General features: G+C 38.2%; 2 protein-coding genes across 2 annotated transcripts; both read left to right on the forward strand.

Annotated features, from left to right (window-relative positions):
* The first annotated feature begins 14,420 nt into the window (after positions 1-14,420).
* Positions 14,421-15,485, forward strand: LOC138873776 (uncharacterized mitochondrial protein AtMg00820-like). The gene is made up of 2 exons (XM_070152254.1): positions 14,421-14,451; positions 15,100-15,485. The coding sequence occupies exons 1-2, from the start codon at positions 14,421-14,423 to the stop codon at positions 15,483-15,485; spliced, it is 417 nt and encodes a 138-aa protein (XP_070008355.1).
* A 17,061-nt stretch (positions 15,486-32,546) lies between these two features.
* On the forward strand, positions 32,547-35,621 carry LOC138873777 (uncharacterized). Its single transcript, XM_070152255.1, has 3 exons — positions 32,547-32,850; positions 33,082-33,192; positions 35,455-35,621. Exons 1-3 carry the CDS (start codon positions 32,547-32,549, stop codon positions 35,619-35,621), a joined length of 582 nt encoding a protein of 193 aa, XP_070008356.1.
* The last annotated feature ends 36,468 nt before the right edge of the window (positions 35,622-72,089 follow it).

Below are 72,089 nucleotides of genomic sequence, written 5' to 3' on the forward strand. Positions count from 1 at the left end.
CTGAAATTACCAAACTACCCCTGAACGTATTACAAATTTACCAAACTACCCATCAGCTATAACACATCAATTAATCAAACTTAACCAAAATATAGACAATATGATCAATTTCTAACAATGTTCAAACAACAATATGAACACGGATGAACATCATAACAACAATATCACATGAACATGATTTTAACAACATTTCAACAACAAATCACATGAACACAAATTGAACAACCAAGAACAACTAAAATTTGATTGAACAATATTTTAGCAACAAACAATCCTATTTTCGGATTCAACAACAACAACAAACAAAGTATGAAGATTTCTAAATTCAATCATATTGAACTTAAAATCAACTCTAACAACATTACAACAAACAATTCTTATATTAAACTTTAAACAAGATTATGAGAACAATTCAAGCAATAATCATAAATGGTAAACAAGAAATCAAACTATACAAAATTCGGATTCAAGATCATCCAAACAAAGTATGAACATGAATGAATCTATTTTAAGACAACAAACATGACGGATTAAACGATTAAAACAATATATTCCTTTAATACAACTAAATTCTTTAAACAAATAACAAGATTGACGAAGAAACAATTATGAACTTAAACTTGAACTTAACAATATTAACAATTTCTAACAATACATAAACACATGAAACAAATTGAAGAAATAGTTGATTAAATTTCAATTTGAATCTAACAAACATCAAACTAACAAATACTTACTTAAACAATAATACAAACATGAAATAAACATGAAAACAACTAATTAAACTTCTATTTTGAAATCTGAAAATTAATTTAACGAAACATATGAACAAACTAAAATTATTTCAACTACGGACAAACAAAACAAACATTGAATCATTTATCGATTTTGAATCCGAAAAACAACGAACAACAAAAAAATATGGACGAAATTTGAAAACATAAACCAACTAACCGATTCGAAACAACGACGAATAAACGAAGAAGATGGAGAGGAAGGAGCAGCAGTCCGCAGCTGGGGACGACTGGACGTCGAGCAGCTGCTCGACGAGGAGGAAAGCTATGGCGGACAGCAGTAGCTCGGGGGATTGCCGGACTGGTTTGGGTGGCGTTCGCGTGGGTTCGACGGGCAGTAGCAGCTGTTCGTCGAGGAGAAGGAAGGTGGTCGACGCAGCAAGCAGAAAACTCGAGCTTGAAGCAGCGTTAATGGCAACCATGGCAGCAGCAGTCCGCAACACGTTTGGACTGGAAGATGAAGCAGCTCGATGAAGCTTTGGTCGCTTAGGTTCTTGAGGTCGTTCATGGGAGGTCAGCTTGGATGTGTTTGGTGAGTGTGTGTGTGAGTGTGATGTGGGGATGAAGGGAATGGGAGAGGGGCAGCCATGGTTGGAAGGGATGTGAGCTTGAGGAAGAAGAAGAAGATAGGAGAGGGGGGGCGGATTGGTTAGGTTTTTTAGGGTTTTCTTCTCTTTTTTTTTTTTGTTTTGTGTTGTTTGTAAGATAATAAGATGTTGGGTTATGGACTGGGTCGACCCAGTTCGAAATGGACTGGGTCGTAGGGAAGATTGGGCCATTTTTTGGGCCTATGGCTTGAAATCGAAGAAGAGGCCCAATTCCGACTTTCTTTATATTTTCGCTCTTTTTTCTTCTTTTATTTCTCTAAAACTAAATTATAAAAATACTTAAACTATTATTAAGAACTAAATTAAGTTATAAAAGTGCAAATTAACTCCAAATAACAATTAACGCACAATTAAGTAATAATTAAGCATAAAATTGTATATTTGGACATTAAATGCTAAAAATGCAAAAGATGCCTATTTTTGTAATTTTCATTTTTTGTAAACAAATTTAATTAGTAACAATTATAGAATTAAATCCTACATGCAAAATGTGACATATTTTTGTATTTTTTATTAATTTAGCAAATAAACACGCACAGACAAATACAAATAATTATTCAAAATATCACAAAATATCACAAAATTGCACACCAAAGAAAAATCATTTTATTTTTGAATTTTTTGGGAGTAATTCTCATATAGGGCAAAAATCACGTGCTTACAGCTGCCCCTCTTTGCCCGGAGACACGAAGGGTTTTCGTGCAAAGATAAAGCGAGCGATTTTTGCCCATCCGAGTACTCCGTTGAAGCATTTTTTGAAAAAGATTTGACCGAACCTTTGCTTCAAAGGTTTCCTACATATCCTGGGCTAAACAGGAATCAGGTCAATGTAGTTCGGGAAGTTTTTGGTAGCTGGGACTACCGTGGGACTGCGATGTTACTGCTGTTGCATGCTGTTATCACTGCTTACCGATCTCCTTGTTACACCGTGCTTAAAAGAAAACAAGAAGCTAGGCTAGACCAAAATTTGTTCTTGTTGCCTTGCTTTCTTGTCGGCTTGTGTTTCCTCCGGTGCTTTTCTTCCGATGCTTTTCTTCATTTTGACACATGGACTTGAGTTTATGCTGGGACCTCTTGTTGCAACCTTCTGCTTCCCGGTGCTGGGGATTTTATTGTTTACTGCTGGGGATTCCTGTTGTAACCTTCCGCCTTCTGGTGGGGTTACTGATTCCAAAATCTGTAATACAAGACTAAAAAGTTGCTTCAATGCAAAATTATGAAATGTATGCCCGCATTATACTGGTGGGCGACCTAGAGCTGAAAGTATTCCCGCATTTTACTGGTGGGCGACCTAGAACATGAATGTATTCCCGCATTTTACTGGTGGGCGACCTAGAACTGAAATGTATTCCCACATTTTACTGGTGGGCGACCTAGAACTGAAATGTATTCCCGCATTTTACTGGTGGGCGACCTAGAACAGAAAGTATTCCCGCATTTTACTGGTGGGCGACCTAGAACATAAAGTATTCCCGCATTTTACTGGTGGGCGATCTAGAACTGAAATGTATTCCCGCATTTTACTGGTGGGCGACCTAGAACATGAAATGTATTCCCGCATTATACTGGTGGGCGACCTAGAACTTAAAAGTATTCCCGCATTTTACTGGTGGGCGACCTAGAACATAAAGTATTCCCGCATTTTACTGGTGGGCGACCTAGAACTGAAATGTATTCCCGCATTTTACTGGTGGGCGACCTAGAACATGAAATGTATTCCCGCATTATACTGGTGGGCGACCTAGAACTTAAAAGTATTCCCGCATTCTACTGGTGGGCGACCTAGAACTGAAATGTATTCCCGCATTTTACTGGTGGGCGACCTAGAACTGAAATGTATTCCCGCATTTTACTGGTGGGCGACCTAGAACAGAAAGTATTCCCGCATTTTACTGGTGGGCGACCTAGAACTGAAATGTATTCCCGCATTTTACTGGTGGGCGACCTAGAACTGAAATGTATTCCCGCATTATACTGGTGGGCGACCTAGAACTTAAAAGTATTCCCGCATTCTACTGGTGGGCGACCTAGAACTGAAATATATTCCCGCATTTTACTGGTGGGCGACCTAGAACAGAAAGTATTCCCGCATTTTACTGGTGGGCGACCTAGAACTGAAATGTATTCCCGCATTTTACTGGTGGGCGACCTAGAACAGAAAGTATTCCCGCATTTTACTGGTGGGCGACCTAGAACTGAAATGTATTCCCGCATTTTACTGGTGGGCGACCTAGAACAGAAAGTATTCCCGCATTTTACTGGTGGGCGACCTAGAACAGAAAGTATTCCGACAGAAATGTATGCCTCTGTTATATGGGCGGGCTCCCAACTTCAATGCTAACTTAGGAGGAAATGCGTCTCCTATGGGTAAAAGTAAACTTAGGAGGAAATGCGTCTCCTATGGGTAAACTAAACTTAGGAGGAAATGCGTCTCCTATGGGTAAAAGTAAATTTAGGAGGAAATGCGTCTCCTATGGGTAAACTAAACTTAGGAGGAAATGCGTCTCCTATGGGTAAACTAAACTTAGGAGGAAATGCGTCTCCTATGGGTAAAACTAAACTTAGGAGGAAATGCGTCTCCTATGGGTGAAACTAACTTAGGAAGTGCGTCTCCTATTGGCAGAACTAGACTTAGGAAGTGCGTCTCCTATTGGCAAAGGCGTGGAATGTATTCCCTTGTTATACAGGTGGGCGCCTAAAATATGCAATGGACAGACAAGAAAAGTATTCCTCTCGTTATTTAGGTGGGCGCCTGGCTTCAACAACAACTTTGAAAATAAAATCCTATTCGAGGGCGGATGAACCCAAAATATCCTATTCGAGGGCGGATAAACCCAAAATATCCTATTCGAGGGCGGATGAACCCAAAATATCCTATTCGAGGGCGGATGAACCCAAAATATCCTATTCGAGGGCGGATGAACCCAAAATATCCTATTCGAGGGCGGATGAACCCAAAATATCCTATTCAAGGGCGGATGAACCCACAATATCCTATTCGAGGGCGGATGAACCCAAAATATCCTATTCGAGGGTGGATGAACCCAAAATATCCTATTCGAGGGCGGATGAACCCAAAATATCCTATTCGAGGGCGAATGAACCCAAAATATCCTATTCGAGGGCGGATGAACCCAAAATATCCTATTCGAGGGCGGATGAACCACAATATCCTATTCGAGGGCGGATGAACCCAAAATATCCTATTCGAGGGCGGATGAACCCAAAATATCCTATTCGAGGGCGGATGAACCCAAAATATCCTATTCGAGGGCGGATGAACCCAAAATATCCTTAAGACTTGAAAATGTCTTTCCTCGAATACTTGCTGGGGATAACACTGTTGGGGAATTATTTACTTACCTGTTGGGGGGGTAAAATGTTATCAGCTGGGGATAACGCTGTCGAGGCTAACACTGTTGGGGGATTCTGATTCTTTCAGAACTAGTGCTTCACTGAGCTCAAGTTTCATCCCTTTGCTGGGGAACAACTTCCTCCATAGAACTTATTATGTTGGGGGCAACACTGGTTCTAAGACCACTTCCCTTGAGACTGGCGTTATCTTTATTCTTTCCCGCATGGGTACCTGACTTCCAGAAAATTTTCTAAGCGGAAGGAAAATTTTCTGCCCCAGTTTGATAATATCCCTTGCGGCATGCATTTCTGGCATCAATGCCATTTCCTTTACCTGTTTCAAATCAAACAAAATTTGTTAGTTTAAAACATGGTGGTTGGTTGTGATACCCCTACTGGGATGGCTTTTCCCTTTCTCCTTCCTTGCTCTGCGTTCCACAGCTTGTTGGGGATGATATTATGTGCTGGGGATAATCCCTTCCTGCTGGGGATATCCGTCTTCTTTTGTGACATAACTCGGAAGCTGGCATTTCCCCGACCTTTTAGTCCTAGTATGAATTTCCCAAATCATGCTCATTGCTCTCCTTGATTTGCCCACTGGCTTTGGCCTTGAGGTTTATAACTTTGGTTTTGGCAAGGATATCCCTTTTGACACTCGTCAATCCTTTTGTCAATTCCCTTTTGCTGGGGATATTTTCTTGACACTGGCCTCGCGCTTGTTCCTCGCTGACTACACCATTTGGATGCACTAGTCAGATCTCATTTTGTATAATTGGGAAGCTGATGACATATTTTGAAGTCATTTCATACTTGTTCTGACCGGACAGACTCTATTGGGGAAAATTTTTTATGAAAGGAGAAAGATAAAAGATACAAAACAAAAGACAAAGGAAATGATGACTCTTTTACAAAAGAAACTATAAATAAAAACCTATCAAACGCAGATACCGACTCTAATGGCCATGACATGCGTATGTGGCCTATCCTCTACCGTCAATCATCTTTCAAGATCTTCAATTGGCGATTCCCCATTGGATTCTTAATCTTATTCGACTTGTAGTGCCCAAAGGGTTTTCACTATCAAGTCTCTCTCATTTTTTGTTCTTCTCTCAGCTTTCATCGCCTTATGGTGCCTGTGAAGGTTTTCACCGATATGACTCTCTCATTTGTATCACTTTCCAGCTGGGGATTTGGAGTGTTGCCGGTATGACTCTCTCTGCTGGAGATTAGAGTCCTTTCTGCTGTGGAACAGAATGTTATGTTCGCCGGTAAGACTCTCATTTGTCTGACTTGGCATCTTTTGAAGACTGGTCAGAAGGTCTTTCTTTGGACCGTAATGTGGGTTTTGGATAGGGCTAGAAAAAAAAGGTATTAAAGGCTCAAAAATGCATTAATTCTGGGTTATTAGTTACAACTTTCGGAACTAGATTTATTTACCACAAACGCAACTTTTGCCCCAGTTTCTTGCTTGGGGATATTTTACTTGATTGATTTATATTTTTTCAAAACTATGACCGAGCCGTGAAGCGCCTACGTATCCTCTTTGAGGAATCAGGTCAAACGTAGTTCCCAATTCCTCTTTTTTCATTTGACTTTCTTTTGTTTTTTTTTGTTACCATTTTTCTTTTCTTTTCTTTTTCGTTTTGTTGTTTTCTTTTCTTCTTTTTTTTTCATGTTTTCATGCCATGCTCGCGTTTTCTAGTCGTTTTTACTGATTCCGAACGAGGGGTATGAAAGAAAAATAAGTAAGGCTCAAAAAGGGGTAACGAAGGATAAAGTGTTTAGGTAGCAGAACAAAATGCCTTCGTCATTCCAGTCTTCAAAACATGCCAAATGCAAACAACACAACAAACAATAGATTTATAGTCTCTTCCGACGGTGCTGGGCTTGACAATTATGTTAAACATATGTTTGTTCATTTGTCACTTCTAAAGCACCGTTGGGCGACACTCTCATTCTCTTTTATTATGAACGACCCTCATGCCAATTTAGGCGAATCTTTATTTAACGGTTTTCTTTGTGTTTGCCCCAGTTCCACATGACTCGGGCTCCAAATAATCTCAAACCGTTCTTATTTCCTTTAAATGCTTTGATCACCTTCTCAGGGTTTTATGATTAACTTTTAAGACTAGGCCCAAACTGGGTGCGCATGTCATGTCCCTAGAATCGGCATTGAACAAAAATGATAAAAGGACTAAACAAAAAGATGACTGGAAATAATAAAAGACCGGATTTTGTATTAGACTACCGGTGAAATGGTTTAAATAACAAAACAAACAAAACAATCCAGAACAAAATCCTAAAACAAACTGGACAAGACAACATCCGACTTATAACCCTAATAATCCGAACAACAGAAATGACAACAAAATGAGCCACCACAAGCTTCTCTCTTGCTGACCAAGGAACAAAACGTCCTCCCACTTTATCAAAATTGGCATTTTAGCCACTGAGCTTTGCATCAATACTGCCGAGACCATTACCAGCTTCAATCTCATCAACCTCCGTCGGCAAGTTCTCGAGGGGGTTCGAGTGCTCCATGTCACTGTTATTAATCACAACCCGCCCTTCTCGGATCATTTTCTCTACTTCCCTTCTCCAACTATGACAGCTCTCAATGTTGTGCCCTATGACATTGGAGTGGTAGGCGCATCGCGCTGCCGGATCAAAGCTCCTTGCAAGTGGATTTGGAGTACATGCGGGGAGTGGTTCAATCGAGCCAGCATGCCTTAGCCTTTCAAACAGACTGGCATAAGATACCCCGATAGGGGTGAGAGCCTTTTCTCGTTTCAGCAACCTCTTCATTCTTGCATGTTGACAGGGCCGGAAACCTGATCCAGATGGCTTTTGGTAGGCTTGTATGGGTGGGTAAGCATTTCGTGGAGTCGGGTACCTGGGAAGTGAGGTATGGCTTTTGAGGTCACGGGGAAAGAAGTGGTGTTGGGGAGCGGAGAAACATTGAAGAGTGATGGAGCTACTCGGATAGCTGGGAAAGCTGCCATAAATGGGTTGGGATGGAGAGTATGGAGAATCTTCCATTATGGTGTTGGGTGCTTGGGAAATGACCGAGTTCAAGAGGCTTGGCGGTGGAGGGGGTGGTGCTTTTCCCGTTATCCATGCCTGATACATGTCTGCCACATGCTGTCTCAGCATTTTCACTTCTTCTACCAACCTGTTGTTCTGTTCGACCAATTGTTGTCGGTCATCAGTACCGATCCACTCGGTTCTGCGGTTCTGAGCCATTGTCCTTTGATTTTGCTTTGCAGGGAGGAGTTACCACAACCAACCACTTTCTATATATGGACACATCAAAGGGAAGCCATCACGTTAGTGTTAGGGCATTGGACAGACAATCATGTATCAGAGATACAATGTACCTAAGCAGTTAGACAATTGTGCCCCCTGAAAATCTTCCACACTCTCTTTTATTTATTTATTATTATATTTTTTTATATTTTTTTTATTTTGGTGGTGGTCGAATCTTATGGAGATTGCCTACGTATCATGACCCCGCATGAATCAGACCGAGCGTAGTTCGGACCCAATAAAAGATAAACAATGCTAAACATTTTTTTTCAATTTTCATGTTAAAACAAACTGAGTTTCAAAGGTTTGAAGATGACCTACAAGTGGAAAATCAAACAACCCACATATTCTAATTAAAAGATTTACAAATGGCCAATTTCTTTCCCCGTTTGACAAATGCAACCAAACGGTTATTTTTGCAAATGTGGCCCCTTCCAACTTTCACATGAATTTGAGGCCGGGGAGGATTATTTTATGACACTTTACACACTTGTCCATTCTTTTACGAAAATAACCTTTCGACAACTGACAGATACTCTAAGGTTATTTCGGCAAGAACGGTTCAAGACGCGGCCGAAGTTGGCTCGGGTTATTTTGACTAAAAAAAAATCCAAACGGTATTCACCTGACCGCTGACTCTTTTTTTTCTTTTCAAATTATACTAAAAACCTGATGTTGCAAACACGGCCCTTCAGCGCCTCGGGGACGAAGATTTATAGGGCTGTGTGGGTCAACTTAGACCAAAATCCTAAACAGGACCCAAAAAAAGTGGCTGTTTATGCAAAGTCAGCCTTCCGGCGTCCCTCTCGGGAACATTCGGCTATTTTTGACAAAACAGCATCACCCGACTTATTTATGACTCTTTTTATCATTTTTCGAATTAGAAAAGTCAATATTGCAAACACGGCCTTTCAACGCCTCGGGGACGAAGATTTTTAAGGCTGTGTGGGTCAACTGGTCAAAATCTTAAAAATGACCCAAAGGTGGCTGTTTATGCAAAGTCAGCCTCCCGGCGTCCCTTTCGGGAACATTCGGCTATGTCTTCCATAAAACAGCGTCACCCGACTTCTCTATGACAAAATTAAAATTTTGACATGTTTTTTTTTTTGGCTATTTTAGCAAAAGGGAAGGTTGGACACCACTAGACTTATTTATGACAAAATAAAAAATTTTGACACGTTTTTTATTTATTTTTTTGGTTTTTGACTATTTTAGCAAAAAAGGGGGTTGGACCCGATGAGGGTTGCCTACGTATCTCACATCCGGTGAGAATCAAACCTGCGTAGTTCGGGCCTCGCGAATAAGTAAATGAACTAATATATTTTTTTTTTAATTGGAACTGTGAAAGAACTGCTTCAAAAGAAGAAAGGAAGTATATATATATATATATATATTTTGATTGATTTCTTTTTGAAAGAAAGACTTGTAAAAATTCCTTTTCTTTTGATTTGAACTTTGAGAATTTCAAAAGTAAAAGGAAGTTTTTTTTTTTTTTTAATTTCCATTTGTTTTTTTTTTCTTATTATAAAGAAAAAAAAGAAAATATTTTTGGAATTTTACTGTTGATAAAAGAAATGCTTCTAAAAAATATTTTTTGAATTTTGAATTTTCTTTTCAATTTTGAAAGAAGTATCAAAATATTTTCGGATTTTTTTTTAAAAAAAAAACATTTTTATTATTTTTGTTTTATCAACAATGGAAAATAAAGATATTTATATTATTTTTTGCAAGACATATCTTTTTTGGAATTTTACTTTGAATTTTCTTGGCAAGACAAATACTCTTTGCAACAAATAAAGATATATATATTTTTTGGAAATAAAAAAAAACTTTTCAGATTTATATATATATTTGCGACAAATAATGAAAGATTTTTTTTATTTTTTTTATTTTTTATTTTTGCATTTTCATAAGCAAATAAATAAATAAAAAAACCATATTAAAAATAAGACTCTTTTTCATTTTCATTTTCATGGCAATACAAACTATATATTTTTTTCTATTTTTATTTTTTGAAAAACAAAACAGAACAACGACTCTTTTTTTTTCTTTTCTTAGCTTTTAATAAAACAAACTAATAAGACATTTTTTTTTCATTTTCTCAAAATTTCGGCAGAGTTTTGACAGTATTTGGGCATTTGTTTTCTTTTCAAAATAAACAATCAATTCCCTAACCGCTATTTCTTTTTTTTTCAAAATATTATTCCTGATATTCACAAGTCAGTCAACACACAAGTCCGTATCAAATTAATGCGCAAGTAGTAACAAGTAAGATGCATCAGGATGGTCATTTTCATTTTTGGTGCACCTGTCCTAGACAGACCCAACCCCTGTGTTGAGCCTCCAAAGTCAGATGCACGTGATGCAAACAAACGTTCCTACTAGGGGATCCGGCATGTGGCTTTGTTATACTAGGTTCAGAACCTGGGTGTTTGTTCTAGACCTGGCTTACCCGAGCGGACAGCTCGAGCCGAGGAGGAGGCGGCAGTCCGGGAATACAGAAGCTTCACCGGCTTTGCGACTTATCCAAACCTCGTTCTAAATTGGGACTTGACACTATACAGAAAAGAAGTCGTACGAAGTACACCCTTCTTCATGATTCAGAAGACTCAGAGAGAAGATGGGTTTCGGCACAATTTATATACAGTTCACATAATATCAAAGCGGTAAAAGCATCATTTAGCACATTAGGCTCAAACACATGTAAAAATCAGATAAAGCCAAATATAACAATTTATCTAAGCTCGAATTTCTAACCCTAAACCAGTGGTTCTAGTTCATATGTCCCCAGCAGAGTCGCCAGATCTGTCACACCTCCTTTTTCCGCACCGCGAGGTGCGTAGGGAGTTTTTCCAATTAAAGGACAATCAAAACGGGATTGGTTTATTTATTTCAGAGTCGCCACTTGGGAGATTTAGGGTGTCCCAAGTCACCAATTTTAATCCCGAATCGAGGAAAAGAATGACTCTATATTACAGTCTGCGTACCAGAAATCCGGATAAGGAATTCTGTTAACCCGGGAGAAGGTGTTAGGCATTCCCGAGTTCCGTGGTTCTAGCACGGTCGCTCAACTGTTATATTCGGCTTATTTATCTGATTTTTAATACAATTATGAACCATGTGCAAATTTTATCTTTTACCGCTTTATTATTATAATTATTATTTTTTTAGGAATGTGAACATCGCTTAAAACATATCTTTGGATTGTGTCACATGAAATGCACCCACAATACGAAACATATTTTATTTGATGTTTTAGGATTTAGATTTGGGTCGCATGAAATGCGCATCCGAGTTTAAGAAGGTAAAATTAATTAAATCGCGCCTAAAGAGTCTAACGCGTCATTATCTTTGGGGAAGGAAGTGAAATTCACTAAACAATCCATCCCAAATTCTAAGTAATTTTTTTTTAATAATTAAATAAATAAATGAGATTGGAGAATCCTATAAATTTTGTATTATTTACATCTATTTATTTTTAGCGAAATCCTTTAATAATATCCTTTAATGACTACCTTTTTATTATTACTAAGTTTTTTATAAATATAAAATCAATATCTTCATTCTTGAAAATGACATATTAAATAGAAAAGAAAAACAAATATTAACAGAAAGTAATAAAATTATAATCATAAATACAACATGGAATTATCGAATAGTAAAAATAAAAATAAAAAAAACTAATTATCCCATAGTAGGATTAAAATTCAAATTGTTAGTAAGACTTAAGCTTATTGAAACTAATTATTTACAAATACTGAAAATTGAAAGAAATAAAAATAAAAACTTGAGTACTAAATCATATTTCTAAAAATTTAAACAATTTAACATTAACTAACTTTGTTTTAATTCATCATGTCCTAATACTTGTTTGCAAACTAATTCATGTTATAACTGAAATTGACTACATGATTCGGATTAACTTATCGTTGACGAAAAACCTTCTGAATAAGGAACTTAGTTAATTTTTGCCAAACTGATTCAATAACGCCATTTTTACGTTATTTCTTCTATTTTTTTTTTATTAAACAGTTTTAATTAATAATCAGGCTTAAATATATTTCCTAATAATCTGGTAAAGGCGTTATTTAATATGTCGCTATAATATGCCTAGTTATGCCGATGACAGTGATTTACAGAATAATAATACATGAATAACCTAAATACAATACAAAAATTAAATTAAACTAAATTAAAAATTTAACACTCCATTCTTCATTTCAGCTTACAAAATGCCAAAATTACAGTTGTGTACCTGATATTGTCAATATAAGAAGAAGAAAGTCAGCAACGTAATACGTAACACAGCAACAGCAACAATAACCAGCAATAACCAGTCAACGAAAATCCCAGTGACAGCTTTGAAAAATTCAAAATAAAATCCAAGAATGCCGAAAATAACGGACAGAAACCAAGAGAAATTTTCAGATTTTTGAAAGGCTATTTAATCTTCAACCCTTAATTTCTACACCTGTATACCAGAATATTTATCAGGTGTGTACTACTTCTCTTCTAATTTTCAACTTTTTTTTTTATTTTTCTCTTTGTATGTTTTTCTTTTCTTGAGATTTTGAATGTTTTTTCGGAATAAATGTTCAGCTCCTTTTTTTTAATCTCTCTTTTTTCTCTGTCTGTCTTTCTCTCTCGTATCTGTGTATTTTTTCTCTATCTCCCCCTTTTTATTCTCATTTCAAGACTTCTTATAACCCATCTCATAAAATCTTCCCATTAATTAAAATCAACTCATTTTCTCTACCAATCCCATTATCTTCCCACTCATTCCCATTACATTAAATAACATATCACACCACCCCATTTCATTTTGTCCCCCATGCTTCATTTAAAATAATGCAAGATTCCCCTTTAATTTAAATCTTGTCCCCCCTTTATATTAAACAACTATATCACAACCCACCCCATTTCATTTTTGTCCCCCATGCTTCAAATAAACAATTTCAAAATGTACAATTCCTAAACTACCCCTTCCGACCTTACTGAAATTACCAAACTACCCCTGAACGTATTACAAATTTACCAAACTACCCATCAGCTATAACACATCAATTAATCAAACTTAACCAAAATATAGACAATATGATCAATTTCTAACAATGTTCAAACAACAATATGAACACGGATGAACATCATAACAACAATATCACATGAACATGATTTTAACAACATTTCAACAACAAATCACATGAACACAAATTGAACAACCAAGAACAACTAAAATTTGATTGAACAATATTTTAGCAACAAACAATCCTATTTTCGGATTCAACAACAACAACAAACAAAGTATGAAGATTTCTAAATTCAATCATATTGAACTTAAAATCAACTCTAACAACATTACAACAAACAATTCTTATATTAAACTTTAAACAAGATTATGAGAACAATTCAAGCAATAATCATAAATGGTAAACAAGAAATCAAACTATACAAAATTCGGATTCAAGATCATCCAAACAAAGTATGAACATGAATGAATCTATTTTAAGACAACAAACATGACGGATTAAACGATTAAAACAATATATTCCTTTAATACAACTAAATTCTTTAAACAAATAACAAGATCGACGAAGAAACAATTATGAACTTAAACTTGAACTTAACAATATTAACAATTTCTAACAATACATAAACACATGAAACAAATTGAAGAAATAGTTGATTAAATTTCAATTTGAATCTAACAAACATCAAACTAACAAATACTTACTTAAACAATAATACAAACATGAAATAAACATGAAAACAACTAATTAAACTTCTATTTTGAAATCTGAAAATTAATTTAACGAAACATATGAACAAACTAAAATTATTTCAACTACGGACAAACAAAACAAACATTGAATCATTTATCGATTTTGAATCCGAAAAACAACGAACAACAAAAAAATATGGACGAAATTTGAAAACATAAACCAACTAACCGATTCGAAACAACGACGAATAAACGAAGAAGATGGAGAGGAAGGAGCAGCAGTCCGCAGCTGGGGACGACTGGACGTCGAGCAGCTGCTCGACGAGGAGGAAAGCTATGGCGGACAGCAGTAGCTCGGGGGATTGCCGGACTGGTTTGGGTGGTGTTCGCGTGGGTTCGACGGGCAGTAGCAGCTGTTCGTCGAGGAGAAGGAAGGTGGTCGACGCAGCAAGCAGAAAACTCGAGCTTGAAGCAGCGTTAATGGCAACCATGGAAGCAGCAGTCCGCAACACGTTTGGACTGGAACATGAAGCAGCTCGATGAAGCTTTGGTCGCTTAGGTTCTTGAGGTCGTTCATGGGAGGTTAGCTTGGATGTGTTTGGTGAGTGTGTGTGTGAGTGTGATGTGGGGATGAAGGGAATGGGAGAGGGGCACCATGGTTGGAAGGGATGTGAGCTTGAGGAAGAAGAAGAAGATAGGAGAGGGGGGGGGGCGGATTGGTTAGGTTTTTTAGGGTTTTCTTCTCTCTTTTTTTTGTTTTGTGTTGTTTGTAAGATAATAAGATGTTGGGTTATGGACTGGGTCGACCCAGTTCGAAATGGACTGGGTCGTAGGGAAGATTGGGCCATTTTTTGGGCCTATGGCTTGAAATCGAAGAAGAGGCCCAATTCCGACTTTCTTTATATTTTCGCTCTCTTTTCTTCTTTTATTTCTCTAAAACTAAATTATAAAAATACTTAAACTATTATTAAGAACTAAATTAAGTTATAAAAGTGCAAATTAACTCCAAATAACAATTAACGCACAATTAAGTAATAATTAAGCATAAAATTGTATATTTGGACATTAAATGCTAAAAATGCAAAAGATGCCTATTTTTGTAATTTTCATTTTTTGTAAACAAATTTAATTAGTAACAATTATAGAATTAAATCCTACATGCAAAATGTGACATATTTTTGTATTTTTTATAATTTAGCAAATAAACACGCACAGACAAATACAAATAATTATTCAAAATATCACAAAATATCACAAAATTGCACACCAAAGAAAAATTATTTTATTTTTGAATTTTTTGGGAGTAATTCTCATATAGGGCAAAAATCACGTGCTTACACCTTCCTTACTTCTTTTTCTGCTGATGTTGAACCCTCATCTTTTCATCAAGCTAGTAAAGATGATAGATGGATTGAAGCTATGAAATTTGAAATTGAAGCACTAGAGCAGAATAACACTTGGTCTGTAGTTGACTTACCTGTTGGTAAAATACCTATTGAATGCAAATGGGTGTGTAAAATAAAGTATAATGCAGATTATACTATAGAAAGATTCAATGCTAGATTAGCTTCTAAAGGCTTTACACAACATGAGGGGTTAAATTTCCATGATACTTTCTCTCCAGTTGCTAAGATGACTACTGTGAGGGCTGTCATTGCCACTGCTGCTCTCAAGCACTGGCCTATCTTTCAAATGGATGCTTAGAATGCCTTTTTGAATGGAGATATTGAAAAGGAAGTCTACATGACTTTTCCCCAAGGATTTAGTAGCCATGGGGAGCATACAGTTTGTAGACTACTTAAATCCCTATATGGGCTTAAGCAAGCTTCTAGACAATGGAATGTGAAGTTGTCTCAAGCCATGTCTTCATCTGATTTTAAACAAAGAAAACATGACTATTCTTTGTTTACTAGAAATGTGGATAACAAAAAAAAATTTATTCTGGTCTATGTATATGATCTACTTGTTACAGGGAATGATCTACATGAAATTAAAAATGCACAGGAGTCTCTACATCAACACTTCAAGATAAAAGAACTTGGAAAAGTTAGATACTTCTTAGGCATAGAATTGGCTAGAGAAATGGAGAGCATTCTTATGACTCAAAGAAAATATGCCTTAGAGATGATTTCTGATGCAGGCTTGGCAGGTTAAGCCCAAAGAGACACCAATGGAGCAGAACTTGAAGATGAAAAGCAATGAGTTTGACACTACACAGATACAAGTAAGGGAGATGAATTGTTGGAAGACAGGGGGAGCTATCAAAGGCTCATAGGAAAGCTTTTATACCTTACAATAACAAGGCCAAATATATCATATGCAGTGCAATCACTAAGTCAGTTTATGCATGTACCTAAGAAGTCTCACTATGAAGTAGCACTTCATATAGTAAAGTACATTAAGAAGCAACTAGGGTTGGGGCTATTAATGTCAAGTGACAGCAATGAAGAAATAGAAGCATTCCGTGATTTAGATTGGGCATCATGTCATATGTCAAGAAAATCTATTAGTGGATACTATGTTAAACTTGGGACTTTAACCATATCGTGGAAAGCCTAGAAGCAGCATATTGTGTCTAGAAATTCAGTTGAAGCTGACTATAGGAGCATGGCACACACTGTGGCTGAACTTGTGTGGTTAAAAGGTCTATAGAAATAGCTGAGTGTGAACCTAAAGCTGCCTATGAAGCTGTTCTATGATAATAAGTAGGATTGCAAATCGATGCAAATCCTATGTATCATGAAAGAACAAAACACAAAGAAATAGACTGTCATTTCATCCGAGAGAAAATTCAAGAAGGGCTGATCAAGACTTCTTACATTCCCAATTAGGAGCAACCACCTGATGTGCTGACCAAAGCACTAGGACATCAACTACATGCAACATTAATCTCCATGTTGGGAATGAAAGACATTTTTTCATTCTCAACTTGAGGGGAGAGTTGAAATTAGAAGTTGTAAATAGTTGTACATTTCTGTATTTATGTAGTACTATTCTAGGAGGTGATTAGTTAAGGAAGTTAGTAGGTGATTAGTTATGTTTGTTAGTATAATAAGGGGTGTACAGTTCATTTACAGCTAAGCAATTAACAGAAGAAACGGTTTCTTCATTTTCCAGTTTCTTTCCTTCGCTCTAACTCTCTGTCTCTCTGTTCCTTCTCTTGCTCGAGCTCATCAATGGCGGAACCTAGGGCTAAATTTTTACAGAAGGGACTGCGGTGGAATGGAAAAGGTTTCTTGTACTTTTTAACTGAGGTCTCAGATCCAAATCTTGGGAATTGACTCATCTTGGGTAGGTAGCACTAAAACTCCATAGTAAGCTTTATAGAGCGAGAATCCAGATTAATCGAGACTCGGTCGGACACTATAGGCTTGAAGCAAACAAAAAAACTCTTGTTTTATACAATCAAAATTATGTTACGCAAGCGGGTGCCATTCACAAGGGTACTAATAAAAGGAAAAATCGATAAAAAATATTGCTCTCCTATACCATTATTCGTCTATTTTTCTCTTCAAGAGCTAATTAAGGAAAAAAAGAGAAGCTACCATAACTTTTTGGAGTTTGCTTGCACAAGTTATCTTGCACCAACAAATGGCCGAAGAACCATAATTAACATTGTATAGTACATTGTACATGCTACATACCATGTGTAATGATTTAGCAACTCCTCACATTTAAGAGAATCACGTGGAGTTTAGGCCATAATTGATGTTATGCTTGTGGCTAAGAAAATTTTCGGTCATTGTACTAGTTCGAGAACCAAAATATCTTGAAAGGTCTAAAATAAAAATAAAAAATGCTTGGAAATTGAATTCCTGAACGAGCAATGCCATTTTTCGTGACGATTTTTTTGGTATGACTTTATTTGATTACTTTTATGAGTAAACTTGTGGCGACGAAAAAGATAGTACAAAGAATGATTTTTTGTGGCGACTTTTTAGGGGCGTCTTGATAAGTTTAACTACTTGACTGTTTTATGAGACTTTCAAGTTGCAATAAAAAGTCTTTTTTTCGTAAAAATAGTATGGGTTAGCTAATTTTCGGATTGGTCATTGAAAAATAGCTAGCATTTGCAAAGTCAGTGAAAAATAGCCACTATTTTGCTGCAACATGGAAAGTTCCAGCATAATATACTAGAGATTGTTGCACCTGTATATGTACTTCCAGCATATTATGCTGGAACTCCAATACGCGGCAAGCTCCAGCATAATATACTGGAGATTGGAGCACATGTGTATGAATTTCCAGCATATTATGTTTGACCGGTATATTTACTGAAACTCCAGTATATTATGCTAGAAGTCCAGTATAATATATTGGAATTTCAGTATATTATACTTGAACTCCAGTATATCATGCTGGAATATTTTTTGGATTTTAACTAGTATTTTCGTTCAGATTTATCTTTACATGAAAAGTAGCTAAATTTCAATTACTTTTGAAACTGTGGCTATTTTTCAATTACTATTGTAAATCTGGCTATTTTTTAATTTCACCGCTTTCTTTATTCACCTCATATGACGACCGTCTTATGTGTTGGGTAAAAAAAGGCCCAAAGATACTATTAAAATGGTGTGATATTGTCCGTTTTGGGCTAAGCCCGCACGGTTTTTCCCAAAATGCCTCACACTATTAAGAGTAGGGCTTTTTACCCCCTATAGCAAAGGTTAACATCTTATTTATTTTAAATAAATACCATTTAAAAAATTATATTCTATAGAATACCTTTTAATATTTATAGCAAAATATTTAATTTTGGTTACTTCCTACCCCTAAGCCACTAAATACGCTATTCAGTTACACTATTTTCTTTCTCTCTCTAGTTCGATACGCTATTCAATAATCAAAGTACTAAGTTTCCTCTTTATCAATTCGCCATCTTCAACCGTTCAAATCCTAATGTCCAACAATTACACCGTAATTGATAATCAGAATATTCCTGGATTTGTCCCTATAATTCTTTTCTCATTTTTTTTTGGTTTGATTGAATTATTATTCTGGCCGTCGTTCAGATCTAATTGTCTCATTTCTTATATATTCTAGGCAATCGCAGATCCACCTTGCTAAGTTGCCATCAAACTCACTGGTAATGTCTTCAGATTTTCAACAAAATTATACAGTAATATTTTTGTGGATCATTTTGAACGGCTCCGGCACCATCGCCGGACCAAGGCGGCGCGTTTTCAAATATTTCTCAAGCAACTTATCTCAGTCAGATTGGGATTGACGTTTACCAAAGTGGACCTATTAGTCAATGAAAGCCTTATAAGAATTTGAAGTGCTACGTTTCTGTATAATACTTCCTTCCTTGTATCCTTGAAGAAACAACGTAATTTGGGAACCCTGATCTTCCTCTTCAACACTGTCTGAGTCAGCGACCTATTTGGGAACCCTTTTCACTACCGGTTTCCGGTGAACGGCGGATTCGCCGAAAATTAGGGTTTGTTCTTGAACAAATACGATGGAGTTTGGAGCTGAGCAACTTGATTTTCTGTTAATATATTTCAATGTATTTTCATGTATTTCATTGTATTCATTGTCTTTTTTTTCATTGTAATTCAATGTATCTCGTTGTATTCCATGTATTTCATTGTATTTACTGTCTTTTTTTCATTGTATTTTAATGTATTCCGTTGTATTTTATTATATTCACTGTCTCGCTATATGCCATGAATGCATTCATATATATTTTTTTAATTAATATAATTTATGTATTCAAATGTATTATATAATTTCTATGAAGATTGCTATGCTTTTGGGGTATTTTTCGGTTGGGAATCTTTTTTATAACTAAAAATACAAAATTTGTGTGTTATAATTAAGTTTGTTGAGTTATATTAGGATTTTATTATGTTAATTGATTCACTTTCCGTTTTAAAAAAAGTGTAATCCCCTATTTCACGCCGTGAATATAGTCGAATACAATAATCTGTCCAGTTGTAATCCCGTGTTTCACTCCATGAATACAGTCGAATACACTCGAATACAACAACTGATTAGCTGGACTTCCCTGATTCACGCCTATTTTTGCTATTGTATTCATGAATACAATAGTTTAAATACATCAAATACATCTTATAACCACATAAAAGGTATCTATAATCCGTAATATAGCAAATGATATCTATAAATGGCTAATTACTACTAAAAGATAGTGATTTATGAAAATTTCCCTTAAGAGTATTCAACTCTAAGTAGCTTATTTTTCTTTTCTACTTTCCATGTGGGACTTTGTTCACACACCTAATAATCTCCCCCTTGAACTAAGTTTCACATGACCCATCACCATGTATTGGCTAATTTGAATATTAACTGTATGCCACCCGCATAATCTGAGTATTTACCGTCGCTGAAGCCCAAGGAGAGGTTGTGCATGAGTCTTTAAAGCTATGGGTAAAATCGTAAATCCCTGTAGACGAGCAAATACACTAAGCCAGGCCCCTACGCCACACTCTGTCATCTCCATAGTCCTGCTAAACCATTGGCTCTGATACTAGTTGTTAGGCTAAAACGGCATAAAGATACTTTTAATATAGTGTGATATTGTCCGTTTTGGGCCAAGCCCGCACAATTTTCTCCAAAAGGCCTCACATCACTAAGAGTATTCAACTCCTTATAAGTAGCTTATTTTTCTTTTTTACCTTTCATGTGGGACTTTCTACTTTAAAGAGTTGCTCTGAATAAAGAGATTTATGGGGGAACTTGGCTTTGCTCAAGAAAGGTATGTGCTTTATTGCGACAGTCAAAGTGCTATTCATCTTGGCAAGAACTCAACATTTTATGGTACGTCTAAACATATTGATGTGAGATATTATTGGATTAGACATGTGTTGGATTCTAAGTTGCTTGAACATGAGAAGATTCGCACCGATGATAATGGTTCGGATATGTTAACTAAAGTTCTGCCAAGAGAAAAGTTTGAAGAGTGTTGCACGATCACCGGGATGGCGGTCTCCTTCACATAGTTGGGAGGGAAGGAGGGAATTGCTAGGTTTTTAGGCTTTTTTTCCTTCCTATGTGGATAAATAAAATATCTTTTGGACCTAGATCACTTTGACCTATAACCCACGAATATCAAAACATATAAATATCACATATTTTAAGTTAGAAATACGGCAAGAGAGAAAACATAAGGGTGTAGTTGTTTTGAAGTCTTGTGAGAGAGAAGTGTGTGTTCTTTTGCTCCAGAAAATTTTTGCCGAGGCATTCCGCTTCAGAAAATTTCATTAACTTGCTCAAATTAACTGGAAGTTCTCAACATTTGATTTTTAGAGATCAATGGTGGAGATTTGATTTGGAGGTACGTAACCTTGATTGTGGAGGCGTGAACAGTAGCTCAATTTTGGGATGATTTCTCTCCTTTCTTTAATTGTCTTGGTGCAATCTTATTTTTATTGTTGCTCTTGGTTTGACACTTGCTTTGTAGCCAATTTAGAGAACTTTTATAACTCTTGTTGATTAACTTAGTGGAGCTTTAGGGGACTTTAGTCCGGTGATTTTTTACCTCTTCACGTTGAAAGGGTTTTCCACATAAATTTGGTGTCCCGTAATTATTATCTTCTCTTGATTCAAGTAGATTAGGAAAGTTTGACTTTGATATTACTTCACTGCTACCTCGGCATGCACATTACCTGTGCTTGTTATTTTTCAACAATATGGCCCCTAAAAGTTCCATAGTGATAGAATAAGAGTAAATTACTCTCTCTAAGGAAACATTCCTATCAAATTGGGTCCATTTTTTACTTTCTTACTCGATTTAGCCCTATTTATATGTAACTTATAATTTTTTTTATCCCCTAAGCAAGCATTAAAGACCTATTTCTATTTTTTTTCTTTCCTTCTTTCTTCTTCTCCTTCAGCGTCGTGCATCCCAAATTTTCTCTGCCACTGTTGTTCTCCTTCACCTCTCTTTCAAAATTCAAAGCCGGGATCTATTTGTTACATGTGAGTTGAGATGTTTAAAAGAAAAACTTAATCCTCCATAATTTGGTTTATTCAAAGATTCAAAGCAGAGATTTAAAAAAAGTTGGATTTGAAGTTTCAATATATGAGTTGTGTTCTTTTTTAGCTGAAGTCAAGCTTCTCTCTACTTTGGTTAATTGAAAACTTGAAGAATAAAAATCCACTATTAAAGGTCGTTCGAAGCTTCGTCTTTAGAAATTGAGTTTTTTTGATTTTTTTAGTTGTTTGGATTGAGTGTTGTCTCAATTGATTGAAAACATCAAGAGGAGTTCAAAACTTAAATTTGATGTGATTTGAAATAAAGTTGAGCTAGTTTTGAGTTAAATTTAAGAAGAAGCTCAAAGAAGAAGAAGAAGACCTGTGAAGCTCTATTGATAGGATTTATTTGTATTATAATATATAATATTGTATAATAGTGTATTGGAATATACAAACACCTCTTAGTGCCCGTTAGATTATCTGATTGTAAATAGCTTATAAGTTTGAAGTACTGAAAAGTTTTTTTAAGTGTTGTAACTGATTTTTAAAATAAGCATTTACGTGTTTGGATTGAAGTGCTGAAAATGATAATAAGCAGTTGCAGTGCTTGATTAAAAAGCTATTCTTTTGTTAAAATGACTAAAATACCCTTGAATGTTTTTCAAAAAATTATAAATTAAACAATACTTTGTAAAGAAAATAATTAATAACAAATATGGAATGAAGAGAAAGTCAAGAAATTTATTTTGGGAAAAGTATTTTGTGAATTAGAAAATATTATTAAGGATAAACTATTAAAAATATTGGTCAAACAAAAAGTGTTTATAAGCTGAAAAGCTATAAGTTGGGAGTGACCAGCTTATGACTAATGCCTGATTTTAGCTTATAAGCACTTGTCTTATAAGTACTTTGGGTATTTACCAAATGCGTAGATAAGTCAAAAGGTACTTATAAGCCAGTTTGACTAACTTATAAGCTTAGCCAAACATCCTCTTATACACTATTATAGACTTTTATAAAATATGTGATGCATTATAAGTATTGTGGGTGTTGAAATGGAGGTATGTTGAAGAATACATATCTTGTCATTTATTATTGTATATTTACTTTCCATAGATGTAGAGAAAATCCCATTAATTGGGGATCAAGATTTCTTGGTCAGAAAGTTAGGCTTGATTGATTTGTATTCTTGTGTATATATATTTGATCATCTATAAATAAAGAAAAATACTTCACCCAACTACCTTATTCTTTTTACTTCTTAAGATGGTATCGGAGTAAGATAATTCAAAAAATTCAAATATCAACAATAACAGTCACGGTATAGATTCATTAAATCCATATTTTCTTCAACATTCAGATCATCCCAGCCACATGCGTGTTCCAATCAAATTGAATGGCATCAATTATCCTTCTTAGAGAAAATCCATGATACATGCTCTCATAGCCAAAAATAAAATAGGCTTTATCGATGGATCAATCGAACCGCCATCAGAAACAAATAAGCTTATAGAGTTTGCACTATGGAATCAGTCAACAATATGATTTTGTCATTGCTTGCACATTCAGTGGAACCCGATCTAGCTAAAGTAGTCATTCACTCCAAGACTGCTCACCAAGTATGGCATGATCTCAAAGATCAGTTTTCACAAAAGAACGCGCCAGTAGTATATCAGATTCAAAAATTATTAGCTTCTCACTAGGTAACATGACTGTTTCTTCCTATTTTACAAAACTCAAAGGGCTTTGTGATGAGTTAGATGTGTTTCGATCCTTCCCTCATGCAACCAAATGAGAGCGCATAATGATCAAATTGAAGAATATCGTTTAATGCAATTTCTTATGATTCTAAATTATGTCTATAACATTGTTCGATCAAATATTCTCATAATGTCTCTGATGCCCAATGTCCGTCAAGCCTATTCACTTGTTATTCAACAAGAAACGTAGAGACAAATGACACCAGAATCAATAGAAAGTTTCTCTATAATAGTTGCAGTTCAAAGACGTGCCAATAGTTTTTTCAACAAATTCAAGGATAAGCAGTGTGAGCATTGCAATTGAGAAGGCCACACAATTGAGAATTGTCGCACTCTAAAATTTCATTACAAATATTGTAATAGAAAAGGTCATACAGAGGATAGATGCAAGTTTAAAAATGGAACTTGGGTCAACAACACAAGAGGCCAAAATAATCGACAATAATGCGGATCACAGGGAAATCCTTCTCATGCTGCTAATGCAATAGAATCTTCTCAATCTAAGCACGAGGTTCTCTCGCAAAACATCAACAATTCCCATGGATTTTCAGTAGAACAACTTTAAAAAATTGCCTATGCAATGACATATTGACTCAAAATAATGACTCTCCTGGTAATATTGATGTCTATGCAAATGGAGCAGGTTTATCTCTTTTTTATAATGCTTCAATTAATTCTGTATTCACTAAATCATGGATCTTAGATAGTGGAGCTACTGATCATATTGCTTCTGATTCAACATTATTTACTCAAACTGAATCCCCATTTGTACCCATTGTTAATTTGCCTAATGGATCATCAGTTTCAATTCATTCTACTAGAACAATTCCATTCAACTCAGATAGTACTTTAAATAATGTTTTACATGTTCCCTCTTTTCATTTAAATTTGATGTCAGTCAGCAAACTTACAAATGATTTAAATTGTTGTGCTTGTTGTTTCCCACTTTTTGCACCTTGCAGGACTTGGCTACATGGAAGATGATTGGCTTGGGTAAAAAAACATGGTGGTCTCTATTACATGTCACCAGTGCAGCAACTACCCATTTCTCATCAAGTTTCTCAACCCAAAAGTTTATGGTATATGCGTTTAGGACACCCGTAGCCTTCTCGCCTCAAATTAATTTCTCCATTATTACCTTGTCGTAGTATTTCTTTTGATAATAATTGTGATGTTTGCCCTTTGACTAAACAGATACGACTTGCATTGCCATCAAGTAATATATCTACTAGTGCTCCATTCGACTTGTTACATTGTGATGTTTGGGGTCCCCATAGAGTACCTACTCATTGAGGGACTCGGCATTTTCTTACTGTCGTGGATGATTTTACAAGGTGCACTTGGTTATTTCTTATGAAATATAAGTCTGACACTGCACATCTATTGCAATCTTTTATATCATTTGCTAAAAATCAATTTCAACCTTCAATCAAAATAATCAGGACATACAATGGCACAGAATTTGAGCCCATGAAAAAAAAAATTCACTCATGGAATCGAATGCCAACATACTTGTGTCTCAACTCACCAAAAAAATGGAGTAGTTGAACGCAAGCATCGTCATATCTTAAATGTCGCAAGAGCTTTACGCTTTTAGGCTCACTTGTCAATCACCTTTTGGGGTGAATGTGTGTTGACTATTGTCTACCTCTTTAATCTATTACGAACCCCATTGTTACATTCTAAGTCGCCTTACGAATTGTTTCATCATCGATCACCATCACTTAGTCACCTAAAGTTTTGGGTTGTTTGTGCTACGCAACTGTTATTCAACATAAACAAAATTTTGATTCTCGAGCCAAACGCTGCATCTTTGTTAGTTATCCTACCGGTCAAAAAGGTTACAAGCTTTATGATCTATAAAGCAAACATTTTTTTGTTAGTCATGATGTCAAATTTTCTGAAACTATCTTTCCATTCAGTTCAGCAACACAAACTCCTACTTTAGAGTCACCTCAATCCTCTATTGGCATAATAGATAATTGGCCTTCTCCACTATATTTCATTAAAAATGTTCCATCTTCTCAACCTCAACCCATTGAACCAGCAGAATCTCAAGAACCTAGCATCACAGAGAATATCTTTATCAGTCCTACCCAATCTGAGACTATAGCAGATAACAACCATGACAATTCCAGCCAACTCGTTCAAAACCCAACACTCGAAGAGCCCAATGAACCTGTTTCAATCACTTCAGATGTTGTAGTTCCTTCTTCTCCTCATCTAAGGCAATCTATTCGTGAAAAAAATCCACCAAGATGCCATAAAGACTACATAGTATTAGCTCAAGCCAGTCACTCTTCTACTACGCCAAGTTCGGCAACAGGTACTCGATATCCTCTTTCTCATATTCTTTCTTACTCTCGTATCTCTTCAGTCCATTGTACATTTTTAGATAACATTACATGTCACATAGGACCTTTTTCATATGCTCAGGCTATCCTTGATCCACATTGGCAACAAGCTATGAATACAGAATTAGAAGTGTTAAAAAAAATAAGACTTGGAGCTTAGTTTCACTTCCTGCCGGTCAAAAGCACATTGGTTACAAATAGGTTTATAAAATCAAATACAAATCAGACAGAATAATCGAGCATTATAAGGATCGTCTTGTCTCAAAGAGGTATACTCAGGTTGAGGGAATTGATTATGAAGAAATATTTTCTCCTACAGCAAAACTCACGACACTCTATTGTCTTCTTAGAGTTGTTTCTGCCAGAAATTGGTTCGCCTATCTGTTGGATGTCCAAAATGCTTTTCTTCATAGGACCTACATGAAGAGATACTTATGGAGATTCCACCAGACCTTCACCGATAGGGGGAGAACACTGTATGTCGGCTCCACAAGTCCCTTTATGGCCTTAAAGAAGCATCAAGAAATTGGTTTCTCACTTTTTCAGAAATTATTGATAAAGCTGGTTATCAATAATCAAAGGCTGATTATTCCTTTTTCAGCAAGGCCAAAGGTACATCTTTCACAACGATCCTTATTTATGTTGATGATATACATTTTCAAGAAATTGAACGCAACAAAGGGGTTCTTTTCAAATGCTTTCGCATTAAAGATCTTGGAGACTTGAAATACTTTTTGGGTATTGAGCTTTCTATTTCAAATGAAGGCATCTTTATGTCTCAAAGAAAATATGCACTTGTGATGACCCGGCCAGTCGTCTCATGAGTTACCGCTCTGTTTCCCCCATTTCTGCTTTTTATTGCTTTGTTTATCGGTTCTATGTGTGATTGAGTTGGTTGGCTCGGGTTCGGAAAGGTTTTGGTGAGGTTTGAGACACTTAGTCTCTTTTGAGAAAACTTAAGTTAGAAAAGTCAACTAGATATTGACTTATGTGTTAGAGAGCTCGGATGTGAGTTTTGAGGGTTCGAATAGCTTCGGGAGGTGATTTAAGACTTAGGAGTGTGATCGGAATGTGCTTTGGATGTACGGAGTAGATTTAGGCTTGAATTAGAGAAATTGGAATTTTGGCATTTTTTGGTTGTTAGGTGAGATTTTGATATGGAATTCTGAGAGTTGCAATTGAGGTGATGCACACGCTAGATGACGAGCGTGGGGTTGTGCACCATTGGGGATCGTGACTTCGTCCGTCCCAAATGACTGTTTTACTGCATATTTGATTGAAAACTATTTGATATCATCATATTTTGGGATGAATACCATATTTGGGCCTCGTACCAACTATTTGGACCCTTAGGGGAGTTTGAATGATATTTCCTCACTGTTTTGACTTTATACTTGTACGCAGCCATGCTATATTGTATTATTTTCATAACTCAGCCATGTTTATTCTGCGTTAACACTTAAAATGTTATTTTGGGCTGAGCATCATGTTTTACTGTTGCCCGAGTGGCTTGTGAGATTCTGACTGAGTAAGGCCGAGGGCCTATGTTGTAAGGAAACACTGATTATGATTATGAAGCCGAGGGCTTGAGATTGTACGCCACGAAGTGGCTTGTTGATATGAGGCCAAGAGCCTATTGAGTATGCCACGAGATAGCTTGATATTGCGTTTGGGCCGTAAGGGGCCCCTCCAGGAGTCTGCACACCCCCAGTGAGTGCGGGTACCCATTGTGATATGAGATATAGTCCGAGGGGCTGGTGTTGTTCTATGATATTGCCTGAGGGGCGGATTTTGTTGACATTGTGCCCGAGGGGCAGTTCTTTATGTGTTTATCTTTCCTAGTTGCCTGTCATTTACTTGCTTAACTGTTAAAAAGGCATTTCAAAGAAGTTTAAATTGAACTAAAGTGACTTTACATATTTTCACAGTTTCATTACTTTTATTGGCCTTTACTGCTTCTTTATAGCCTGTTGATGTGCCTTTACGTGATTTCTTATTTTCAGTCTGCATTTATTATTATTACTCACTGAGTTGGAGTACTCACTTTACTCTCTGCACCCCATGTGCAGATTCAGGTGCTTCAGGTCCTGCTTGCGAGGGTTGAGATAGCTTCCTGCAGATTTTGGGATTCACTAGGTAGCTACCGGCGTTCGCAGCCCAATGCTTCTCCCTCTATTTTATTTCCTTCTGTCTTAATTATGTAATAGTTGACTAGACTCTTTCAGACTTGTAGTATTATTATAGATGCCCATGACTGGTGACACCCTGATGCCAGGCTATGTCTATTCCGCAATTGTAGACTTCACTTTATTTTGGGATTTCATTATGTTAAAGTCTTAATACTTATCATTATAATTGCTTAAAATGAATTAAAAGTGTGTCGGTTGGCCTTGTCGTCACGAGAGGCGTCGTCACGACCGGGTGAGAGTTTAGGATCGTGATAAGTTGGTAGCAGAGCCTAGGTTACATAGGTTTCATGAGTCATGAGCAGGTTTAGTATAGTCTCGCGGATCGGTATGGAAACGTCTGTATTTATCCTCAAGAGGCTGCAGAACCTTTAGGAAAAGCTTCACATTCTTAAAATTCTTGTCGTGCGAATTTGTTGATCCGAGTGCTAAACTTCTGTTATTCTATTCTCTCACATATGGTGGGGACACGCACTACCAGTTAGGATGGACGACCACCAGTACCACTAGCTGTGGCCACTAGAGGCCAAGGACACGGTCGTGGTAGAGGTTGGGGTGTGGCCCGCACAGCAGCTAGGGCAGCACTTTCAGATCCACCAGCCGCATTAGTTTAGGATTAGGTCCCAGCTATGGACGCTCCAACTCAGGCACCAGCTGTGCCTATTGTGATTCCGGGTCTTCAAGAGGCCTTGGCTCAGATTCTATCAGTATGCACTGGCCTAGCTCAGGCGGTCTCAATTACTACAGCCGCATCTAGTTCTCAGGCCGGGGGAGGAAATCAGACTCCCGCCGCTCGCACACCTGAGCAGGTCATGCAGGGACTTCAGACACCGTGGGCACTTCCAGCCCAGCCGGTTACAGCTGCTCAAGACTATGTAGCTCCTGCCATGCCAGAGGACGAGCAGCGTAGGTTGGAGAGGTTTGGTAGACTTCAGCCTCCAACTTTCAGTGGTGTAGAGGGCGAGGATGCCCAGGGTTTCTTGGATGAGTGTTAAAGGATGCTTCGTACAACGGGTATTATGGAGACCAGCGGGGTCGCTTTCACTACTTTTTAGTTTTTTGGCGTTGCCTTCACTTGGTGAGAGGCTTTTGAGAGGCGTAGGTATGTTGGTGCAGCACACCTTACCTAGCAGTAGTTCTCCGTTCTTTTTCTAGAGAAGTATGTGCCGCAGTCTCGCAAAAAGGAGTTGCGCAGGTAGTTTAAGTGGTTGCGTCAGGGAGAGATGACTGTGACACAGTATGAGATGAGGTTATGCGAGTTAGCTCCTCATGTTATTTGGTTGGTTCCGACAGATAGAGAGAGGATTAGGTTTGTTGATGGCCTCACTTATCAGCTTCGTATTCTTATGACCAGAGAGAGGGTGACTGGTGCTACTTTTGAGGAGGTTGTAGACATTGCTCGTGAGATTGAGTCAGTTCGTTGCTAGGAGCGAGAGAGAGGAAGGCCAAGAGGCCTTGAGGATCTGGTAGCTATGATGGTGCTCCTTCGAGAGGTCAGTTTTAGCCCAGTAGAGGCTGTCCACTCAGGCATGCTCAGCTAGCTCGCCCAGGTTATCGTGGGGCGTCATTGGGTCATGGTTCTCACAGTTCTCATCAGGGTCAATCATCACTTAGTGCACTTTCAGATCAGAGTTCGTCCTGCGCTCCATAAGTTCAGGGATCTTATATGCCAGGTGCATCTACCAGCCATTCTGGTGCTAGGGGTTCCCTTCAGTCCCAGTCCCCAGTACCCGGGAGTTGCTATGAGTGTGGAGAGATGGGTCATATGTGGAGGTAGTGTCCTCGTCGTCTTGCAGGTTAATCTTAGCAGAAGAGTCAGCCATCAACTTCAGCGCCAGTTACATCATTCCCACCCACCCACCCAGCTAGGGGTGGAGGTCAATCATCTAGGGGTCGCCCTAGAGGGGGAGGTCGATCAGGTGGCGGTCAGGCCTGTTTCTATGCACTTTCAGCTAGACCCGATGATATTGCTTCCGATGCTGTTATTATAGGTATTGTCTCAGTCTACCACAGAGATGCTTCTATATTATTTGATCCTAGTTCCACCTTTTTCTTATATGTCATCATACTTTGCTCGTTATTTGAATACGCCCCGTGAGTCTCTTGTTTCACCTATTCATGTATTTACTCCGGTGGGCGATACTATTATTGTAGACCGTGTGTACCGGTCGTGTGTGGTGACTATTGGGGTCTAGAGCCCCGAGTGGATCTGTTGTTATTATGTATGGTAGACTTCGATGTTATTTTGGCCATGGATTGGCTATCTTTGTGTCGTGCTATTCTGGATTGTCATTCTAAGACATCACATTGGCTATACCGGGTGTGCCACGGATTGAGTGGCCAGGTTTGACTGATTATATTCCCAGTAGAGTAATCTCATTCTTGAAGGCCCAGCGCCTTTTTGAGAGATGTCAGTGCAGAGACTCCTAGTATTAATTCTATTCCAGTTGTGAGGGATTTTCTCGATGTGTTTCCTACAGACCTACCGGGCATGCCACCGAGCAGCGGAGTTGAAGGAGTTAAAGGAGCAGCTTCAGGAACTCCTTGATAAGGGATTCATTTGGCCTAGTGTGTTGCCTTGGGGTGTGCCGGTTATATTTGTGAAGAAGAAGGATGGTACAATAAGGATGTGCATTGATTATAGGCAGTTGAACAAAGTAACAGTTAAGAACAAGTATCCTTTGCCTCGCATTGATGATTTATTCGACCAGCTTCAGGGAGAGAGAGTGTTCTCCAAGATTGATCTCCATTCAGGTTATCACCAATTGAAGATCAGGGACTTGGATATTCTTAAGATGACTTTCAAGACCCGATGTGGTCATTATGAGTTCTTGGTGATGTCTTTTGGGCTAACCAATGCCCCAGCAACATTCATGCATCTGATGAACAGTGTGTTCCGGCCTTATCTCGACTCGTTTGTCGTAGTCTTCACTGATGATATTCTGGTGAATTCACATAGTCAGGAGGAGCACGCGGAGCATTTGAAAGTTGTGTTGTAGAGATTGAAGAAGGAGAAACTTTATGCAAAATTCTCCAAGTGTGAGTTTTGGCTCAGTTCAGTGGCTTTCTTGGGGCACATAGCGAGTGTATTCAGGTTGATCCGAAGAAGATAGAGGCGATTCAGAGTTGGCCTAGACCGTCCTCAGCCACAGAGATTTGCAGCTTTCTTGGTTTGGCGGGTTATTATCGCCGGTTTGTTCAGGGATTCTCATTTATCACATCGCCCTTACCAAGTTGACTCAGAAGGGTGCTTCACTCGTATGGTCGATGAGTATGAGGACAATTTTTAGAAGCTCAAGACAGCTTTGACAACAGCTCAAGTGTTAGTTTTGCCATTAGCTTCAAGTTCATATACCGTGTATTGTGATGCTTCGAGAGTTGGTATTGGGTGTGTATTAATATAGGAGGGTAGAGTTATTGCTTATACTTCTCGTCAGTTGAAGCCCCATGAGAAGAACTACCATGCTCATGATTTGGAGTTGGCTGCCATAGTTCACATGCTGAAGATTTGGAGGCATTATTTGTATGGTATGTCTTGTGAGGTGTTTACTGATCATTGTAGCCTCCAGCACTTGTTCAAATAGAAGGATCTCAATTTGAGGCAACAGAGATGGTTAGAGTTGCTAAAGGATTATGATATTACTATCTTGTACCATCCGGGGAAGGCTAATGTGGTGGTCGATGCTTTGAGCTGAAAGGCGGTGAGTATAGGGAGAGACCTCTTGTAGTTGATGTTCAGGCCTTGGCCTATCGGTTTGTGAGGTTGGATATTTCGGAGCACAGCCGGGTATTGGCTTGTGTGGTTTCTCGGTCTTCCTTATATGATCGCATTAGAGAGCGCCAGTATGATGATCCTCATTTGCTTGTCCTTAAGGATAGAGTTCAGCACAATGATGCCAGAGATGTGACTATTGGTGGTAATGGGGTGTTAAGGATGCAGGGCGGATATGTGTGACCAATGTAGATTGGCTTTGGGAGTTGATTCTGGAAGAGGCCCACAGCTTGCGGTATTCCATTCATCTGGGTGCCGCAAAGATGTATTAGAATCTGAGACAACATTATTGGTAGAGGAGAATGAAGAAGGACATTGTGGGGTTTGTAGCTCGGTGTCTCAATTATCAGCAGGTGAAATATGAGCATCAGAGACCGATGGCTTGCTTTAGCGGATGGATATTCCAGAGTGGAAGTGGGAGAGGATCACTATGGACTTTGTAGTTGGACTCCCACAGACTTTGAAGAAGTTTGATGCTATTTTGGGTGATTGTGGATCGGCTGACCAAGTCCGTGCACTTCATTCCTATGTGTTCTACCTATTCTTTAGAGCGGTTGGCAGAGATCTATATCCGAGAGATTGTTCGTTTGCATGGTGTCCCAGTTTCCATCATTTCAGATAGGGGAACTCAGTTTACTTCGCAGTTTTGGAGGTCTGTGCAGCGAGAGTTGGGTACTCGGGTTGAGTTGAGCATAGCTTTTCACCTTCAAATGGATGGGTAGTCCTAGCGCACTATTTAGATATTAGAGGACATGTTGCGTTCTTGTGTCATTGATTTCGGAGGGTCATGGGATCAGTTTCTACCGCTTACAGAGTTTGTTTATAACAATAGCTACCAGTCGAGTATTCAGATGGCTCCATATGAGGCTTTGTGTGGGAGGCGGTGTGGATCTCCAGTTGGTTTGTTTGAGCTGGGCGAGGCTAGGCTATTGGGGACAGACTTGGTGCAGGATGCTTTAGAAAAGGTGAAGGTAATTCAGGAGAGTCTTTGTATAGCACAGTCGAGACAAAATAGTTATGCTGACAAGAAGGCTCGGGATGTGTCCTACATGATTGGTGAGAAGGTTTTGTTGAAGGTTTCGCCCATGAAGGGTGTTATGAGATTTGGGAAGAAGGGTAAATTGATTCCTCAGTTCATTGGGCCTTTTGAGGTGCTCCGGAGGATTGGGGAGGTGGCTTATGAGCTTGCCTTGCCACCCAGCTTGTCGAGTGTGCATCCGGTATTTCATGTTTCTATGCCCCGAAAGTATACTAGGTATCTGTCTCATGTTCTGGATTTTAGTACAGAGCAGTTAGATGGTTATTTGACTTATGATGTGGAGCCAAGAGCCATTTTGGGGCGTCAGGTTCGAAAGTTGAGATCAAAGGATATAGCTTCAGTGAAAGTGCAGTGGAGAGGTCGGCACGTGGAGGAGGCTACCTGGGAGATCGAGCGAGAGATGCAGAGAAGATATCCTCACCTATTTGAGGCTTCGGTTATGTTTCTTGACTCGTTCGAGGACGAACATTTGTTCAAGAGGGGGAGGATATGACGACCCGACCAGTCGTCTCATGAGTTACCGCTCTGTTTCCCCCATTTCTTCTTCTTATTGTTTTTTGTATCGGTTTTATGTGTGATTGGGTTGCTTGGCTTGGGTTCGTAAAGGTTTTGGTGAGGTTTGAGACACTTAGTCTCTTTTGAGGAAGCTTAAGTTTGAAAAGTCAACCGGATGTTGACTTATGTGTTAGAGGGCTCGGATATAAGTTCTGAGGCTCGGATAGCTTCGGGAGGTGATTTGAGACTTAGGAGCGTGATCGGAATGTGTTTTGGAGGTCCGGAATAGATTTAAGCTTGAATTGACAAAATTGGAATTTTGGCGTTTTCCGGCTGTTAGGTGAGATTTTGATATAGGGTCCGGAATGGAATTCCGAGAGTTGCAGTAGTTCCGTTGGGTCATTTGGGATATGTGTGCAAAATTTCAGGTTATTCGGACGTGGTTTGGTATACTTTTTGATCAAAAGCGTAATTCAAAAGATTTTGGGAACTTAGGCTCGAATCCGATGTGTTTTGGTTGACTCGATGTTGTTTGAGGTCTTTTGAAGATTGGTATAAGTTTGGATGGTGGTATATGATGTATTTTTTCTCTTGGTTGAGGTCCCAGAGGCCTAGGGGTAATTTCGGATGGCTGGCGAAAGATTAAAGTTGGGTTGTGGCAGCTGAAGTTTTCCCATTGTTGTCATAGCCGCCACCTGCGGTTAGGTGACCGCAGGTGCGGTCTCGCAGAAGTGAATTAGTAGTCGCAGAAGCGGAAAGGGCCTAGGAAGGCTGGAGTCGCAAAAGTGGCTGAGGAGCCGCACCTGCGCCATCGCAGATGCGGGCAGTGCATCGCAGATGTGGCATCTGGGGCTTAAGTGAAAAACCACAGAAGCGGTAAAAGTGCCGCAGATGCGGAATCCCTGGGCTAGAAGTATAAAATGTTTCCTCCACGAATTTTTGGCTAACTTCTCCATTTTTGAAGATAGGAAGCGAGCTAGGGCAGTGAATTCAAGGGTAAATCGAAGAGAATCAGTTAGGTAAGTTCCCTAAGCTTCATTACTTGAGTTTATGATCATTTTCCATTGGTTAATCATGGTATTAGTGGAGATTAAGGGTTAAATTGGGGAAACTAGGGCTTGGTATTGGAGACCTAGACTTGAGGATTTGAGGGGCCATTTATGGTCGAATTTGGGACTTTTGATATGTATGAACTCGTGGGGAGGTAAGAAATCTATTGATGCAAATTTTATCGAATTCAGAGACGTGGGCCCTGGGGTCGGGTTTTGGTAATTTCGGGATTTATGTTGTAAATTGATTATTTTTGCATGGGCTTCGTTCCCTTAGCGTATTTTGACGTCGTGATTCTGATTTTGGATAGATTTGATGCGAGTTGAGGCCGATTCGAGGGGCAAAGGCATCGCAGGCTAGAGTTTGGACCGGATTGAGGTGAGTAACGATTGTAAATGTTGTCCTGAGGGTATGAAAACCCGGATTTGCACATCGTGCTGCTATATTGTGGTGAAGCACACGCTAGATGACGAGCGTGGGGTCGTGCACCATTGGAGATTGTGACTTAGTCCATCCCAAATGACTATTTTACTGCGTATTTGATTGAAAATTATTTGCTATCATCATGTTTTGGGCTGAATACCTTATTTGGGCCTCGTGCCAACTATTTGGACCCTTAGGGGATTTTTAATGATATTTCCTCACTGTTTTGACTTTATACTTGTACTCAGTCATGCTATATTCTGTTGTTTTCATAACTCAGCCATGTTTACTCTGTGTTAACACTTAAAATGATATTTTAATGATATTTTGGGTTGAGCATCATGTTTTACTGTTGCCCGAGTGGCTTGTGAGATTTTGACTGAGTAAGGCCGAGGGCCTATGTTATAAGGAAACACTGATTATGATTATGAGGCCGAGGGCCTGAGATTTTACGCCATGAAGTGACTTGTTGATATGAGGCTGAGAGCCTATTGAATATGCCAAGAGATGGCTTGATATTGTAGTTGGGCCGTGATGTTTAGCTTAAAACATATATATTTCTATGTATATCGCCTCATATTTTACTTTTGTTTCGTGAATTTGGAATGTTAAATGCTATGATTTATATTAATTTGAAGTGTTTTTATGTGTAGGAATTATTCGGGAGAAATTGGGGGCAAAACGCGCAAGCTTTGAGCCAAAACAAACAAAACCGGACGAATTGAGCATTTGGGCGCCACAGGCAGCCTCTGGCACCACCTGTGGCGCTGGAGACAGTACTGACAATTTGGGCAGTGCCCTGGTGGGCGTCTGGCGCTGAGCTGGGCGCCGGTGACGTGATTTTGTCCAATTTTGCCCGGGACAAGGTTATTTCGGCCGTAGACCTACCTAACACGTATGAAAGCAAGACTAAATCTATTTTTGGAGGGGAGACGCCACTTTGGAAATATCTAACATACTTTTAAGGGGAATTCACGTGGAGGACACACACCACGCTTGGAGGAGGCTTCTAACTAGTTTTTATTCTCTTCTCTTCCTTTAATCTCATAGTTTATTTGTTTTAGAGTTTTGGGTGTTACATAAACGTTGTAGTTTGAAGCTTGAATTATTCTTATTACTATATCATATTGGTTTATTTATTCAATCTTGCGCTTAATTATTTGATTGCTTGATCACCAATTGAATATTATCTACGAATCTAGGATTGAACTCGGGAGAGGAAATTCTAGATTGCATATAAGATTGAGTAGAGCAAGATCTTAACTCGTAGGGAGGGCGGATTTGAGGTTAGGATAAGAATATACCTAATCGCCTTGCTTGGTTATCATGCGAAATTATAAATGTATTCTTGTTAATTCTAATTCCATAGGAATATAGGCGTTAGATTATCTTGAATAGGCGAGTTGTACTTCGGGAGAAGGCTACGAGCAATATTAACCCCATCAATCAATAAACTAGTAAATTAATTAGAAGATTTAAGTGGAAAACTCAACGGGATTGTTAGCAAACCCATAACTCTAGAATATCGTCTCTCATTGAATTCGTGTCTAATTTCTCCAACTTGTTCTTTAATCTCTTTGTTTGCTACTCTAGATTAATTTTAGTTAAATATTCATACGTTAGGATTCGCTTGAATAGATTAATTGTTTGGGTTTAATTTAGTTGATAGTTAATCACAAGTCCCTGTGGGTACGATATCTGGACTTATAGTCCTATATTACTTGTCGACCACGTATACTTACATGTGAATTTGGAAGCAACAGGCCGTAAGGGGCCCCTCAAGGAGTCTGTACACCCCTAGTGAGTGTGGGTACCCATTGTGATGTGAGATATAGCCCGAGGGCCGGATTTTGTTGACATTGTGCCCGAGGGGCGATTCTTTATGTGTTTATATTTCCTAGTTGCCTGTCATTTACTTGCTTAACTGTTTTAAAAAAGGCATTTCAAATAAGTTTGAACTGAACTAAAGTGACTTTACATATTTTTACTGTTTCATTGCTTTTACTGACCTTTACTGCTTCTTTATAGCCCGTTGATGTGCCTTTATATGATTTCTTATTCTTAGTCTGCATTTATTATTATTACTCACTGAGTTGGAGTACTCACTTTACTCCTTGCACCCCATGTGCAGATTTAAGTGCTTCAGGTCCTGCTTGTGAGGGTTGAGAGAGCTTCCTGCAGATTCTAGAGATTCACTAAGTAGCTGCCGGCGTTCGCAGCCGAATGTTTCTCCCTCTATCTTATTTCCTTCTGTCTTAATTATGTAATAGTTGATAAGACTCTTTCAGACTTGTAGTAATATTATAGATGCTCATGACTGGTGACACCTCAATGTCAGGCTATGTCCATTCCGCAACTGTAGTATTCACTTCATTTTGGGATTTTATTATGTTAAAGTCTTAATACTTATCATTATAATTGTTTAAAATGAATTGAAAGTGTGCCGACTGGCCTTGTCTTCACGAGAGATGCCATCACGACAGGGGCCAGGTTTAGGATTGTGACAGCACTAGACATTTTGGAAGATTCTGGACTCCTACGAGCAAGGCCTGAAAATTTTCCAATGGAATAGAATTTGAAGCTCACTTCAACAGATGTAATTCTGTTGAATGATCCAACTAAATACAAAAGATTAGTTGGCAGGTTGATTTATCTTACTGTAACAAGGCCTGACATTATATACTCAGTTCGAACACTTAGTCAATTCATGCACGAGCCTAGAAAACCTCATTGGGATGCTGTTATACGAATTCTTAAGTATATCAAGGGTACTCTAGGTCAAGGTTTACTCTTTTCTTCCACAAACGACCTTACTTTAAAGGCCTATTGTGATTCAGATTGGGGTAGTTGTCGTGCCACAAGGAGGTCCGTCACAGGATATTGTATTTTTCTTGGAAGTTCACTTATCTCATGGAAATCGAAGAAACAACTAGTTGTTTCCAGATCATCAGCAAAGGCAGAGTACTGAGCAATGACAAACACTTGTTTCGAACTTACATGGTTATACTATATACTTGAAGACTTAAGGGTCTCACGGGTAACTCCAGTAAAATAATTTTGTGATAATCAAGCTACCTTACATATTGCAGCAAAACCAGTCTTTCATGAGCGCACAAAACATATTGAAATAGATTGTCACATAGTTCGCGAGAAGTTGCAAGCAAAGATGATAAGTCCTTCATATGTTCCTACGCACTTTCAGTTAGCAGATATCTTTACAAAGTCTTCGGGAAAAGATCAATTTGTGATATTGCGCAACAAGTTGGGACTTCATGATATTCACTCTCCAACTTGAGGGGGAGTGTTGAAGAATACATATCTTGTCATTTATTATTGTATATTTACTTTCCATAGATGTAGAGAAAATTTCATTAATTGGGGATCAAGATTTCTTGGCCTGAAAGTTAAACTTGATTGATTTGTATTCTTGTGTATATATATTTGATCATCTGTGAATAAAGAAAAGACTTCACCCAACTACCTTGTTCTTTTTACTTCTTAAGAAGGTATAATGGAGGCTAAAAATTATTGTAAACATGTATAATAGTTGTTTATACACACCTATACAATGTAGATATGTTATATATATATGTGTGCGCGCGCGCATATACATTATATAAATGTGTCTAAGTTTATATTATTGTGCATAATTTTGTATATACTAGCGTATAAGAATATATATATGTACACTGTCATTACTGTCGTTATCCCGTTCACTATTAAGAAGAATGTATGCAGGGTAAACTTCCATTGATAAAAAGTAAAATTGAATTTTTCTTGTGTTTTTTTATTTTTGTGAACAAACTATGTTTAAATATCGAGTTTCTTAGCTGATTTCTATATCAAATCACAAATTTGCAGCAAATTCTTTCAATTTTTATATTTTGGTTTCTGCTCTTTGGAACTTAGGGAAAGAAATTTAAGTTCTGATTTTGTTTTTTTTGTTTTTGTTTTTTATAGCTATGATATGAAGGTATAAGATCGCTCCACACATGGGTTTTTTAAGATTCAGAAATCACGTATTATTAGCGCTTGAAGATCTAAATAAAAATAAAATTAACTGCTCCTTTTGAATCTAGGCCTATTGTTTTTTGGGAAAGTTATATATAGGCCATTCAGTTGCAATGTATGATAATGGGTCACATTAGGACAAAAAATTTCATAGAATAATAGTGTCTAAATTCTACTTTACCCCCTAAATTACGGGCTGCGGATCAGTCTACCTCCCAAAATATTCATAACATCAGATAACATCTTATAAAATATTTGGTAACAATAGCATATTTCAAAAAATATAAACCAGTAATCCAGTGGCAACGTTCTTCGAGACACAATGTTAAGCATGTTCACAATAGCCAATTATAATTAATGAAAAAAAAAACTTAGGTGATATAATTTTTGTTATGTTTAAATTTTGGTGGATAAAGTATTTGGTATATGGTACTTACTCTAATGAAAAGTACCTAGCGAGTATTCAATGAATAGTTAAAGCATGTACAAAGTGACCCCAACACCACTTGAATAATTAAGTTAAAGGAAAATTGAGAAATTAAGAAAAGAAGTGGGGAAAGGAAAAAGAAAAAGAAAAAATGTTAAGAGAAAAATCCATGAAAAGAAAGAAAAAAGAAAATATGTCAGAGAAATATCAAACTATGGCATATTCGATTCTCATGCCATTTTTTCTTCTTTTTTATTTTTATTTTTAATTAGGAAAGGAAAGACAAGAGGGTCCAAAACAAAACTTCTAAGAAAATAACTTTAAAAAAGACAGCACAAGAAAAGCACGTCTAAGTATTAATACATCGTCACATCGATAAGCTTTTAACTTTTCTGCATAACTTTATCGAAAAATGAATAAGAACTTCTAAAGAGTATATCATCCTCTTCTCTTTATTTCGGCACAACTATCTCATTTCATATCATTCTTTCTTGTTTCATAGCACACAGAAAACCCTTTAGGAGTAGATTTTTCTGAAGACAGATAAAACCTTGCTCAATTGGTTCAATCGAATATTATATTTTCGATAAAGAACATAAAATATATAGAATATCATTAATATCTCAATCAGTATTGAATGTTAAGCCCATAATTTCAAAAGTAAAAGAAATTTGATGGTAAGACTTAAAAGTTTAAAACTCTCAAATTTGAACTTTGAATCTGCATATTCTCCTTAACGTAGTGTGAAATTGGTTGATAACAGGTGGTCGAATGATAAAGTGACATCGAAAACAAACAAAAGATGAGTCGACGAATAAGTGACATCAAGGGCGAAGTATACAACCAATACCGAATGGATACCGAAGGAAGCATAATCAAAAATAGAGATTCAAAGGCTTGGCATTGGATAAGCATTTAATGAGCAGTCGTTACGAAGAATATCTACATTCAAAGCCAGCCGTTATACGCCCATTAATGACATTTTTATTCTCATTCAAAAGGAGCTTGATTTTAGAATCATGTCTCTCTAGGTAGAGTTATATATAGCAAGATTAACAACCGTTGTAGGCATGAAACATTCTGCATACAAAAGCTGTAATTTATTTTCTTACTACGAGAAACTCAAGCCCTTGAATTAGTTCTTGCTCTTGTCATCGGAAAGGCTAAGTCATTAACCAGGCTTGTTATTTCCTTTAATTTTGTTTGTCAATCTAATTTTTGTTCTTATTTATTTATTATTTTTGGACAAATCGATTCGCTTGTATTAACCCATGCCATAAATTCAATTGTACCGTTTTATGGGTAATAGTTTGGCGGCCACCGTGGGACATAAATGCTGCGTAATTGCTTTATCCATTCGTCTATTACAAACAAGTTTTGATTCTTTCCTTAGTAAAGATCATATATGGCAGCTAATGATTTCAACAATGTTTACAACGATGGAGCACGCTGTGAACAGGAAGAAGTATCCCAGTGCGATGATTCCATTAGCAAGACCCTCAACGACGGGGATGAAACAACCCCCAGTTCAAGAAGGACAATATCCTCGACTTGTGCGGAGCACAACCCTTGATGATGTTGAAGACGAACACGTTGTTGAAACGATTAAACTCCAGAGGGAACAACAAAGAGAAATCATGGATCACCTTTCGAGACAAGATCGAGTGATGATAGAATTAAAATAAGCATTGTCGGGTGCCTCCAATAATGTGAATAGAAGGATCCTGGTTCCTCCTAGTGTCCCCACAAATCAGACAACGTAGAGAACCGATAACAACACTCCAAGGGACGAGGTCGGTTTCCACGAGGTCGGAGGGATCGGTAACGGATCTAGGAATAACAACTTGAGTGATCCTTTCAAAACCGAGCTCATGAGATTCATGAGAGAGATGAGCGAATGGAGCAGAAAGTGAATGAGTTTCACGCTCAGATGGATCAGATTTCTGGCGCGCCACCGATGTTGAAGGGCCTAGATTCTGAAAGGTTATACGCAGTTACCATTTAATCGAGTGTGGTAGCAAAGTTGATCCCAAATAGGTTCAAAATTCCAAATATACCGAAGTATGATGGGACTTTGGATCTACAGGATCACATCATGACCTATACTATGGCTATAGAAGGAAATGATTTGGCTTAACATGATATCAAGTCAGTTCTGTTGAAGAAGTTTGTCAAAACCCTCACTAAGGGGCCATTGACATGGTATTTCCTTTTACCTGAGCGTTGCGGACCAAACAACTCGCTATTGTCTTGTTGATGGATAGTTGTACAGGAGATTGTTTCAAGGACCACTAGCTTGGTATTTAGGGGCCTCATAGGTAGAATACATGATGAGAGAAGTCCATAAAGGAATTTGCGAAAATCACTTCGGTGCAGACTTATTAGTTCTCAAGTTAGTTAGAGCTGGCTATTATTGGCCTCGGATGGAACAGGACGCAAGAGCATATGTACAAAAGTGCAACAAATGTCAATGTTATGTGCAACTAGTGCATCAACCAGGGGAACTTTTGCATTCGGTGGTGTCGCCATGGCCATCCATGAAATGGGGGATGAACATAGTTGGTCCTTTTCCATCGGGACTCAAGAAGGTAAGATTCCTTTTAGTTTTAATGGATTACTTTACTAAATGGGTTGAAAAAGCTCCTTGCCCAAAGACCGGAGAACGCAAAGTGGTTGACTTTATATAGGACCACATAAGTTACCGATTTGGAATCGAATGAGATTGCTTATGATAACGGGCACCAGTTCGTGGATTGAAGAGTCACAAGATCTTGGAAGGGTTAAAGATCAAACGAATTACTTCTTCACTATACCACCCGAGTGCTAATGGGCAGGCGGAGTCAACCAATAAGATAATCATTCAGAACCTTAAAAAGAAGTTAGAATATGATAAGGGCAAGCGGCCAAATGAGCTACCGGGCATGTTATGAGCATATAGAACTACGACGAAGTCGAGCATGGGTGAAACACCTTTTTCTCTTGTATACGGCTCGGAGGCTCTGATACCGGTGGAAGTGGGAGAGCCGACTTTGAGATTTTCTCGAGCAATCAAAGAAGCTAACAATAAAGCGTTGCTGGTGAAGCTAGACTTGCTCAAAGAACACCGAGACCTGGCATATGTAAGGGTGGTGGACCAAAAGCAAAGGATGGAAAGATATTGCAATCGCAAGGAGAATCTCCGTTATTTCAAAGTGGGAGATCTAGTTTTAAGGAAGGTTACTCAGAGCACTCGGGAAGTCAATGTTGTGTAGCTGGGACCAACGTGAGAAGGTCTTACCATATTTTAGCTATGACCAGTAAAGGTTCATATGAATTATAAAATCAAGATGGGTTCATACTACCAAGAAACTGGAACATGTCTCACCTCAAAAGGTACTATTGCTAAAGATCCTTGATAGTACTGAAAGTATGTGCTGCACTATTTTTTTCTTCGATCAGTTTTTGTCCCAATCAAATTTTTCTGGCAAGGTTTTTAACGAGGCAGCAACATAGAACATACCGGGAAGGGAGTATTATCGGCAAAGGAAAGATCTTCAATATCAATGCACTAAAGCTCGCGTGGCAAATAACTTGGATGATTAAATAATCTTCGGTTTGACGGTAAATTTCGCCTCCCAAAATAGATTATTTAACCATTCACAAATTGTTTCCACCAATGAGGTAGCAGTATAAAATGAAGAAAGAATCATTCGGTAAATGCAAGACTTCCAATGTTTGACTTCTTATACTTAGCATTCGAACAGCGGGGGGAGTAATACATGATATGGCATCAAGAGTGCCACAAAAACCGGGACTGTTAGAGCCAGGATCAATGTCTCATCAGGACCGGGAACTGCATGACCAACTCCATAGAAATAAGTTGTACAAGTTAGCCACATATATTGACAACTTTATTTACTTAAGCAAACGAATGCCTATGTACTTTTAAAAATAGAGGAAATAAAGCAAAGTCCTTTTATGTTTATCTTATTTCTTGTCTAAATGGTGAGTTTATTTATTTATTCGTTTCAAAGTTAACAAAAACTTCAAATGCTTATGCCGGAATGAATAAGAGACGTCCTCTTCAAGACTACCATAAATATAAGGGCCCTCTCTTATGAAACCCTCACAGTAAAGAATAGATTCTGGAAGTGTTTATGCCCGGAATCAAAAGCCATCGGATGAAAAAATATACCCGAAGCTTTACCAATTAAAAGTAAAAAGGATATTTTTGCACAACACTTAAGAAAAAAATTCTTTTATTTATCGAAGTGCCAAACTTAGTAAAAAGTTTTTGCATAATTACAAAAGATAAAAAAAAATTATACATTATTCTTTACTGCCAGAATGCGAAGGGAGAGAAGGGTTTACATTACCCCAGTAGAAGAAGGCAGATCCTCTACCAGTTCGGGGCTTTCATCCTTTTCGGTCTCCCTATCGGTTCCGAAACTTGAAACTAGAACTCGAGGAGTCGATTGCAGCGGGACGAGTAGGAAGATTCTCACGAGCGGATAACTTCAGTTTGCGGGCTTTGGCAATGAAATCATCAATATTGACAATGCCTACTTTGGCTTCCTCCAAAGTCTTCCTCTTCATATGGTACATAGGATATCTTTTCGAAGACAAGGGATTCTTTTTAATCTTGGAGTTTTGCTCAAAATTTGTTAATTGTGGCACAGAGCTCTTCTCTTTCGGCCTTCATTGCGCTGAGTCAGGAGTCAAACTCAACATTGGTGGTTGAGTGTAGGCGATTTTGCTCAAAATTTAGGACAATTTTTAATAAATAAATTTGAAATATTGTACAGTAACAAAAAATCTCATTTCAAATTCTGAGTTCGAGTTAGTTGACCTTAATTTAACAAAGGGATTTTTTTTGGGAGACATTCAAAAATAGCCAGATTTATAACTGGTCGTTCAAAAATAGCCCAGTTTCAAAAGTAATCAAAATTTTGCCACTTTTCATGTAAAGATAAATCTGAGCGAAAACACAGTTCAAAATCCGGAAAATACGCCAGCATATTATACTGGAGTTCCATGATAAGTATACTGGAACTCCAGCATAAGTACACTAGAACTCCAACATAATATGCTGGAGTTCCAGCAAGTATAATTGTCCCGTATAATATACTGGAGTTTGGAGCACCGGTGCTCCAGTCTCCAGTATATTATATTGGAGTCAGCAAAGTATACTGGTCCAGCATAATATGTTGGAGTTCATATACAGGTGCACCGAATTCCAGTATATTATGCTGGACCGGTCTCTATTGCAGCAAAATAGTGGTTATTTTTCATTGACTTCGTAAACGCTGGCTATTTTTGAATGACCAGTCCGAAAACTAGCTCTACCGTACTATTTTTACAATTTGTTTTCATATATAACTTTCATTAAATTCCTAACCTAGCCCAATCACGTTAATTTATGTGAAGCTGCCTGTTGGATCCAACCAAGTGCACTCGTGTGCACTGTTAAGGACATTCTTTAAAATTGAGCCCACATATCAATTATCCTACAAAGGTCATTAATTGAATGAGATGTGCAATGAACTATAGCCTCCTTCATTCTTGGATGGGACTGCACAGCATGGAAGGATGGTCATTTTGAATGATTTTTGTCTTCAAGAATATTTGGAGGACCCCTTTGAATAGAACGTACATTAATTATGTTATTTCATGCATGTATTCCCTATCTTCGAATTAATCAAATAGTTTCTTGTCCACAAGATTTTGTTTATTGGGACTATATATATATATTGTCATTCTCTTTTTTTCTTGTTTAACTGTTTAACGATCGATTTTCAAATTTTAGTGGCCCAACTAATTAATTTTATGCTGTATAGGGGTCATTAACCGGGGAGTATTCTGGGGCATTTTCATCTATACCCGCTTTTTGGGTCATGTTTTAACTTGTGTCCGCTTTGTAAAAAAAAATTGCAAGCGTACCCACTTTTTCGCGTAACTTCAGCATACGGGGCTGAAATAGCAAAGACAATCACGCAAAACTTCAGCATTCTAGTAAGCGGGCCTGAAGTAGCAAATGCAATATGCTGAAGTTTTTTTGTCCTGGATAAGATTTTTCAAAAACATCAGCAGAAGATGCTGAAGTTATTTAGTTCATTTATAAAAATTTCAGCAACTGGATTCATTAGTTTTGTCATAAAAGCTTTTTCAAAAACTTCAACAGAAGATGCTGAAGTTATTTAGTTTATTTGTAAAAACTTCAGCACTAAATAAATTGAAGTTTTTTTTGTCCTGGATAAGCTTTTTCAAAAACTTCAGTAGAAGATGCTGAAGTTATTTAGTTCATTTGTAAAAACTTCAGTACTAAATAAGCTGAAGTTTTTTTTATCCAGAATAAGCTTTTCCAAAAACTTATGCTGAAACTATTTAGTTTATTTGTAAAAACTTCAGCATTATATAAGCTGGAGTTTTGGAAAAAGCTTATATAGTTTTTTGACCCATACAATCACTATATTGGATCTTTGTTTTTTTTCTTCTTTCTGAACGTTTTTATGGAACAGATCAGTAATTACATTAGAAAAAGGTGCCTTCAGTGGAAATAAATCAAATAATCATAAAGTTTAAGTGATATAAGTGAAACTATTACTTTAACCCCACAGATCAATTCATTTGATTCAAAGAAAAAAAGATTACATAAAAAATGCGAAAAAATAAAAAGAAATTGTGCAGCTTATGTTAGTTGATTCATTGTTATTGATAAGTCGTAACAATGAAGACCAGATGCTAACTTGTGTTATCGTACTGAAAATATCTTAAGAAAACGAAAGAGGAGAAGGAGGAGGAGAAAGGAGACTGAATTTGTTTAAAAAGTAGATACAAGTTAAATTTTTTTTAAAAAATAGGTATAGGTTTAATAGGGGGACCAAATAGGACGCCCCGTGCAATATTTACGAGTATTCTATCAAAATTTTAACTCAAGAACAGATCTGGATTAAGATGGAAAAAAATATTAGTCATCCCAACATATTCCTTAATTTTTACAATCTCTTTTAATAGTGGCAAGAAAATGGCAAAAGTTACCTGTAGGATCGTGCGCCAAAGTGTTAAACATGCATGTGGTTAGAGAGAAAAAATCAAATGAAGGTGTTATATATATATTATGCTCAAACGCCAATGACACCTTATTACAGTGATTTTTTCTTCTCAAACGAACAAAATTGAAGTACACAAAATCCCAAAACATGAGCCATTTTACTTTTTCTTCCTTCTTTATATTTTTATCGAATCGAAAGACTTATGGACTACATAACTTTGGTGTCTCATAAAACATGGCTAACCCAAACTTATCTGGGGACGGTTCGACACTTAAAAAGAAGAGATGCTATAGAGCCTAGACTTCCTTTGGCAAGCTATGTACAGAGGACGACTATAAGCCAAAGCTTATAAGAGAGCATTGTTCACTTGTGCTGTTTATACGATACCAAATAGTCCCATAACGTTTACTCGTGGTAATTCATAAGATAACATTTCGTCATATCAAACGTGTAAGAATAAGTGAGTAGATAATATTGACTAAGAACAAGAAGAAAACAAGAACAACTTATCAAAAATATTATGATTGCCTTTAAAGAGATTTTGGCCCGACTGGATGCAAATTGTTATTCAAAGAGAAAGAATTTGGATAAATCGTGGTAAGCTCAAAAAATGAAGAAATAATTTTAGCAAAACTAGATTGGAATTAGACCTCACGTATATATTGCGCACATGGGGGAGGGGGGGGGGAATCGACCCGTTTTGCCTTCAGGACTAATTTCTTATGTGCGCGAGACCACTCCCTTTTACTAGCTCTTACAAGCCCAACAACCAATGAGAACCAATGAACAAAGACCAATTTTTTACTAGCTCTTTATAAACCCAACAACCAATGAACAAAGAACATTTCAATATAAAGAGAAGGAAATGACTTTCCACAATCAATGAGCGACATTTTGTCTTTCACAAAAGACGAAGAAGTAAAGAAGGAAAACAGACCACGAAGAAATCTTTTGCTTTGTATTATCAAGTTTAAATAATACCAACAAAACGCACCAAAACCTATACTCGTAGTAGTTGTTCACAATTATTATAATTTTAATGAAACTCATTACATACGAACTAAATTAAAGGCAAAATTTAGATCATATTAATTAAAAGAGACTAATAGCCTCATGGACACCATATTATCACTCAGTAGGTGAAATATTATGAGGGAGTTGAGTCAAAGACAAGGAGGGCATGCTCTCTTAAATGCAACCTTTCCTTACCATATAATAAAAAACTAATCATGACCCAAAAAATTGAAATTTCACCTAACATGCAAGCTTTGAACGAGAAAGGTCTAGTCTTCATCATCTATAAATAACCACAAAAACCCTAAACGCAAACCTTAGTAAAGTCCCTTTCGACATTTCCTAACAAATCTAAATCAATTATTAAAAGAACGTGGGTCCAAGAATGAAGATAAACTGTTAGGTAAGAAATGCCAATTTATGGACTCAGAGCAATCAAATGCAATTTGCCACACAAGTATATATCTCATAATTGCGGGTAGTAATCAAAGTCCATTTTGAGTTTCTTAGCAAATTTTGCTAATGATTGGGAAGGACCAGAAATGCCAGTCCATAAGCAAACTTTTTTGGTATGGTCCAATGCAAATCTGCTACCACACGTGTGGTAGATATAGCTATTTTTGAAATATTTCCTTCCTTAGTTTAGATTAAAATTCACTTTACCCCCTTAATCTTTAAAGGTTGGAAACAATTCCCCTCACATTTTGAATGGGAAAGGAGCTCTTTATGCAATATTTTTTTAGTGAGAGTTTCTTTTTTAAAATAAAGATTTTTTCTCTCTCTATCCTTTCAAATGTGAAGTATACTATTTTTCATCCAAGCCAATACTTGAACTTCGTCTTTCTTGCTTGCAAAATTTAAGATATTTTTCTATTATATCGAGGTTACATTGAAGCCATTGTTAAAATTTTTGCAATAAAGAAAAAAGACTTTCATATAAAATTCAAGAAATATGATGAACGCACATTCAGCATGAATGCTTTAGCATTTCAATTTGAAGGAAAAAAAATACTGAAATAGTCAATTCTCTGACATATATTAGATGAAATAATTGTTGCTATGAGTATTAATTTATTTATGTATTTTCTTTGTATATTAAAATTATCATACTAAAACAATTATTAAACTTTACTTATTTTGAAAATATTTTTATTAAACAGAAATTATAGTTGATAATCGCATTAAAAAATTCATTATGGAGGCGTTTGTATCTTAAACTATGCAGGAAGAAGGTTAAAGGGGAACTCCATAAATTATACAGATCCTAATTGTTTGTCATATGTTAAGCTTTTGGCTATAATGAAAGAAGTTGGTTATTCTAAAAATTATCTATTCAAAAAAGAAAAGGTTTTTGTTAAAAAAATTATTTCACCGAAAAGATATTGCACAAGGGGGTTCCCTTTTCCATTCAAAATGTGAGGAGGGTATTGTTTCCTAACCCTTAAAAGTTAAAGAGGTAAAGTGGATTTTACTCCTTAGATTATGGTAGTAAAATTATCCAAGGATTATTTGTAAAGAAATTTGCTCATCATTTTCTTTCGTTTCTAATATCGGTGTCCGAAATATACTAGCCAAATTGATTCGCATTCATATCATAAAAAGCTCCCTATTTAATATTTTAGTGTTCCCTATCGAAATATCTCTATTCACATAGCTCACACTCGAATATAAATTGTTCGATCATTTACTCCATTGTAATTCACAACGACTAGACAATCATGTAGTAATCAATATGAATTTGTTCGATTATTTATGTCACGCCCAAACTTGGGGAGGCGTGGCCGGCATCCGGTGCCATACAATACGAGTGTAACACTTTATAACTATGAATTTTAGAGGGATAACCCTCAACTTAGGTCGACGAAGCCTGCCTGCAAGCATACAATACCATCCAAGTCCGACAAGGTTGTACAATGAAATCGTCTGAAGATAATATCTAACTTACCTTAAGGGTAAAAACACCCAAACATATATACATAACTATACATACCGATGAGGCCGCCATGAACATCTAACTAGCAATACTAAAATGAGGCAGGGCCACAATACTGACATACAAAACATACAGAACTCGTCTATAAATCTCTAGAAATAATAGAACTATATCATGGTCGGGACAAGGTCTCAACCTACCCATCAAATCTATATATATATAATGGTCTCCAAAGTCTAGACCTGGTAACTCTGGTGGAGTGGAGCTTACCAACCAAACTGATATCTGGCTCTATCTACTGGTCAGGTCTATTCAGCTGTCTATCAGGATCTGCTGACATAAAATACAGCGCCTCCGGCAAAAGGGTCATCAGTACGAAATAATGTATCGAGTATGTATGCCAATAAAATAACTGAAAGCTAAAAGTGAACTGAAGTACATAGTAATCTGGAAGCCAAAGAATGCTTTGGGACATACTCACATGTTCCGATTCAATATAATATAATATAATGATATCACAGCCAGCCGGCCATATATAGGCTCGGTGTATCTCTCGCTGGCCAAGTGTCCAGGCAACTATATTCTCTCACTGACCATAAGTCCAAGAAAATATAAACCCTCACTAACCAAGGGGCCAGGAAAATATAAACTCTCACTGACCAAGTGCCCAAGCAAATATAAACTCTCACTAACCAAGTGGCTAGGAAAGTATAAACTCTGACTGAAAAAATAGCCAGGCAATAATATCTCTCATTGACCAAGTAGCCAGGCAACATAAAATATATGTATATGATGATGTACATCATGTATATAGTAGAACGTATGAAAGTGCGTATGTAACTTCTCTATTTCTGTCATTTCACCCCTCTCAATAAGATACGATGAGAATATACGGGAATATATAACACCTATAGAGACATGAACTCTATGATATGTGTTTGTCTTATACAATTCGTCTAACTCTCTCTTATTATAGATTCATGTCAATGAAAGATGGGATAGCCTTTACATACCTTTGGCGCTTAGTCAACAGCTCAAAATATATGTATATATGACCCCACTTACTTTAACCTACATTAAGATATTATAACTATGGTTAAGTTACAGAACAACTTAAAACGTATTTCTAATCTAGTAGCTCATTTCTAGAAAATTGAGCAGCACCGCCCCTATAACTTTCACTTCCCCCCCTTTCCCCAATTCAAAATACCATAAACAATAACCATAACAATAACGCAGCCACTCTATACCAGCAACAACCAGTAACTCAAGCAATAATACAACGAGCGACAAGCTCGATTATGATTAAACAAACTATAGATTTAAACCCTTTTATCCAAATTTGTTAACATCATTAACCACAATGCATTCATTTATTCATACTAATTTTAAGCCTCAACACAACCTTAAAACAATCCAACAATACAATATAGTAATACCTTAACGGAAACTCGTACATAACTTGTCGAGTGGCAAGCTCGAATTATAACAAATAACACAATTCTTTCCTATACTCTTCCTTCATTCAAAATTAATATCGGAAATATCAACATATCAAATGTAAGATATTCTCATTACTCCAACAATATTAATATCACAAGAACACCTTAAACAGTCCAACATTACATAACAATTCAATATACGATTCTCAGTTGTCGACTCTCATGTTCTAGATTTAATTGCTTAGACAAGACTTAGATACGCTCAATACAAGATGAAAAAGTATATTTTAACCTCAAAACAGCAAGGACAACCCAAATCCAAGCTTGCTTCACCTTGAAGAATCCTCCAAATCACAAGCAAAGAGGAGGAAAGGAGTAACACAATCTCTACGAGTTGTAGATCTTGGCTGAGGTCATAGAGGAACCTTTAGAGAGTGTTTAGAAGTATTTTGGGCCTGATTTGGGTGAGAAATATAAGTTAAAACGAAGTGGAATAGCTCTTTATACAACCTGAAAGTTTCCACCACCTTAAGTGGGTCCCAAAGGGGGTTGCCTGTGCAGTCTCGCAAAAATACAAATATATATCCACTATGATGTTATATCATGGAAAGTCTAATGTGTTAGAAACTAGACTCGTAAAACTTCTATTTGGTGGGTGGATGACCTCGTAACTCCAAGTATATTAGGAGAAAAGCTCAGTGACATTAGACCCAAACTTCAGTAAAATTATGAACGTAACTTGCAATGACTTTTGCGAACTTTTGTTTTACAACTTGTTTGACTTCAAAAACTAAATACCAATATGATATGATTCAATTAACTTAAAATACGGCCTTGTTAGAATATCAATCACTCCTAGTTTATCCCCAAAAAATGGATTATAGTATCTTTTATTCGTTTAGCCTCCATCCTTCACGATATTTTCATAGCATATATTCTTACTCATCATTATCTTTGTAAAGGTCCTTCAACTTTCTGGCTTATGTTAATTCACTTAAGATACATTCCAACATAAAAGTATGGGGGTGTAACATCCTTCCTCCCTTAGGAACATTCATCCTCAAATGTTAACTCTTAGAGACTTGCAAAAATTTTGCAAGAGTCTCCTTTGCTTACTAGACTAAAACCAACCTACACACAACCACAAAACACATTATACATGCCACAGAGAGCCAATATCTATAAATAACAACACTTACCTTCACACGACCGTCAATTATAAGTACTGCATGTCAAAAATAAGAGCTCACCTCACGACATACTGGTTTGAACCAGGTTGTGCTGTAATATCTCATCTCGAGCCATATCTTCAATTTGAAATAGGTGGGGGTATTTAGATTTAATCTCCTCTGTAGATTCCCACAGTATTTCTTTGGCATTCTTATTTCTCCATAATACCTTCATGGAAGCTACCTTTTTTGGTCCTCAACTTACAGACTCGTTAATCTAAAATAGCTGCTAGAATCTCCTTGTAGGATAAATCCTCTATAATTTGAACGTCATCTACTGGGACAATCCGAGAAGGGTCTTCAATGCACTTTTGTAGCATGGATATTGGACTGACTCTAACTCTGGATACAATTCAAGCTTATAAGATACTCTATTTATCTATCAAATGACTCTGTAAGGCCCCATATATCTCGGGCTAAGCTTGACCTTCGTAATGAATCTCATGAAGCCTTTCATAGGGGACATCTTCAAGATTACCCAGTCGTCTATGACATTCCACATGTTCGTACTTTAGGAATTTTATTCTACGACCTTGGTCGTCATAAAATATATAATTTTTATTATGATGCTCTTAGAACCAAATACAATCCTCACCTTGGCTCTCATAGTTCTCACTTTACTTTTATTAAGCTTACTTATTAGCTTGGTACTTGTAACATTGCTATTCAACCCTTTGGTCGCACTTTGTATAGAGATATACATATATTTCTGCTACGTATGAGGAATGAGTGATTTTGGATAGGCTTAAACTTCTCAACCTCATATTCTAGCCTCCTAACTTATCATGGTCCCATAAAAATTTATACTTGACTTGTTTTCTTAGGAATTTATTCTACGACCTTGGTCGTCGTAAAATATATAATTTTTATTATGATGCTCTTAGAACCAAATACAATCCTCACCTTGGCTCTTATAGTTCTCTCTTTACTTTTCTTAAGCTTACTTATTAGCTTGGTACTTGTAACATTGCTATTCAACCCTTTGGTCGCACCTTGTATAGAGATATACATATATTTCTGCTACGTATGAGGAATGAGTGATTTTGGATAGGCTTCAACTTCTCAACCTCATATTCTAGCCTCCTGACTTATCATGGTCCCATAAAAATTTATACTTGACTTGTTTTCTTAACGGACTCACATTCTTGATCTTTTAAATGTTGTACTTCTGTAAAATCTCACACATCTCTATTTTAGTATAGCTTGTTGATTGGAGCCAACCCTACACCACTACAAAGTAGCGAGAGTGGTCGAAATAGCTTTTACTCAAGATGGTCGGGATCGATTCCATAGGGAGCTAGAGGTGGGAATTGGATTCCTATCTAAACTAGAGATGCATAGTGCTCTTAATTGCACTTTCAATCATAGTTGGTCTTTTGATTACTTCTAATATTATGCTAATAAGATGCTAAATTAAGCTAAGAGTAAGATACTTGAAAGGTTAACTAATTAGTTAAAGAGGCACTAGGGAAGTGACTTTTTCCTAGATGAATACTTGACGGGTTCTCAAATCTAACGAAATGTTGTCATGTTGGGTATTATGATATAACCAATTCACGAAACTTCTCACTTTATACCTCTTGGTAGGTTGAGTGATTTTGCCCTAATTTACTTTCTCAAGACCAATTGGGTATGATAATTTGTACAAGCAATTTAGGTTCATGTCGGGTATTACTATCTTTAGGTTTATCCGTTAATTGGGGCTATCAATCTCTTGAACACACCCCAATTCCTTGTTGAACTAATTTTTCTAGACTCAAGCTCTCTTTCTCAAGAAGAGCCCAAGTCAAATAGGCACAAATTAGTGTTTGCATCCACTAATTCAACATGGAAAACACAAATTAGTCCAAATATCAAACATCTATAGACATTCAAGCCTTAAAACTCAAGGCCCATCAAATACCCACACTAGGGTTGAGCCACAACCCTAGCTAATGAGTCTAGCTACTCATGATAATAGAAGAAAACTGATAAATAGATGAACAAAAACCCATAAAATTTAATTACAAGCTAATAATTGAAGATTCAATGATAAAATCACTATAAAATTACTCAAAATAGTTAACAACAGACGTTCACGTGCTCAGCCCAAAGTCAGATAACAACAAATACTATGCCGAATTTTGTAGACAAAAATACCCAAGCGGGGTTACCGCGGATTGCAATAAATTGAGTGCGGCCACGGTGAGCTTCTTGGATTTAGATCTATGCTCTCTGAACTTGGCCACCGTGGGCCGCATAAAATGCATCGGCCATAGTGGCTTCTAGTGCGGTCCGCACAAAAAGGATCGCGGACCGCATTGGCATTAATTCACCAAATTCCCAACTTTCTGAACCCCTTCTTTGCGGACCGCACAATATCGAGTGCGACCGCGGTGAGGCCATTGTGGTCCATACAAAATGCTTTGCGACCGCAATGCTCGAATTTCCAAAATTTGCACTCTCTGAATCTCCTCACTGCGTACTGCACCAAATGGAATGTAGCCGCAATGGATCTGTTGCACTGTGCCTGGATTTGTTCTTGGTACTTGTGCATGTTTTACTCCTTTTTAGCTGATTTTGACTAATTTTCACCCTTTTGACCAAACCCTGCAAACAAGTACATCATGTAAGCCTTTGGGACTATTTTATATACATTTTTAATCAAAACTCAAGTATGAAGGAGTGTAAAATGAACCATAATCCCTAGTTATCACTTGTCCTAACAAACACTTTTGAACTGAACGGTCGATCTGAAGAGTTTTTCATCGATGTTATACTTTACAGTCCACGAACATCTTTGAAGCATCGACCAGATAATGTCGCCCGTCTCAGATTATGTCTTCTTATTTCTAAGATATTCTAGATTACAACTCTGATGTCATCTGTGTTCTTTACTCGAATAGTAAAAATGATGCTCTCTCGCCCTGGTAATGTCTCCGAGTCCTGCAATAGTGGGGGCACATATTTAACCTGTCATCTCCACACTATTTTTTGTTATTTCTAGGGCTGGTACTTTTCTAACTAGCTTTATCGTAGAGCTATTATAGAATATGAAATGTACTATCTCTCTTGTACTTGTGCTATTAAGAGTGACTCTGCTATGTTCTAAGTCACGATTTTTATATTCATCTAGGTCTAATAATAGGACTCCTGATTTGCTTAGCCGATGTAACTCTCAAGCTTCCTCTTTTCTCTCAGCCTTTAAGTAGGCTTAACTTGTCTTCCAATCTGTACCTTAGGGTATCAGTTATTACATTAACCTTTCATGGACTCTATGGAACATCCATGTTATAATCTTCTAACAATTCAAGCCTTTGTCTGTGAGGTGGACTCAACTTTTTATTTCAATGTTATACAGGAGTCTCCTATAACTATAAGAATGTGTCATGACCCCAGTTTGCCCTCCGTGAACTGTCGTGACGACACCTAGACTCTACGACTAGGTAAGCCTAACAATGCGGAAAATAAACAAAATTTGCGGAAAATAAACAAAATTTGCGAAAAAAAATAATTAAAAGCCAAAATAACCGAATGAAACAGTATTAAAAATGTTGCTCGGCATATACAATACAACTTCTCAAAAACTAATACACTTTCCCAAAATCCGGAATCTCATGAAACCACAAACCTTTGAATATCTAACACTGTCTAACTCCAGAATGTCTAGCAAAGAAAAGAAATACAGAAGGGCTAATACTTAAAAGAGAAAATAGAAAGGGACTCCTCGGTCTGCGGACACGACAGATATACCTTGAAGTCTCTACAGAAGTGTCTCACCTCAAGGATGATAATACTAAGTGAAAGTACCTAGATTTACACATGAAAAACATGCGCAGAAAGGGCATGAGTATACCACAGCGGTACTCAGTAAGTGCCAAGCCTAACCTCGGTCGGGTAGTAACGAGGAGCCCTACTGAGATTAAATAAGATATAAGGGTTAACAGTGCGGAATAAAACAATATAAATAAGTTCAACAGTAAGAAATAACATAGAATTGAAAGAACAACAACAACTAGAATAGAGATAAAGTAAATCACGGGAATGAAATACAGCTCAACACAGAGATAACAACCGGGGCATCTTCCATGATACCGTCCTATAGTCCCAATTACAACTATCCATTGGATCTCCTGGGATAGCGTCCCGTAGTCCATCATATATATCCGAAGGATCTCCCGGGATCCCTTCCCGTAGTCCAACTATCAGTGTGCGGGGATCTACCGGAATCATGATCCGTAGTCACAAATATAAATACCCAGTAGTAGGGGAATCTACTGGGTGTAGTCCCATAGTTCCATATAACTGTGCAGGGGGATCTACCGAAATCCCACATTCGTAGTCCCAAATAAACAGACAAGGGGGATCTACCGAAATCCCACATCCGTAGTCTCAATGTAAATACACAGCAGCAACAGGAAAATATTCGGAAATGACAAATTTCATATTAAGGCAAACAAGTAATTCTAGCCTAGCATGCTGCACAAAATTCAAGTAAGGCAATATGAGTAAATAAAGTAATTAAATCACTTAGACATACTTTTCCAAGCTAACAACAGGCTTAATAGTGCAAGTAATAAAAAAACAGGAAAGAAAACATACTAGTAATTACTTAATGAAAAACCGAATTTTCAACAATTAGCACAAGTAAGTACTCGTCACCTCATGTAAAAGGCATTTCAGTTATCAACAATACCAAATCCTAAGGGGAGGTCCCCCATACAAAGTTATGCAAGCCACTTACCTCGAACCGGCTCAAAATCAACCCGAAACCACGTTCTTGCCACGAGTACTCGACTCCAAATGATCCAAATCTATTCAATTCAATTGCATAATGTAAATAACACTTCAAGTAACTGATTCTACAATTAAATTCTAAGCTAATACGCAAAATTAGGTAAAATAACCAAAATACCCCTCGGACCCACTCGAAATCGGGTAAAATTTACATTTCCAAAATCCTCACATTCTCACAAGTCTAACCATACCAAAATTATCCCAATCCAATATCAAATCCCCAATCAAAACTCAAATTCTTGGACTAAGAACTTTCCCCCAATTTTCATACAAATTCCGAAATTAAATGATAAATTCATGTTTAGATTAATGGGTTACAAGCAAAAGGAGTTAAGAATCGTTACCCAATAGATATCTCTAAAAATTCCTCAAAACCTCGCTCAAATACGAGCTCCCAAGCTTAAGTTTTGATAAAAATGGCCAAACCCTCGACTTTGAAATTTTATAATCTGCCCAAGTAAATCCTTCTTCGCGAATGCGGAAGGACCCTCGCGTTTGCGAAGTACAACTTCGCTTGGCCCATATTTCCTTCATCGCGAAAGCGATACCCCTATCGCGAACGCGAACGCGGGACCCTCTTCGCAAACGCGTAGGCATATGACCTTTCAGCTTCGCGAATGCGGGACACTCTTCGCGAACGCGAAGCATTAAGCTTCCACCAGCCCCAGCTCCTCTTCACGAACGCGATACCCCACTCGTGAATGCGAAGAAGGAAACCAGAACTGGAGTTCTGCTGCATTTTTTGCAATCCTCTAAGTCCAAAAATGACCCGTTGAGCATCGGAAACCCAGCCGAGGCCCCCGAGACCTCAACCAAACCTGCCAACCAATACTAAAACATCATTCAAACTTATTCCAACCTTCAGAACGCTCAAAACAACATCAAAACACCTATTTTTCATCGGATTCAAGCCTAAGAATTCCAAAAACTCTAAAAATATGCTTTCGATCAAAAAGTCTATCAAACTCATCCGAATGACCTGAAATTTTGCACACACATCAAATTAAATACTACGGTGCTATTCCAACTTCCGGAATTCCATCCTACCCTAAGATCTAAATCTCACTATAGAACCGAAAATGTCAAAAATTCAACTTTCGGTATTTCAAGCCTAAATTAGCCCCGGACCTCCAAAACACAATCTGAACGTGCCCCTAAGCCCGAAATCACCTAATGGAGCTAACGGAACCATCAGATTTCCATTCCCAGGTCGTCTTCACACTGTTCCGACTACTAACCGAACATCCCAGCAAATCAAAATAGCAGAAATAAACTAGGAAAAAACAGTTAATAGGGGATCGGGATGTAAATTCTTAAGATGACTGGCGGGGTCATCACATCCTCCTACACTTAAACATTCGTTCGTCCTCGAACGAGCATAGAGACATACCTAAAGTAGTGAAAAGATGAGGGTAACGGCTGCATATATCCTGCTCGGTCTCCCAGGTCACCTCCTCGACCGCCTGACCCCGCCACTGAAACTTTATGCAGCAATGTTCTTTGACCTCAGCTTTCTAACTTGCTTGTCCAATATTGCCACTGGTTCCTCAACATAAGATACATCCTTGTCCAACTGGACTGAAATCCAACACGTGCGACAGATCACCGTGATACCTCCGGAGCATCGAAACATGAAATACTGGATGAACTCCTGCCAAGCTGGGAGGTAAGGCAAGCTCATAAGCAACCTCCCTAACACGCCTCAATATCTCAAAATGGCCAATAAACCTCGGACTCAACTTCCCTTTCTTCCCAAATCTCATAATGCACTTCATAGGCGAAGCCTAAAGCAGAACCCGCTCTCCAACCATATAGGAAACATCACGAACCTTCCGGTCCATGTAACTCTTCTATCTGGACTGGGTTGTGTGGAGTATATCCTGAATCACTTTAACCTTCTCCAAAGCATCCTAAACTAAGTCTGTGCCCAATAATCTAGCCTCACCCGGCTCAAACTAACCCACCAGGGATCTATGTTGCCTACCATATAAAGCCTCATACGGTGCCATCTGAATGCTAGACTAATAGCTGTTGTTGTAAGCAAACTCCGCCAATGGAAAGAACTGATCCCAAGACCATCCCACTCAGTCACACACGTACAGAGCATATCCTCAAGAATCTGAATAGTGCGCTGGGACTGTCCGTCCGTCTGAGGGTGAAATGCTGTGCTCAACTCCACTTGAGTATCCAACTCATACTGAACGGCCCTCCAGAACCGTGATGTGAACTGAATACCTCTATCAAAATGATGGACACTGGAATACCATGCAGACGAACAATCTCCCGGATATAAATCTCTGCCAACCGCTCTGAAGAATAAGTAGTACACACAGGAATGAAATGAGCGGACATGGTCAGCCGATCCACAATCACCCAAATAGCATCGAACTTCCTCAAAGTCTGTGGAAGCCCAACTACAAAGTCCATGGTGATCTGCTCCCACTTCCACTTCGAAATCTCTATCTGCTAAAGCAATCCACCCGGCCTCTGGTGCTCATACTTCACTTGCTGACAGTTGAGGCACCGAGCTACAAATCCAACTATATCTTTCTTCATCCGCCTCCACTAGTAGTGCTTCCTCAAATCCTGATACATCTTCGCGGCACCAGGATGGATAGAATACCGTGAACTATGGGCCTCCTCTAGAATCAACTCTTGAAGCCCATCAACATTGGGTACACAAATTTGACGCTACATCCTCAATACCCCATCATCACCAATAGTCACATCTCTGGCATCACCGTGCTGAACCTTGTCCTTGAGGACAAGCAAATGAGGGTCATCATACTGCCGCTCCCTGATACGATCAAATAAGGAAGACCGAGAAATCACGCAAGCTAGAACCTGACTGGGCTCCGAAAGATCCAATCTCACAAATTGGCTGGCTAAGGCCAAAACATCCATTGCCATAGGCCTCTCCAATGCTGGTAAATAAGCCAAACTCCCCAAACTCTCTGCCCGGCGACTCAAAGCATCGGCCACCATATTGGCCTTGCCCGGGTGATACAAAATAGTGATATCATAGTCCTTCAGCAACTCTAACCACATCCCATGGTGCAAGTTTAGATCCTTTTGCTTGAACAAGTGATGCAAGCTCCGATGATCAGTATAAATCTCACAAGTCACACTGAATAAATAATGGCGCCAGATCTTCAGGGCATGAACAATGGCAGCTAACTCAAGGTCGTGGACCGAATAGTTCTTCTCATGTACCTTCAACTGTCTAGACGTGTAGGCAATCACCCTGCCATCCTCCATCAACACCGCTCCGAGGCCAATCCTCGAGGCATCATAATAAACCGTATAAGACCCTGAACCTATAGGCAGTATCAAAATTGGGGCTGTAGTCAAAGTTGTCTTGAGCTTCTAAAAGCTCGCCTCACACTCCTCCATCCACCGGAACGGAGCATCCTTCTAGGTCAACCTGGTCATAGGGGCTGCAATCGATGAAAACCCCTCCACAAAATGATGGTAGTAACCCGTTAAGCCAAGGAAACTGCGGATCTCTATAGGTGAGGATGGACTGGGCCAACTCTACACGGCCTCTATTTTCTTCGGATCCAGTTGAATACCCTCACTCGATACCACGCGGCCTAGGAATGCCACTAAATCCAACCAAAACTCACATTTTGAGAACTTAGCATATACCTTCCTTTCTCAGAGCCTGAAGCACAGTCCTCAGGTGTTGCTCATAATTTTCCCGACTCTGGGAATACACCAGAATATCATCAATAAAGACAATGACGAACGAGTCAAGATACGGCCGGAACTCACTGTGCATCAAATGCATAAAGGTTGCCGGGGCATTGGTCAGCCCAAATGACATAACAAGGAACTCGTAATGACCATACCGAGTCCTGAAAGCGGTCTTCAAGATATCTGGCTCCCGAATCTTCAACTGATGGTAACCTGAGCGCAAGTCAATCTTAGAAAACACCTGTGCGCCATGAAGCTGGTCAAATAGATCATCAATATGAGGCAAAGGATAATGGTTCTTCATTGTAACCTTGTTCAACTAGCTATAATCAATACACATACGCATAGAACCATCCTTTTTCTTCACAAACAAGATAGGAGCACCCCAAGGTGATACACTAAGACAGATAAAACCCTTACCAAGCAATTCTAGTGACTGATCCTTCAACTCCTTCAACTTAGGAGGAGCCATACGATAAGGAGAAATAGAAATGGGTTGAGTCCCTAGCAATAGATCAATGCCAAAATTAATATCTCTATCAGGTAGCATGCCTGGAAGATCAACTGGAAACATATCGGGAAAATCCCGTACTACGGGGACTGAATCAACTGAAGGGGTATCAATACTGGCATCTCTCACATAAGCTAGATATGCATCTCACCCATTCTCAACCATACGCTGAGCTTTAAGAAAAGAAATAACTCTACTGGGAGTGTGATCTAAAGTACCCCTCCACTCAACACGCTGCACACCTGGCATAACCAGCGTCACAGTTTTTGCATGACAATCAAGAATAGAATAATGGGGTGACAACCAGTCCATGCCCAAGATAATATCAAAATCTACCATGTTGAGCAACAATAAATCGGCTCTGGTCTCAAAACCACTGAGAGCAACCAAACACGACCGATAAACGCGGTCTTCAATAAGAGAATCTCCCACAGGAGTAGAAACATAAACGGGGGAACTCAAAGAATCCCGAGGTACACCCAAATGTGGAGCAAAATAAGAAGACACATAAGAGTAAGTGGAGCCTGGATCGAATATAACCGATGCATCTCTGTGACAAACCAGAATAATACCTATGATGACAGAATTGGAGGCAACAACCTCGGTACGGGCAGGAAGGGCATAGTATCTGGCCTGGCCTCCCCTTCTATGGCGACCTCTACCTCCCCGACCTCCACCTCTAGCCTGAGAACTCTGTGGGCAGGTGGGGTAGAAACTGGAGCTGTAACCATAGCCTGAGAACTCTGTAGGCCACGATGTGGCTGAGAAGTCTATGGAGGTGCACCCCACCCAAGTTTGGGGCAATCCCTCACCATATAAAGTGTGTCACCACACTCAAAACAAGCTCTGCGAGGACGTGGAAGTGGGAACTGTGCTGTACGGGTACTCCCAGACCCATGAACAACCGAAACACTAAGCTGGCTGACCCACAAAATCTCTACAATGCCGTACTCTTCCTCCAATATAAGGACCAGTGAGTCTCTCTAGTCTACGAGGTCTGCTTACTTCCCTGTACTCTCTCTCCTGACCTCGTCTGCCCCATATCTCCTGGACCCACCTGTCCTATACTCGGCGAGAGGTCCTCATCACCCGCTGAACTAGGACCACAGGCTGTGTCGCCATGACACCTGGGACCTGAACAATGAGAACTCGCTATTCTGGAGTGCGAGCGGCAGGAGTCTGTACTCCTCCCTCGGCTTCAGATGTAGCTGCAGCAAGGGGAAGCAACCCTGCCTTAGCCAAAGTGGTGTACATGCTTATGAACTATGCCAAAGCCTCCTGAAGTGCTGAAATAGTAATAGCAGTAGGCGTATCAGGTGCCTGGACTCCGTTTGGAACTGCTGGTGGCACTTCGGTGGTAGCTCGCATAGGTGCTCTAGATACACCACATGCGCGTCCTCGGCCTCTACTCCGGCCCCAACTTCTGGCGACTCTCGTAGGGGTGTGGGTGCCTGATCATTTCAGGTAGCACGTGTCCTCACCATCGGTGAGAGAATAGAAGATAGAAGTTTAGAATTGTGATATCAAAAATCTCGCACGACATGGAATTCAAATGAAGTGGAATTTTCCTAACAGTTACATAGCCTCTATAGATAAGTACAGACGTCTGCGTACCGATCAGCAAGACTCTAATAAACCCGTTTGTGATTCATGACTCCTATGAACCTAGTTCTCTGATACCAACTTGTCACGATCCTAGTTCGCCCTCCATGAACTGTCATGACGGCATCTAGTATCTACGACTAGGTAAGCCTAACAATGTGGAAAATAAAAAAAATTGCGAAAAAAAATAATTAAAAGACAAAATAACCGTATAAAATAGTATTAAAAATGCCTCTCAGCATATACAATACAACTTCTCAAAAACTAATACACTTTACCAAAACCCGGAATCTCATGAAACCACAAGCCTTTGAATATCTAACAGTGTCTAACTCCAAAATGTCTAACAAAGAACAGAAATACAGAAGGGCTAATACTTAAAAGCGAGAATAGAAAGGGACTCCTCGGTGTGCGGACGTGGCAGATATACCTTGAAGTCTTTATAGAAGCGCCTCGCCTCAAGGATGATAAGACTGAGTGAAATTTCCTGGATCTGCACATGAAAAACATGCACAGAAAGGGCATGAGTACACCATAGTAGTACTCAGTAAGTGCCAAGCCTAACCTCGGTCGAGTAGTAACGAAGAAGGTCAGGTCCCTACTGAGATTAAATAAGATATAAGGGTTAACAATGTGGAATAAAATAGTATAAATAAGTTCAACAGTAAGAAATAATATAGAATTGAAAGAACAACAACAACTAGAATAGAGATAAAATAAATCACGGGAAAGAAATACAGCTCAACACAGAGATAACAACCGGGGCATCTTCCATGATACCGTCCTATAGTCCCAATTACAACTATCCATTGGATCTCCTGGGATAGCGTCCCGTAGTCCATCATATATATCCGAAGGATCTCCCGGGATCCCTTCCCGTAGTCCAACTATCAGTGTGCGGGGATCTACCGGAATCATGATCCGTAGTCACAAATATAAATACCCAGTAGTAGGGGAATCTACTGGGTGTAGTCCCATAGTTCCATATAACTGTGCAGGGGGATCTACCGAAATCCCACATTCGTAGTCCCAAATAAACAGACAAGGGGGATCTACTGAAATCCCACATCCGTAGTCTCAATGTAAATACACAGCAGCAACAGGAAAATATTCGGAAATGCCAAATTTCATATAAAGGCAAACAAGTAATTCTAGCCTAGCATGCTGCACAAAATAAAGGTAAGGTAGTTTGAGCAAATAAAGCAATTAAATCACTTAGACATACTTTCCTAAGCTAACAACAGGCTTAATAGTGCAAGTAATAAAAAACCGGAAAGAAAACATACTAGTAATTACTTAATGAAAAATTGGATTTCCAACAATTAGCATAAGTACGCTCTCGTCACCTCACGTACAAGGAATTTCAGTTATCAACAATACCAAATCATAAGGGGAGGTCCCCCACACAAGGTTAAGCAAGCCACTTACCTCGAACCGGCTCAAAATCAACCCGAAACCACATTCTTGCCACGAGTACTAGACTCCAAATCACCCAAATCTATTCAATTCAATTGCATAATATAAATAACACTTCAAGTAACTGATTCTACAATTAAATTCTAAGCTAATACGCAAAATTAGGTAAAATAATAAAAATGCCCCTCGGGCCCACTCGAAATCGGGTAAAATTTACATTTCCATAATCCTCACACTCTCACGAGTCTAACCATACCAAAATTATCCCAATCCAATGTCAAATCCCCAATCAAAACTAAAATTCTTGGTCTAAGAACTTTCCTCCAATTTTCATACAAATTCTGAAATTAAATAATGAATTCATGTTTAGATTAATGGGTTACAAGCAAAAAGTAGTTAAGAATCGTTACCCAATCAATATCTATGAAAATCCCTCAAAACCTTGCTCAAACCCTCTTTGAAATTTTATAATCTACCCAGGTAAATCCTTCTTCGCGAACGCCGAAGGATCCTCGCATTCGCGAAGCACAACTTCGCTTGGCCAGATTTCCTTCATCGCGAACGCGATGCCCCTGTCGCAAACGCGATAGCAAACTTCTCCCTCCTAAAGGAACACATGACCCTCTTCGCGAACGTGTAGGCATACGACCTCTCAGCTTCGCGAACGTGGGACACTCTTTGCTAACGCGAAGTGTTAAGCTTCCACCAGCCCCAGCTCCTCTTCGCGAACGCGAAGAAGGAAACCAGAATTGGAGACTTGCTGCATTTTTTGCAATTCTCTATGTCCAAAAATGACCCGTTGAGCATTCGTAACACACCCGAGGCCCCCGGGACCTCAACCAAACCTGCAAACCAATCCTAAAACTTCATTTAAACTTGTTCCAACCTTCGTAACGCTCAAAACAACATCAAAATACCTATTTTTCATCGGATTCAAGCCTAAGAATTCCAAAAACTATAAAAATACGCGTTCGATCAAAAAGTCTATCAAACCTCGTCCGAATGACCTAAAACTTTGCACACACGTCATATTAAACACTATAGAGCTACTACAACTATGGACCTCCAAAACACAATCCGAACACATTCTTAAGCCCGAAATCACCCAACGGAGCTAATAGAACCGTCGAATTTCCATTTCGAGGTTGTCTTCACACTGTTTCGACTACGATCAACTTTCCAACACTTAAGCTCTCACTTTGGGACTAAGTGTCCCAAAACTCTCCGAAACTCAAGACTGAACATCCCGGCAAATCAAAGTAGCAGAAATAAACTCGGGGAAAGCAGTTAATAGGGGATCGGGATATAAATTCTTAAGACGACCGGCCGGGTCGTCACAGAATGTCAAAATAACATATATCTTAAGTGCATTTTTCACTTAACTGACTCTAGGTCATAGGTCAAATAAATCCTTCTGTGCCTTGTCAGCTATCTTTAAACGTGAGTAATTACTTTTCCTATTTGTTCTTCTACTTATTGCATGAATACATGGCTTGTCTTAGTGCTCAAGCATACTGGAATTTCTTATAACTCATATAATCTCGAATATTAATTTTAATTTTACTTCCCTTTCATTATTCACGATAGGAGCCACTTTCTTATGGATTGCATACAGTTATCTAATGAGACTATTGTTACAAGATCATTTCTTCAAAATATCGAATTCAGGTCGCTATGCTTAGGCCGAAGCCTTCTTCCTTATTTCCTTAGCTAGTCTTTCATTGTACTACTTAGGGAAGGCCCTCTAAATCTTGTAAAACTATGAATTGTATAACCCAACAGAATTTTTGATGTTCTTATTTGCCTATAATTATCCTTAGTTACTTATCTTCGTGCCTTTGTGCTCCTAGGATTACTTCTAAACTCAAATTTTGATTATCTCCCCAGTGGCACTCTTTTTTATTTCTTTAACACTTATATGGTACCTTTAACTAGCCCAACACCTATTGAATATTTCTCAAGGATTACAATCTCATATCTAAGAGACTGAATTTCCTATGATGGGGTTTACTACATTTATCTTGCATGATATACCAATTTATTTGTGATCTCTTGTCTAGCCATAACTAGGATCTTCCTGAATCAACTACTAACTACTCATCAGTCCATTCTTATATCTATATTATGCATATGTCTTTTGTGTTAACTTACCTCTCGCACTGGCTCCTTATATATCAAGTGTCCGTTCGGTCTTCTTTATCAATTAACATCCTTCCCAGGAACCCTTACTGCCTCTTCCCAACCTCATGCTTGCATAACATTCTGGAGTCGTGAAATATCAATAGGATTTGAATAAATGCAATCTCATTCCTTTTGCCTTTTTACTACATTCTTCCTTTACCATTCTATATTTACCTGAACCTATTAACTCCGACTTAATACCATATCATACTATCTTCCCCCCTTTAGGAGAGTAACATTTAATGCTCTAAAATTTTACATGTAGATGTTTTACCTCAACATATTTGGCGTCTTTTTGTATTTTCAATGACTCTTATTCATCTTGTGGTAACCCTTTTGTACCAAGAATAACTGAATTTCTTATGCACGATGGTGACACCTAGTGTTACTGACATACTTAGTCCCTTAAGCTTACTCTACTTACAATGTTTGCTAGAGGGAAGCGCATTCCTTAATGACCATTAAAAGTTATTCTTCTATTGTCCATTTTATTATTACTAGAATTCAGTCTCTGAAATTCTCACGATATCGACTATTATCAAATCCTACGGTCCCTAATTCATGATGGGTTTATCTTGTTTACTAGCCCTTACTGATTTCTATTATTCTGGGGGTCTAACTTAGCCTTCTGGTAATCACGTTGAAGTCACCAACTCATTTCTCAAAATGAGGATATGACTTTATGGCTTATACTCTTTTATAGTCTCAAGGTCTATCTCCTCTTGTCTTTTCCTTACTTGACTATAGACTTTGTCAGCCTATTATATTTTGATTTACCGTTATCACTCATTTATAACCTCTTACTCATAATGCTTTGTTTACTCTTTTATTATTATTTGTTAATGTTTATGTCTATTACCTTATTATGAAAACTTCAATAAAGTATTCTTTCACTTTTATCTCCCCTTGCCATCTCACTAGCTCTTTGGTCGCCTAACACTCTCTTTTAATAGGAATGAGAGTCATACTAAGATAAATATTTATCCCTTCTAGGATTTTAGTGCCTATTTTTGGAATTTTCTGAACATTCTAGTACTCGTATCTGACTATAATATTCTAGAGTGTACCACATGGGTGTCTCACAAGGAGCCTTTCGAAAATGTCAACTAATGCTAACAATCCATCCACCTTTATGGGTTATTCTAACCCTAGATGAATCTTTATATCCCATCTTTCTCTTAAACTATATATGCTAGCTCTATAAGTCATAACTGAGATGAGCATGGCCAATTGTACATACCTCTATGAGGACCTGCAAGCATTAATGCCACACCCCTAGCAAAAGGGACGTCGGTACAAAATAATATACCGAGTATGTAAGGTAATAGAATAACTAAAAGCTGAAACTAAAGTGAAGTAAAAAGTAATTTGCATAACAAAGAATACTCTGAGACATACTCAATTGTTTTGACTCAACCCAATGTAATATAGTGATATCATAGTCAACCAACCACATATAGGATTGGGTGTATATCTCAGTAACAAGTGGCCAGGCGACAATAAACTCTCACTGACCTAGGGCCAGATAAATGTCACACCCAAACCCTAGGAGGAGTGGCCAGGACAAGATGCACCTGGACCTATGTGAACCAATGTCATTTCTTAAATCTTCTTGTTCATACAAACCCGGGAAACGGAGGCCTCCAAGTAACAATACCAAAATTATAATGTGTACAACTAATTAACAAGAGAAACATTGACATTTCATACATATTTACAACTATAACAGAGTCATATATTCTCCTTTATACATATAACCAAACTCTAGTCTGCAAGCCTCTAAGAGGAAAAAAAGAGTTAAACATATTCACAACATTGTCGGGATAGGTCCCCACTATACCCAAAATATTTAGAACACAGGCTTCAGTACTTATCGATCTTTGAACAGCTACTCGGGAGAAGTGGAGAGCAACAACCAACAGCTGAATCGTGCACCTACTGGGGAGGGGTGTCTATCTGTATCCTGTTAAAGATCTAACTACACTTTTATAGTGATTAACTTTGCCTTTAATGAATCTTCAGAATCAATACCACCAGATGATAGATTCTACAACCGCGATTCCCTATGTTCCTTCAAGCTAAATCCTAATAGAACCTTCTTCTGATTCAGTTTAGGCTATTTTGAAACCTTAAAGGGAGATGTGAGAGTGTTTTTGGAAAATTATAGTGAGTGGTACTCCTGAAAGGGAATGAGCCTTACTGCCTTTATATACATGTACCAACCATAGGAAACTCCATCGGCTTCACATGCAAAATGGGTCGCCCCCTCCCCCGGTTACATTGCCTGGTGGGATATTTGTCACAAACTTACTAAAATGTATGACCTCCTTCTAACCTCAAATGTGTTGCCAGCCGATTGGTCAAGCTAGAAGCTACACTTACCAAGATTCATTTAGGTGCGGGTCGTAACATCATCCCCCCCCCCCCGTTTGGAACATTCGTCTTCGAATATTAACTGCGGACCATCACAATGGTCTCATTGTTGTTCCCCATAATGTGGAATAAATGCAGGTACCTAGATTTGATATCTTCTTCATATTCCCACATTATTTCTTTCTTACCTTTTTTCCTCCAAAGTACTTTAACTAAATCTACTTCTTTACTGTGGAGCTTACGGATTTAACGATCTAGAATATCCACCGGAACTTCTTTGTAGGATATATCTTCTGTGACTTGAATATCTCTAACAGGGGTGATATGAGATGGATCACTCAAATACTTTCGAAGCATAGATACGTGGAATACCAAATGCACTGCCTCCAGTTCCTGAGGAAGTTGAAGATTATATGCCTCTTGAACGACCTTCTAAATAACTCGATATTTTTTGATATACCGGGGGAGGGGGGGAGGGGGGGAAGGTGAGTTTGCCCCTCTTCCCAAATCTCATCATGCCTTTTATGGGTGGAACTTTCAAGAATATCCAGTTTCTTTTAGTGAACTCCAAATCTCACTGCTAGTTATCTTAGTAAGATTTTTGCCTGCTCTGAGCGGTCAATAATCGACCTTGAATGGTTTTCACTTTTTCCACAGCCTATTGCACTAGGTTAGGTGTCATGACCCAAAACCAACCCATCGTGATGGCTCCTATCATAGTACTAGGCAAGCCGACTACTCAGATATTTCCAACACTCTTTGAAAGATATAAAACAATTTAATTAAAGGAAAATCTTTTAAAAGAAGGATAGGAAGTCATAAATCAATACATAATCTCTCCCAAAACCGGGGTGTTACCGAGTACATGAGAATAGACATTAAGATATAGTCCGATACACCATCTAGATAATAAAATGGAACAAAAAAATGAAAGATAAGAGAAGAGAGTCAGGGTCTGCGAACGCCAAGCAGCTACCTCGATGATCTCCAAAAGTCCGGACTCTGCAACTCAGCAAGCGCCATGACTGGAAGCACCTGGATCTGCACATGAGGTGCAGGGTGTATCATGAGTACAACTAACTCAACAAGTAACAAATTTAACCTTTGGATTGAAAGTAGTGATGAACTCAGCAAGTACAGTTCAATATAGAAATGACAGTATAGAAATATAGGCATGTTTTCAAGTTTATCAGATAAAAACATTGATACTAGTAAAATAGATCAACTTTGGATGATACGAGGGATATGAAATTTCTATATTTATATGCTACTATGCGTGCTGTATGTGATGCACCACTATGGAAGCCTCGCGTACTCACACTCTCAGAGTACTCAATCACTCAATACTGTATACGGCCAATCCAGCCGAGGAAACATCCATCCCAAATATATATATATATCAATTGACAGTAAGTCACTCAGTATTGTATAAGGCCAATCCAGCCCAGGGAAAATCCATCCCCCAAATATAAATGATTCGGGTAAGATCCATGCTCAGGGAAGATCCTTCCCTCAATAAAAAACAACTACGCTCACTGTGTACTGTGTGTGCATCCCGATACCTTAAATATCACTCACAATCAGGTCATCGGCCTCACTCAGTCATCAATCTCTCCAGTCTCTCGGGCTCACAATGCTTATACTACTCAACCCTAATCAATGATACAATATGTTATAATGTACAATAACAGAGACTTATATTTGATATGAATGATGCATACAACCGAGTACGTGACTGCAATTAAAAAATTAACTCAACAGCAAGGAACAACCACTATGGGTCCCAATAATACCAGCATATAGCCTAAACATGATTCTAGCATGATTGGCAGCTCAATTACTTTATAACATGATGAAAATACGGATAACAACAAGATAGATCAACTATACAGTTCCATGGAATCGACCAAGTCACAGTTCTTACGGTTCATGCCCACACGCCCGTCCCTAACATGGACGTCACCTCAACACCGGTCACATAATACATAATTTGGTGTTTTGTACCCTCAGGACCAAGTTTAGAAGTGTTACTTACCCCCAAACCGCGCAAATCTCTACTCCAACATGCCCTTGCCTCACGAATCGGCCTCCGCATGCCCAGAATAAAAAATTCGATACAATCAACACGGGCTAATGGAATCAATTCAACAATAAAACACTAAGGTCTTAATCAAAAGTCAAAAAGTCAACTAAAAAATTGGCCCCCGAGCCCACATCTCGGAATCGAGTAAAAGTTACAAAATCCGAACATCCATTCGATCACGAGGCCACATATACAAAAATTACTCAAATTTGATCCAAAATCTCGATCAAAACCTCAAAATGTGGCCTAAGAACTTTCCTCCATTTCCGCCCCCTCCCCCCATTTTTTCACCCCAAACCACTAGTTTAATGACTAAAGCAAAGACATAAACATGGAAATTAACCAAAACTAGGTAAGAATCACTTACCACAATCATCACTTGAAATTCACTCCAAGAATCGCCACCCACCGAGCTCCAAATATCCAATTTGTGTTATGAACTCAAACCCTCATTTTTTGAAATGTTTAAATTTGCCCAGGTATCCCTTTTTTGCGATCATGGGAAAATATTCGCGATCGCGAAGCACTGTCGCGCCCCCTTTTTCGTGCGAAATCGGGTTTATGACATTTGGGAGGACAACTCGTTCCCTTTTGGGAATTGGGTTTTTTGATTTGAAGAGTCGCCACCTAATGATTAAGTGCATTAGGACACTAGGAAGAATTTGTTAAGAAAAACCAGAGTTTGGATAAGGGCTAGAAATTATCTCTAGGGGAAGGTATTAGGCACCCCTCAAGATCCACTAGTGTGGTTCCCGACCATGCTACAATTGTGACTTAAGTACAAACAATAAATAAGCAATTAAGGGTTTCAAATATGAGGGGTTGTCACATTGTGATTGCAAATAAGTTAAAGTTTGAAGAAACAAGGAAGTTGAAATTTGAGAAAAAGGAGTTTGAAATTTTGAAAGTAATAAAATAAACAAGTAAAGGGAAGGGGGGTCCTAGGTTTATAAATAATATGGATCACATCAATGCAATACCCGGTAATCACTCCTCCGAAGAGGGGTTACACATGGTATTAGCGCACCGGTTATCATATCCATATCTACCCTTCCCCAACCCGTTGAGGTATTTGAACGCGGAATGGTTTCATTACTTATTGCATTCTAGTACCGCCTCAATCCTATCAGTCCCGGAGGCATTTGAGACTACTAGTCCTAAAGGGAAGGGAGATTTGGGCTTTGTATGGTTTAAAAGGATAAAATTCTAAAGCGACAAACAAAAACACATAAGGAAGGTATGGGAAACACGTAACAATTTAAGAGGCTCAGATGGGCCTACTCACTTAAAGACAGATTGTTTAGCATGTCTTGCAGATACTGGTTATGGTCTAAATTAAACTTAAACGTTAAGGAGGCAGACTGGTCTATTACACATTTCAGATAAGAAACCGGAATCAGACCTGCCTGCTGGTTGGAATTAACAGAGTCTGATTCAATTAGCTAATTTTACTTTATAGCTTGCCTAAGTGAAACCTACAGGCATAACATCTAATAATGCAGAAGTGTACTAATTTTTACAGGAAAAAGCCTATTGATTATAGAAAACATAAGTTCTGCAGAC

The sequence above is a fragment of the Nicotiana sylvestris genome, chromosome 7 (genome assembly GCF_000393655.2).
Source record: "Nicotiana sylvestris chromosome 7, ASM39365v2, whole genome shotgun sequence".
In the NCBI taxonomy this organism is placed as follows: domain Eukaryota; kingdom Viridiplantae; phylum Streptophyta; class Magnoliopsida; order Solanales; family Solanaceae; genus Nicotiana; species Nicotiana sylvestris.

Bases quoted from the DNA above. Each gene is read 5' to 3' on its own strand.
- LOC138873776 (XM_070152254.1), top strand. From the start codon at position 14,421: ATGGGAGAGGGGCACCATGGTTGGAAGGGAT. The intron at 14,452-15,099 runs GTGAGCTTGAGG...ATTCTCATATAG, and splicing joins GCACCATGGTTGGAAGGGAT to GGCAAAAATCACGTGCTTAC.
- LOC138873777 (XM_070152255.1), top strand. From the start codon at position 32,547: ATGTTGCGTTCTTGTGTCATTGATTTCGGAGGGTCATGGGATCAGTTT. The intron at 32,851-33,081 runs GTGAGAAGGTTT...ATTTTAGTACAG, and splicing joins GGATGTGTCCTACATGATTG to AGCAGTTAGATGGTTATTTG. The intron at 33,193-35,454 runs GTCGGCACGTGG...TTTTATGTGTAG, and splicing joins AGTGAAAGTGCAGTGGAGAG to GAATTATTCGGGAGAAATTG.